Below are 72,089 nucleotides of genomic sequence, written 5' to 3' on the forward strand. Positions count from 1 at the left end.
TAGAATTGATAGTCACAAAATAATGTCTGGGATTTTACCCATAATTACATTAAATTGATGTATCCAATTAGGAAGAACAGACACATTAACAATATTAAGTGCTCCTATCCATGAAACTGGAACAGTTCTGCATTTATCTTAATCTTCTTTTATTTTTTTCATTAGAATTTTATTGTGTGTATCAGATATTTCGTACATATTTTGTTAGATTTATACTTATTTCTCTTTTAGAGGGGACTGACATATATGGTATTGAATTTTTTATTTCAAATTCCTAACTTTCTTTGTTTCTGTATAGTAAAGCAATTAGCGTTTAGGTTTTTAACCTTTTATTTACAACCTTAAATAACTACTAATTAATTCCAGGAGGTATTTTTGGGGGGGGAGGTGTTCTATCCTTTTGGATTTTCTTCATAAACAGTGATGCCATCTCCACCTGTGAATGAAGACAGGTTACTGGATTTTGTCAATTTTTTTCTGCATCCATTGATGTTATCATATATTCTTTCCGTAACCTGTTCATGTGATGGGTTACATTAATTGATTTTTGATTATTGTAGCACCTTTGCATAGCTTAAGCAAATCTTACTTGGTGACAAATTATTTTTAATAAAATAACAAAGACGTTTAATATTATTTTACATTTTATTTTCAGCTTGTTCTGTGCTTTTAAAATGCATTATATTATAGCAGTTGAATAAACTTATTTGTGTGTATAAACTCCCCAAAATTTATTACATGTATAAGTGAATGTGAAGTAACTCTTTAATAATGACAGTGGTAGAGTTAACACATAGTCTTTTGAGGCTATTCTTTTCTATGTGAAGAAGCCATTATGAAAGCAAAATCTGGTAAGGTCTCTGGGTTGTGATGTTGCATGCTTTCCTTCATAATTATCTGTCAGTCGTTTACTTGCATTTTTGCTTCATTCCCTTGAAAATGTGCTCTCTCTCCTCCTGTGCTGCTTGTAGTCATGGAGGAGCTGCCATATAAATAGTCTTTCTTCCAGATGATTAATGAAAAGTCATAATTCTTTTAGCCACTCATGAATAATAACAGATGTCTCACATCAAATGGCAGTAGAGACTTAGAGCAAACCACTAACTCAAAAAATAAGACCGCTTTACAAATATGCCTGCACCCAGAAACTTGTGCTATGATATTTATAAGTCCTGAAGAGATGCCTAACCCTGAAATATATATTGTTATTCTGCAATGGTTGTATATTGAAGAAATACCATTGGAAAAAATTGCTTTGAGAAAGTTAAAAAAAGTGAATTTGAGTCACATTTTTTCCTTAGTTGTACAAAACTCCTAATTCATGCAACTGCTGTATCCAAGCAGCATATGCATTCATATGAACATTAAGATGAACACTCTGATAGACAAGGTAATTATTACTTAGAAGGGATATTTTGAGGCTCAGTGACCTACCATAATCCTGTTAAGTGTTTGCTCTTGTCATATTCAGCCTGCATCTTTGAAGAAGATAGAATCGATTTGAAATCTGGCTTTCTAAAATAATTGAATGGCAAAAAATGAAAAATAATAAGAATCTAACTAGCAACACTGATTGGAAAGCTGGTGATCTAATTTCAAATTATTCTTATCCTATTCAGATAGTTAAATCTTAGTCAATTAAAAGAATGTGTTTTTAGTAGAAGATATGAACCTACAATATCGTCTGACTCTGAAGTTACAATTGATAGTTGTTGAGTTAGGTAGGCCATTTGCTATAACTTTCCATAAGCATTTCCACAAGGGAAGTATGTGAACACATTTGAGTTATGTGTAGTTCAATCCAAGAATCCTCATTAATGCCTGTATCATCATGTTCAGCTATAAAGATGCCAGTCAGAACTAATACATTATTAGTCCTTTTGATAGTGCCAACCTAATAAGAATATTTCAGTTTTTATAAAGAGGAAATGAAAATGTCTATTCTTTGGGGATATTTTTCAGTGAATCATAAGCAGTGGAATAGGATATTGATTATCCCATTGTTTATATTTTAAAAACTATTGTATAAGATAATTCTAGTAAAATACAGCTTAGGGTCCAAAATAAAATCCTTAATTGCTTTGGTTGTAAATATAATTGCTAAATGACAGTAGTCTGTGGTGATCAGTCTCTAAACGACTTCCACTGATCACAGATTCCTGCTTTTGACACTCTTGTGTATTTTCTCTGATATTACGCAGGGTATAATTGTGAGTAAAAAGGTATGGAAGGAATAGCACTGTGGTTTCCGAAGCTAGGTTACTAGAGACATTGTGGAGTGCATCAATTTTTCTCTTGGAAACCAGGTGACATGTCATGAGGACTGTTATGTTTTAGATATTAGCTGTCCCCCCAAAACTCATGTGTGAGACAATGCAAAAAGGGGTAGAGGTGAAATGATTGGACTGTAAGCCTTAACTCCATCAGTGAATTAATCCCTTGATAGGCATTAACTGAATGGTGGCTATAGGCTGATAGGGCGTGGCTGGAGGAGATATAGGTCATTGGGGACCTGCCTTTGGGGCATGTATTTTGTCATTGTTGAGCAGAGCTCTCTCTCTCTCTGCTTCCTCTGCCACACTTTCCTCCATGATATTATACCTCACCTCGAACCTGGAGGAATGGAGTCCACTAACTATGAACTGAGATTTCTGAAACAGTGAACCCCCAAATAAGCGTTTCCTTCTATGATTATTCTTGTCAGGTCTTTCAGTTACAGCAGCAAAAATGCTGACTAAAACAAGGACCTCTCAAGATTGCCAGGGAAAAGTACACAGGGCAAAGACTGAGGCTTTCCACCAACAGCTACAGTAAGCAAGCAGTGCAGGACAGAGTACAGTTTAGTAATCTTCAAACAACTGTACATTAGCTAGTCCCAGATTTAACCTACTAAGAGACTCCCAGCCAGAATCATGGTGCTAATTTGCTTCTGAATTCTTGAACTGAAGAAAAAGGAAGTAATAATTACTTACTGTTTTAATCTCTTGAATTTCTCAGTAACTTCTTAAGCAACATAAAAAATAAACCCCCAATTCTGTTAGAAAATATTTCCATTAAGTAATGGTATGCTGAGTCTTAGGACTCACTCCTTATTTCATATAAGCCTGCTAATTTTCATTTTATTAAATTATATGACATTTTCCTAAAATGTTTATGCTGACAACATTTATAGCATAATGCAAATTGCAACTGGTACATCCTCAGTGCTGAATCATGAGTTCTATATATATTAGAATGACAATGATAGGTAGCCTTAACTCAAACAATAGTACTTTTCATTGCTCACAATTTTCTAAGATATCCTTACTATCTTGTTATTATAACTATGTGCAGAATCCTACCACTTTTCAATATTTTCAGGATACTATTTTCTTATTTTAGAGGAAACTTGTTGTTATATGTTCATTGAATTATTTGCTGACTTCTCATGATAGATTTAATACATATCTTTTTATTTACCCAGAGAAATGTACCTATAATAAACTTATTTACGATTTCATGCCTATTTAAATATTTGTTAGAACACACCATCCTCACTAATTTGTGTGTGTGTGTGTGTGTGTGTGTGTGTGTGTGTGTGTGTCATACTAGCTACATAAGGTTGACTTTTGATGAACATTGCTGGTAATACTATAGGTTCATATAGGTCTATATTGAAGCAATTCTATTAAGTACTTAACATTATTTCATTTAGTAATCATAAAATGCTCTATTTCAACAATTAGGTTATTTATTATTTCAACTTTAGAATTAATGCATTTTCCCAGAATTCTTCATCATAGAGACAGAAGTTCATTTTAGTGACAAACTGTATTCTAAAAACCTTCCCCAAAATATGATCATGTCTTTGTTTTGTGTATATTTGTTTTGGAGTGTGAGCATCCTTTGCATTCTTTTTTGATTATTTCTGTGACCAGTGAAGATTGTTTCCTGCGACTATGAAAATTTTTTATTCTTTCTGCACATTTAGGGTGTGATATACACCAAAATCTATGTGGAAATAAATGTGAGCAAGGAAATACAGGATCTCTCTTCATGCAACTCATACTCAGCTGGACAAAAGTGGTTTTAATCAAGCAAGTGCACAAGTAAGTATAAATTTGAAAACGTTAGAAGTCTTTGAAAAGGGATATTGGCATATGAGTATGTGAACTCAATGATTCTGTCCAAAGTGGGGCACCATGCAAGGCCAAACTATGAATGTCAAGCCTTGTTCACTCAAAGAGAACAGAAAACCCATCACTGGAAGAGAGAGTATCACAATCATCAAGTCATCTGGTCACATTGAAGGGGAAGGGGAACTTTGTTCATTTTTACTCATTGTACCATGAAGATAATAATAATTAACCTTTGTCAAAGGAAACTTTTGAAAAGTTCATTGAAAATGTTGCGTAGAAGCAAGAATGAAGAAAAAGATCATCATCCACTTATCAGGGAGAACATTCAGTCTTTGGGTTTTTGGGATTAGCTTATTTCACTTAGCATGATATTGTCCAATTCCATCCATTTATCTCCAAATGCCATAATATTCTTCTTCTTTATGGCTGAATAATATTCCACCGTGTATGTATACCACAGTTTCTTTATGCATTCATCTGTTGAAGGGCAGCTAGGATGGTTCCACAATCTACCTATTGTGAATTGAGCTGCTATAAACATTGATGTGTCTGTGTTACTGTAGTACGTTAATTTTAAGTCCTTTGGGTATAAACGAAGGAGTGGGATAACTGGGTCAAAAGGTGAGTCCATTCCAAGTTTTCTGAGGATCTCCACACTGCTTTCCAGAGTGACTGCACGAATTTGCAACTCCACCAACAATGTAAAAGTGTGTGTTTTTCCTCGCATCCTTGCCAACATCTATTACATTGTTTGTGTTCCTGATAATAACCATTCTAATTGGAGTAAGATGAAATCTTAGAGTTGTTTTAATTTGCATTTCTTTAATTACTAGAGATGTTGAACTCTTTTCATATATTTATTAATCGCCTGTATGTCTTCTTCTGTAAAGTGGGGGGTGAGAGAAGAATGAAGGAACTTTAGATTACATAGAAGGAAATGAGAGGTGGGGTATGAAAAATGGTGGAATGAGACAGACATCATTACCCTATGTACACATATGATCGCATGAATGGTATGAATCTACATCGTGTACAACCATAGATATGAAATGATGTGCTCCATTTGTGTACAATATATCAAAATGCAATCTGTAAAAAATAAATAAATAAATAAATAAATGGATGATTAAATTTTTAAAAATGGAAAAATCACTTTGGCAACTGTTTTTCAGGTTCTTATAAATTTAGGTTAACAATTGTTCTATTATTTAGCAATTCTTCTCTGAGATAGTTACAAAAAATAAGTGCAAATCTATGTATACCAACTGAAAAAAATAAGAATAAAGAAAAAGAAACCACATGCTAAAGGAGGATAAAGTACTAATCATATCATTTGTGCAGCACAACATTTCCATATTTACTGACCAACATATTTTGAAACTGCGGTTTTAAAAACACACATTTTAAATCTATGAGCCTTTGTCAATGTTTGCCATTTTCTTTGTGATAGGGAACATGTGCTGATGATAATTTTCAAAAAAGAATAATGAAATCATTACTGAAAATCAAAACACACAAAAAAGAGGAAACCAAATTTTGTTCTTCAAAGGAAAATTTGTTGACTAAATATATGTCTTAAGTGCCTATTTTAACTTATCACTTAGAAATATGAAAAAAAGGCTGGCCATGGTGGCGCATGCCTGTAATCGCAGCAGCTAGGGAGGATGAGACAGGAGGATTACGGTTCAGTCAGTTTCAGCAACTCAGCAAGGCCCTAAGCAACTCAGTAAGACCCTGTCTCTAAATAAAATACAAAAAAGGTCTGGGGATATGGTTTAGTGGTTAAAACAGAAAAATTTTTATCCCAGGTAGAAAATAAAAATAACCTAAATTATTCTAAAGGTTGAATTATCATAGCACAGATATCTTAATGCTAAGAATTTACAAAATAAGAAGACAAATTATAACACTATTTAAGAAAAAACTATTCTGTACATCTCCATATATCATGATGCTTTACTACAGAACATTACCCAATGTGTACATGAACTAAAACATCACATTGTACCTCAAAAATAAAAATAAATATATACAAATATTTGTCATTTAAGGCTAGTAACTTGGCTGGGCGGCTTGGTGGGATGCGGTGACGCATGCCTGTAATCCCAGCAGCATTGTAGGCTGAGCAAGAGGATTTCTAGTTCAAAGCCAGCCTCAGCAATTTAACAAGACTCTAAGCAACTCAATGAGACTGTATTTCTAAGTAAAACATAAAAAAGGGCTAGGGAGGTGGTTCAGTGGTAAAGTGCACCTGGGTACAATCCCTAGTACCAAAAAAAAAAAACATAAAAAATTAAAGCAAAAGCTTAAAAATATTTATATTCCATCAAATCAAGGTTTTTTGATTCAATAGAAAGAACAATTCATATAATATTAATGTAATTTTTTTAACATAGTAACTTCATTGCTGGAAAATATTTATCATCATTTCTATTTACTGTATTTAGATAATGTTTAAAAATCTTTCCCTTATTTACCTTACTCTCCTACAAGTCATTATCGCTGTGTTTACCTCCAACTTTTTTTTCTATCAATGTTATGAACTCCCACCAATGTGAATATCAATGTTAGTGAATAACAATGTTGGCAATTATCACTGAATTAGTGCATAAAACTTAAACTGCATTTGTCCATTGACAACTTTATTAAATTTATTACACTTTCTAAATCTGACTAAAATTATATCATAGTGATAAAATTAGCTCTCAAATTTTTTCCCAGAATTATAAACTTAAATTATCTTTAAGTCCTCCAAAATAGTTGATAAATAAAACATAACCATGATGAATCTAGCACCTGCAAAAACAGTAATATGAGAGTATATTTACTTTCTTGCTATAATATTTAGTGAACTTTAATGATATGAAGATATTAATATACAAAACCCTTGGTGCTAAAATCATTATAAGATAGTTTGTATACTATATGACTTGAACATAATATATTTAGGCATCATTTTAAACACTGTTCTATTCTAATACTGCCATCCTTAATAAATTCACCAGACAGAAAATTTTAATCTAAGTTTCAAGACAATATGTCATTATCATTACAAGATATAGAAGTTTAGGTAAATAGAATAAAATTATATATAACTAGGTCTTCTGCTATTGTGTTAAATCACTATCACCAAGCTATTGAAATTTTCATTAAATGTGACTTTTTATATAAAGAACTAATCAAACAATCCTTTAGAATATTTATATTTCTCCATTATACTATTGAAACTGGAAGGTACATTACACATAGAATGGTAACAAATTTATATCACATTTTAGAAAACAAGTTAGTGGTAATATCAAATTCATATCACTTTTGGATTGAGATTGTAACTCAGTAGTAGATCATGTGCTCTGCATAAATGAGGCCCTGGTTATTTCTAGTAAATTAGTACATGGCTTGGTTCAAATATTAAAGAATATTTAGAATAATGATTTCAACAGCATTGATATGCAAAAGGAAAAATAATAATCTCAAACTCTTAATGGAGTTCGTAAAAAAACAAAAGTAATAATTATTGATATATACATGTTTGAATTTCTCTTTTGTATATGCTCCTGACTAAAGGTGGTAACACAAAAAAGTAAAAAACACAGTTCATGATATCAAGGGGTTTGCAATCAAGTAGAAACTGGGTAATTGCAAAGAAATCAATAACAACATGAGGCAATCAAATGAACCATTAAATGAAAATGATCAAGATTGAGGCAGGTCTCATTGAAAAGGAGCTCATGGGCTGACCCTTTTAGATAGAGAAAGAATAGCAGGAGCCATGATACAACGTGAAAATGAACACAAAATGTTGCAGAGAACAATCTATGTGGTATTTTGGCTAAGAAAAGAAATACAGTGAAAAGGATGATCAAAGAGATTTATAAGAAGTTGGAGGGGTCAGTTTGTTGAATCCTTGGATAAAATAAACAATAAATTATGCATTATTCCTATTAAATTTTGAGGGATGGAAAAGACCCTTGGATTAACTGCTCAAATATTTTTAAAAAACTACTTCTTTATAAATGAATCAAAAGTGACTTGAGAATTATGCTAATCCACTACCATTTCCTGCTTCTTACTAATTTAATGAGAAGTATGATAAAATTATAATTTTTATAGTCTCTTTCTGCAGTATTTTGTCTTTCTTCATGCAACCTACCTAAATTCTATAGTCTATAAACTGTGAATTCAGGTTCCTAAATTATTTCTCACATTTTGCCAATATGGCCAGTAATTCTTTTATCCAATTCTGCAAAATCATTTACCTAAATCTGGTGTATTTATTTTTGGTTCCATTTCCAGAAACCTTCCCTGAATCCATTGCTTTAAATCACAGCTTCTCCAGTTTTGAAGGTCATGGGATCATCTATTGCATGATCACTGGATGAAGGTGTCCATTCACTCACTGTGATTATTATTAATTAATTTAATTAAGTTTAAAAGACTTTGGCAGAGTAAATGCATATACAAAATTAATCATACTTGCTATGTATTTTTGTCATTGTGTTATGTCTTACTTATAAAATCCAATGATATTGGAAAATAAGAAACATAACTGTTTTTCAACATTTTGTAGTCTTTAATGTTTAACCCTCTACATTGTAGTTGGTAGATGGATATGAACTTATTAGACTAATAATCTCCTATTATATATTTTAATCATAACATAGACTTGTATTCAAATATCAGGAAATACTTGAAAAATAAATTTTGTTCATAGATGTTCTTTCAATTTCTAAAATGTCCTTGTCTCAATATTTTACTATGATTACCTGATCTTATTTATACATAAATGCACATTATGTTCCTTTCAAAACTGAGCTGCATTTTCTTCAATATCTCACTTTAGTCATAATCTAGGGACATGTAAGTCTCTATTTGTATTTTATTTTTTTGTGGCCCTTAGGATTGAAGCGCCCCATCACCTCTTTTAGTTGTCACTAAGTTGCTGCAGCTGACCTTAAACTTGTGGTCCTTCTGACTCAGCCTCCTAAGTAGCTGGGATTACAGGCATGTGCCATTGCACCCAGTTTTATGTTGTTCTTATTAGAATTCTGTTCACTTTTATTTAAAGGACTTACATGAGTGGATGTTCCTGCTGAAACCCAGGCCATGAAGTCCAACTTTTGCTGAGATGGCACCCTGAATAAATGAACATTCTCAGCAGTTCTTTCCACAGTTCCATTCTGTATATATTAGATACTCAAAGAATCTAAGTGCATGGGAAAGAATATCTTCATGATATATGTGAGAAATAACTAAATAATTGAGTAAATGTATAATCATTATTCATGTTTTAAACTCCAATGGTGTTATCTGACACCATGCAAAACTTTTAACTTCTTAAGTGATATTTATCTCAATTATTATTAAACAAATACCATCTTTAATAGTGAAACCAAAATGGAAAAGTCTGTATAGATTTTATAATAGCAAAATACTAGTGAAAAAAAATATTAAGTCCACTGTAAATGAGACAGTAGCTTGAATTAGGTGTATATATTACTAAATAGTTTTGCTTTTATTTCAGAATTTTAAAATAAAAAATCAAGAGGAATTAAACTATTTACCATAGAAATGGTTTTGGTAAAATTGGAGTATCTATCATGAGTAATTTCCAATGAAAAGGCATGATGATTTTTAATATTTGCAAAAGTTTAAATTAGAATTCCCTTTGTTATCATTATGAAATATTACAATAATTTAAAATTTTTGGAAATAGTTATTCTTTTGAACTTCATAGATATAAAACATATTGCTTGTCTAGTCCAAATATTAATATTCCTTGGATACCACTTATACTTTCTATTTGCCCCTTACTATTTCTAGATATTATTTTGTTAAACTAGTCAGATATCTTGGCAAAACTATTAAGAAAAAATTTCATTTAAAATTATTCAAATGTTTACTCTCTGTATGTTTACACTTCTTTTCATGCCAAACTCACTTTTTATCTCTAAGCACCTTTAACTCCAGTTAAGAAGTAAAAAAAGAGACAAAAATGTGGAACAATGACAGTTTTATTAGCAGCTAAGATTTTTATCTTTGTTTATAAAATTGATGATAAGAACTAAAATTAAATTTGAGAGACTATATCAACTGAATCTATTGATGCTATTATTATCAAAATAATGAAAGATATGTTGTCCCTTAATATTGCAGATTATGTATGATCTATTTATGGGTATCCTCATGCATACAATATAAGTATTCAGTGAATTAATTTCTAACTCTATGATGTTTTTTGAATATGTAATTTTAAAAATCTCCCAAATTCCAAGGAACTGCGTTGAAGAAATTCTAACTTTAATGTCTGTTTTTCCTGAAAATTTCTTTATGATTTAAACAAGATACTTGATTGTGCTCTTGCTTTTTATTTTAGATTTTGGGATTTCCCATGCGTAATTATACTAATTACTGACTGAGAAGAGAAGAATCCACAAGACCTTGTGACTCCTGTGTATTACTGACATATTACTTACAAATTGTAGTAAAGACACAACATTATTTTCCTTTAACTTTTCCAACAAACAATTCTTTTCTAAATGAGATCTACAATATGACCTTCATCTATCTTCACACATCAGTTAATATTTTCATGATTGATTCATAAAGATTTGTCTTAAATTCTTCCAATTTTATTCTAGTTGATATTTTACTGCTCTAAGTAAATGTGAATCATATAGTAGAGAAATGGTAACAAAAAATTTCTTTGGAGAGATTGACTACCCTGTGATGAAATGCTAGGCCAGATCAATTCTTGTTTCCTTTGATTTTGTTGCAAATTGCACAATTACATGCCATTATGTTATCATTTTACTAAATTCCAAGGCAAAGGACTGAATGTAAGAGAAGTTAACTTTTATGTGCAAAGGAAGGTCAAGGTCATTTGCAATTATTTCCTTTTAGAATTCTACTCCTCCAGGGTAAAGAAAAAAAATGGAAATATCAGCTAAAAAAGTTCAAATGTTTTGTGGCACTTCAATTTGGAAGTTTCAGACAGGAATGTTAGGAATACAGAAAAGCCAGTGTGAAACCTTTCAAAGGCAACAGGAAATTGTTTGGTGAACTATGACCGTGTAGTAAAACTTTGGCCTGACCACATCTGAATATATGTAAAGATATAGACTTGGGCATTACCTCATTCTGAATCTTTTAGTCTTTAATGGTTATGTGTTTTGGACCTGTGAAATGCATAAATATAATTTTGAAAATTTATTTTGAGATTTTTTTACATGACTTCATACTTTAATACACAAATGTATGAACTTTATTCATAGTTCTTTCATTTACTAATACACCATCCCTGGAAGTGCTGAGATAAAAAATTTATCCTGTTCAGTACTGTGAACTATCACATTCCTGTTTTAATAGACTCTGAATCTGTGATTATGTAATGCAAAATTAGAGGTAACGAAAAATAATTTTCTTTAATTTGGAAATCGGTTATTTACAGGTTTTTAGTATCTCATATAGCAACAAATCTTTAACAATTGATTACCGAAATAATCCATTATTTTGATTTGGTTTAGCCAATTATGAGTTAGAGACCAAACATCTTAATTCACTAAGTGCAGTATTTCTCTTTTATTTTTCTTATATCTTTCCCACTTTCCTCTCATATACTTTCCAATTTTTTTGACCATGTTGTCAGGTTTCTCTCTGACTATGAATATAAAAGAAATGCATCATAAAGTATTTGTCATGAACCCAGCAGACACAAAAAGATACAAAATTTAACTGAAAAAAGAATAACTTATGTAAAAATCAGGCACGGTAATTTTAAATTTTAATTTAGAAGACAAATTAATAAAATATATTACTTTTTCCTTTTGTGTAGAAAGGGGGTAATACTTATATATATTTTTATTTTTTGGTACCAGGGATTGAACCCCAGGGTCTCAATCATTGAGCCATATCCCTACCCCTTTTTTGTAATTTTATTTAGAGACAGGTTCTTGCTAAGTTGCTGAGGTTTGTTTTGAAATCGCCATCCTCCTGTCTCATCTCCCAAACTGCTGGGATTATAGGCATGCACCACTGGTCCCAGCTATTTATATCATTTTATTCCGACTTTTCTTCCTAATTGTTACTATTCTCACCTGACTATTATTTTAAAACATACCTCACAAAGAAATGTTTTCAGATAATAAAAACAGTTGACGCATAGTTAAATGTGATTTGAAATGTCAATTCTGGTCACTTAAATGATCCTTCAGTATTCTAGTTCAAAACTTTGAAGGGAAAATTTTACCTTTCTGAATGATTTTTTTTATTTATTATATTCAGAAGATTTCTGTTGTTTATAGTTCTTATAATATAAAACTCAATCTAAAACAGAAAAGTAGTTTTACAGTCCAACCATTTGAAATGATATTATTATTTATTAAAATACTAAAATTTGATAACACATTTGTATTATCACACTTCTAATGATCCACAAATACATATTTTATTGGTGTTATTGAAGTGAATACAATTACCTTATTACTTGTTTCAGAAATGGCCAAGGTTTGAAGTACTTAGACATTTGTTGAGATAAAAATTATTCACAGATGGGATGAAAGTACAAGTTACAAAGGCAAGCCTTCAGTTACTTTGTTCATGCCAGTTGCTTATTCATATATGCATAATTAATTTATATAGTCTTTAAGAGATCCATTTCTTTATTAACCCCTTGCTGGGAATTATTAACATCATTTCTAAGCTTTATCAGCAAGACTTTCCTGAATATTTATCTTTATCTTTGCTGTACTCTCACACAACTCTTTTATTTTCTGAAAACATCACTTACTTTTGGTAATATACTTTCCTACACTAACCTACTGTCAGACAGTTGAATATGTGATTACCCTGAAAGAGATAGGAACCAAATACTGTGGGCCTCAGAGGGCTAAACACAATAAATACAGTAAGGCAATACTGGATAATCGATCTATTCAGTGATATGTTATGTATTTCTCTCATTTTAACATGAAGCAGAGATTGGAGAGATGGAAGGACAAGGAGGAAGATTAAATGAATTTTAATAAGTGAAAGAGAGAATCCTAAAAGGCCTCATATTTTATGATTCCAATTCTATGACATTCTACAAAAGGCAAAACTATTGTAACAATAATTGACCAATGGTTGCCAGGGAAAGATGAATTATCAAAGCTCAGAGGAATTTTAGGGGAGCAAAAGCATCCTACTTTATGCTATAATTGTGAAAATATTTGTCATAACCCACAACATATAAACACCAGGAGTGAATTAGGGTCTTTGGATGATAATGTGTAAAAGTAGATTCATCACTTGTAATAAATTGTCAGTCTGTGTGGTGTGTTTATAGCAGGAAGGCTGTATTTATGTGGGAAGAAGGAATATATGAAAACCCTGTAGTTTTGGTCAAATTTATCATGGACCCAAAACTACTCTAAAAAAAGGTCTATTAAATGGGGGATAAAACCTCTCATACTATAAAACTGTTTTTCTAGGTTTCAAATGATACATCAAATTAAATAATAATCTTTTTAAAATTTATATGCAATACCATGATGATAAAGGTTACATCAGGCAGAGCTCTTTAAAAAATTTTAAAAAATGAAAATATCTGTCACTATAATCTCCATATATAAGATAATTTTAATAGCAACTAAATTGTATATTAGTAATAGAAGCTTTAAATAAATGTAATATCATGAGAATGGTGTCCTGTAATTGCTTGGGAAATACTTTATGAAATAGAAAGAATAAATTCTTAAAAATACTGTTTGAAAAATATAAATGAATATTAATTATTCTGATTTAGGGGGGAAAAAACCTGCCGTTTTCCTGTCTGCCATGAGTACATGTTGTCCACTCTAATAAACTAATAAAAATAAAATAATACAAATAATAGTAATAAAAACTAATAAAAATAATACTTCAACATTTAAAAACTACCTAAATTGTGTGATATCATTTTCAATATTATGTAATGCATGACTAGTCAAATGTCTCATTTTTCTTTCAATAAAACATTAAAACTCACAGTGTTATATCTAAACACAGAAACAAAATATGCACAAAAGGAAGACACACACTTTCTGTGTGGCCTGTAAATGCTCATTGCTATGACAGGCAGTCTGGTGAGGACCATTGTTGTAAGAATAAAACAAAGAAAATAAATCAGCATCAGCAAGAAAACAGAGTTCTAACTCTGAGTTTTAACTCTTAATCGTCATATAAATTTGGTAGAACTCTTACCTACTTTATTTGTAAAGTAAGACAAAGTTAGAATGGATGAATGATAGAGGTTTCTGTTGTATGCTGATATCCAGGAATTTTTGTGTTTTTTGTACCAGATACATTATTTTCTTCAAACATATATTTTCTAACTCAAAGTACTTCAGGATGCTAAGAAAAGCCCAAATTGTGTCTGTGATAAAATGGATTTTAATGGATAAAATTACATGTATCATTTAATGTAAGTTTATTCCTGAATATAGGAGTACTCTGATCTACTGTTACACCCTATTTATTCTCCCATTTGTTGCTACACTAACCTTTGACATTATGAATCCTACAAAGGTAATAACAGGGTCTTAGTTATCTTTACTTTCTCATAACACCTAGGAGAAAGTGTATGGAAATCACTTAACATATATTCGATAATGGTGAATTCATTGCTGATAACAATGTAAATTTAAAATTGAACAAGTTCATTTTGGCAAGGTAATGAATTTTGTGTGCAACATCTCTTCAAGACATCTATAAAACCAAATGTGATGAAATGACATTTAAATACCCAGAGATTTTTACACAAGCTGAGTAATTCAAAAATATCTTACTCCTTCTCAGATAATCAAGCTTTTCCACTGGTAAAAACCTAAGAGATGTGAAGAAGCAAATAATTGCTTTCAGGTCACATCTCCCTACTTTCCATGTCTTAAAATTTAGAAACAAAGGCACTTTATTTGGAAAGTGTACAGTTTTTAGTACTTTAAATTGTGAAAACATCAATGTGTGTCTGCAATTTGTTGTTTTGAATTGTTTCCTTTCTTCATTCACTAATCCTCTGAAAGACATTTACTAACAGAAGAGTATTTGTCTATTTAATTATGCTTTCAAAGCAGCTAGAAGAGGATTTTACATCTGGCAGTCTCCTCTGTTACATATACATAAGAATGAATGCATATATAATAAACATAAATGTACCTTGTAAAAAAGTTGCTGTATCTGTAAGACAAATAACATCCATTATTTCTATAAAATACAAAGTTGTTAAACAATATAATTTAAAATAGAATTGCCTTATCATAATTCTGTAACAAACAATCATTATATACACATTTTAATTTGACACTGCTAAGGTGAAGAACCTCAGTAGAATATTTGGGCAAATATCTCCATTTCACAATGTGTATACCTGCAAAGGCAAAAAGAAATTCTGTATTTTTAATCACTATTCATTCTTCATTGACGAGATTGTTCTTGATTTGGCTACCTGGAACAGAACCACTCCTTCCAAGAAAGACTTTCAGTGGTCTCACACCCTACAATGAAAGGTGGGGCACATCTTTTATGAGGTGCCATTCTCTTCACAAAAGTGTTGTACAGGGAGAAGTAATAGAAAGGAATCCTCACACTCGCTGTGAAACCTTTTCCCAATTACCAGGAGATCCAGACTTCCCTTCCCAAACAGCATTTGAAAACATGTTTGTTTGTTTGTTTGTTTGCTTTTTTCAGGAAGAGAACAGTCTCTCAGGGTAATTTTGTAGGCACTCTCACATGTGAGGAACTTTGTTGGACTTTCTTTGATTATTTATGCATGCGGCTTTATGGTTAAGCAATCTTGCAATTTAGTAGTATTCTTCTTTTAAGTGTGCTTTTGATTACATATCTATTGAGTATCATAGAAGAATATCTAATTCAGAATAAATTACAAATATATAGAGACTATCTCATCTTTTTTGTTCTCCATATGTATGTGTGTGTGTGTGCCAATAGATAGATAGATAGATAGATAGATAGATAGATAGATAGATAGATAGGGACGTGTGTGTATAAAGTACATATATAATATACAAAATTCAACTAAAATATATCTCCTAAATATATTTATCAACTGATAAATATCAGATATAGAGATATGTCCTCCATATACATGAAGGGCATAAAGGAAGGATACAAAACATCATTTTAAAAGTTACAGTTCAGAAACAGACTAAATTATGCTATGGGCATATATGACTACATCACAATGAATGCCAATATTATGTATAATTATAATATATCAATAAAATACAAGTAAAAGAGAAAAAGTATTTAACAAGAAAGGAATACTCACATCACATTCTTCAATCCTGAATCAAATCTTAAACCTTTTAAATTATTTGGGCCAGAGCATCAGGCAGCTTAAGGCAACTTAGATGTTGTCTTGATTTATTTAATATTAGGGAAGAAAGGAAAGGCTTTCTTTCTTTTACAATATGGGAAAGTATTCAAAGAGGGTAACATCATTGATATGATTCTTTCTTTTGAGGCTACTAAACTTTTCATCCCACTATGGGATCAATGGAACATATATGAAGAACATTTTCATAAATTTACAATAGGTAAAATTTGGAGGGAAAGTGATTCATTAAGTAAATATTATTATAATTTATGTCTAACCAATTGATCTGAATTTGAAGTTTTGATCCAGTATGATTTTTATACTACAACCATCATATTACAAAAATTTAGTTTGGGGACATCAGTCACAATTTGCACTAATGTGCATTGAACAAACTTCTGATAAAAATCAAGAAACAAACCCAAGATCACTTAAAAAACATTCTTTTTCTTTTTAGTGACCAAGTTATGTGTATAAGGATGAGAATATTGAACTGATATAAGAATTAGGATTTTGAATGTCTGTTGATTTTAGAAATCAATAGATTATTGATTATTTACTTTAAGTAAATAATAAACAATATAATAAAAAACTTCTTTGAAGAGATGTCATAGGAAATGCAGGTGAAATAATGAAAGTTATGAGAGATTCTCACAAATCACAAAACACATTAAGGGGTAAAGACCATTATTAGATTTGTCCCAATCTAATCTCCCAATGACTAACAGGGAAACAAATCACATAAGGAATCCATCATGAATGAAACATTTAAGTTTCTAACCTATTGTCCTCTTTGGAAACCATAATGGCTTCCAAACCATTTTTAAGTTACTTTCAAATTTCTACTTGTTTTTAGTCTTGGAATGGCACATTAAATATGGGGGATATACTTACATGTCTTCATAAATAACTTTGTTTCTCTTGATTGCAAGTTTAAAAATGAACATTATTAATTTAGTAAATTAACAACAATTAAACTATTACCCCTTCCCAAAGAGAAGAATGTTCTCAAGGGCACGTTTCTGTCTGAATTCATGAATCCATCCCAAAGATCCTCCAGGCATGGACATTTCTCAAATTTTACAGATTATATGACTGGAATAAAATTATCAATAGATGCTCAATTGAGTAAGGAAGTATCATAACATGTTTTCTCCCCTTTTATTCATCTTTTCAGAATATAATTTTTTAAATCCCTCCTTGGAGGATTTACAATTAAATACTATGCTGAATATTTTTAGTAGATAAATATAAAGCATACCATATGTACATACATTTTACCTTAGAAATTGCTGCTTTAAAAAGAGTAATTCCCACTTTTGTACCTCAAAACCTTGAAAATAAATGAAGAAATTTAGGTTTTTTATAAATGTTTGATACATAAGGGTTGATGGCTTTGTTTTTATATGGGCAATTATTTTAGAGAAATCTAGTAATATGGTTTCATTTTAGACCCATAAATTGTCTTCATATCATGCAGCATAGGCCTCCACTATTTTTACCAGTAGCAGGGCTTCTCATTCAAAATCAAAGAAAAATATATGTATTGCTAGTAGTGCAGAAATGTGTTAAAAGCTAAAACATTTAATAGAATATTTTTACAAATCACTGAAATATTTTTATATAAATCAAAAAGAATACTTCTGTATATAAATGTGGTCCTCCCTAAACCAATAAATGAGTTTACATTGTGTTCAGAAAACAGAAATTACCTTTACTAATTTCATTTTGCCTTATGAAAACCTGCTATATTGATTTTGTAGTTAGACCAAAAATAAGTTGTTTTCATTTGTATTATATGGGGAAATGATTTGCTTGAAAGAGAAAACTGTTAATAATATTTTACATTTGTCTCAGTGTTCATCATACCCAGAATCTGAATACCCTTTTGCACATGGTAAACAAAATATTTCTTTGTGCCTGATAAACAGAAACTCCTCTTTTGTATATGTGCATATGTGTGTGTTTGTGTACTAATTCTGACTGCACTGAACTATGGATCAGACTATTTGAAGAAAGCACATTTGAAAATAGAGTTTTCATTTTAGCTTTATTGTAATGAGCAGTATCTTTAATTTTCTTGAAAGGCACCCAAGAATAATTACTTTTGTGAACCAAAAATATACAAAACTGTACAGAATAAATAGTTCATAGAAATCTAGCTATACCTTCTTGTAAAATAAAGCTACATTGTGCCTTTCTTGAGGCAACTTAGATCACTTACCTTTAGAAGTGCCTTTTTCTACTAATTTATGGCATCTATCAGTATACATCAATAAAAATAAAATAACAATTTTTACTATTTGTTTTATACCTTTGAATTACTTGCCACAAGGAATGTATTTCTATCATGTTCATTCAGATATACAAAGGATTAATACTATGAATGAAAGCAAACTTAAGTACTCTAATCATATTTACAATTGAATCTCAGTAGCTTTTTTAAAATATTCCAAGAGTTAAACTTTGAGCACAAATGACATACCATAATTCACAGCAGCATTGACATTAAGAATCTCCACACGAAGTGTGTAGAAAACCAATAGTTTGCTTATTTATTCCACCTGAACTATTAATAATCTTTTTTTTTAATTCAGAAAACATTTGGGTGGCATTTGATTAACTCCACATTGTTCAAAGTTTGGGGCCACTCACTGTCCCTATAATCACAACTGTTCCACTTTTTTCTTTATTATTACTATTTATAAATCTCAAGTTCCATTTTATTTTGCATTTATTGCAAGAAAATTAAGTGTTTGACAATGCACATTTTGAAGTATATACTGGTTATAAGCAATATATTCCTTACATATTATAACTACATGTACAGGTATAGTTTTTAAATGATGAAATCCAATTTTTTTAATCCATGGGTAAATTAATTCAAGAAGATAGATTTTGGTGTTCAACCCTTATCTTAGATTTGCAAGAGGAATTCTATGAAACACATTTAAGCATATTGAGAAATATTACTATAATCCTTGTATGACTTACATACAAGGATTTATTTTATTTGGGACAAACTAAATTGCCTGAAGATAATGCCATGGCTTCTCCCAGTGATCCCTGAGTTTCTTTTTCTTCTTTTTTCCCATAGGATTACTGCTGTGCTTAAGTTCTGATTGATGACACACTCATGTAAGGCACTTATTTTCAAAGATTGGACTTAAGACAGAACCACAGCATTTCTGTGAAAGCCCTCAAATTCTCCATCTATGTTTGCTGCTCCAGGACTTCTAAATAGTCAGGTTCGGCATGTAAATTAGCTTTGAGCTCAAAATACTCATTTTTAGTCTGTTCCACTAATACCTTTCTTGGCCGTGAGTACATTAATGTTTCCATTAATTTCAATTCTTCATGGGCTCCAGGATAATGTACCTCCAAATCAGGCTGCAGCTGAGCAATATTTTTTCTTAGGTACTCTGTGATTCCCAGTTGCTGAAGTTCTCTTTCTTTCTCCAAAATATTCCTGTATAATGAACTGGCATCCTGGAAGGACAAAAATTCTGTTGATTGGTCTGTGGTTCTGTATTTCATATTTGACCCTGTGAGTGGTGAATGGTTTTCCCTTTCTAAAAGACTTCTTTGGAGATGTTTTGCATCATTTCCTTCTTTCTCATTCCTTTCTTCTTCTTCTTCCAAATGCTTTGGACCAAACGATGGACTTCTATAAACATGAACCATGGGGCTCACCATGTGCTGCTCATAGAGAGAGGCAGAGGGTCTTTCAGTTGTGTGATGAGTAGTCTTATGGCCATACATGCTGTATTGAAGATGCACAGGACTGTTTTCTCTCATTTGCTCATCTACTTGTTTCTTTTTGTACCTTCTCCTGCGGTGAAGAACAAGAACCACTATCCCTGCAGCACAGAACACAATAGTTATAAAAACAATCAGAAGTCCTAATATTAGGACGGATAGTGGTACAGCATCAGTAAGAGATCTTAAAATAGTACCAGCTGTATTCGTTGTTGCTGTAGGAGTAGTGACAATAACATAACTGGTCTGAGTTGGGTTATTTACTAAACCTGGGCAAAGAAGTTCACTATTGAGGGCTTTTAATTCCTTTTTGTCAAGATGCACTGGGGAAGTACAAAGGATGTCATCTGTCACTGTGTTCTTGCTTAATTTTTGTATCCATTGCTGCAATCCAACTAGGTCACAGGAGCAGTCCCATGGGTTATCCTCAAGGTCAATCTGGGTCAGTAAGTCAAGATCATCCAAAATGTTACTCACAGGTAGATGGGTGAACTGGTTTGTTTTAAGATTCACTCTAGTTAAGGGAACTCCAGAAAAAATATGTGATGGTAAAACTTGTAGCAGGTTGTTATTCAAATAGAGGACTTTGAGTTTAGGCATTGGGTTAAATGTTCCTGGTAATATTTCCTTGACTGCATTGTATTCAAGATATAAGTACTCAAGATTGTGGAGACCAAGAAACATGCCTCTATTTAATTTGGTCAGATGGTTACCATTTAGATAAAGTTTTTGTAGTCTTGTTAGATTCATAAATGATCCTTCTTCAAGAACTTCAATACGATTGTTCCCCAAATGAAGCATTTCCAAAGTAAAATATTCCACTAGGTCAGATTTCATTACTGTATGAATAATATTCCCTGCTAGAATAAGCTTTCTAGGATTCTGTGGAGGAGGTTTTAAATCTGATAAACTTTCAATATTACGCTCTTGACAGTGTATTAGAAGTCCTGATGGGGATAGGACTTTGCAGTTACAAGGAATAGGACAGTAGGGTGCTGGAAGTTGAGTGGATGGCTTTGTAAGATAAGGTATCAAACCTGGTGCTTTGGTAGGTGGTTTCAAAATGGGTGTGGTCTTGGTTGACATGCGACTATCACTTACTGAAGATGTCACTGGCAGATGCAATGATCCCGAAGGATCCTCATGTTCTTCATACACTGGTGGAGTAGGGCAAATAGATTCCTTTTTCAGTCGACTTAGTATGCTTCCTTTGAAGAATGGAGGACTGTTGCATACAACATCGCCAATTACAGACTGTGGTGGCATATTTTCCAACCAAATTTTTAGCTGTATTAAATCACAATTGCAGGCCCACTTATTATCCTCCAACTGGAGATCCAATATTCGACCAATGTGTTCTAAAAAGCCAACATAAGGCAATGTTTGCAACTGATTTCCACGAAGATCCAGATGGGTTAAAGGAACAAATCGAAATATGTTTGGAGGCAGACTCTCAATAGCATTATCATTTAAAATTAACACTTTAAGTCTGTTGAGCTTGCTAAAGGCACTTGGTTCAATCACTGTAATAAAATTGTTATCGGCTTGTAGGAATTCCAGGTTTTCCAGTCCATGAAAGGTATCCTCTTTAAGAATTTCTAAAGAATTGTGATTAATATGAAGTTGCTTAAGGAGACCAAGGCCATTAAATGCACCAGTCTCAATATCTGCAATATTGTTAAAACCAAGGTGTATTGAGATAGCATTGGTAAGCCCAGAAAATTCATTTGTGTGAAGCATTGTCAAGCCATTATTCAATAAGCTTAGGTGGAAAGGTCGTGATGGTGGCACAGTTATTTGGGATAACTTCTTGATACCTTTTTCTTCACAATTTATTAACATTGTGCCATCTTTTTCCTCACAATTGCAAAGAGAATCACAAGAACCTCTGATTGAGGGTATCGGAGATTGGGACTGCAAAGATATACAGGCAAGGAGAGATGAACATAAGAGATGAATCCACAGCTTCATGTTGTCATGTGATGAAATCTGATTCTGTAAAATAAAATGCAATAAGAAGGGATTTTATTGGAAAGGAGCAGGGACAAGAGTCTGACATTTTCAAAATAATAAGTCTTCCACTAAAAGGAAACTGTTACTATGAAAATATAAATATTTTACATATACATTTTTTTTCTTTAAAAATGGTTTCTAATACTTGGACAGGCATATTTTGGGTTATTTTTAACATGCACCATGGTTAAAATATAAAATTTAGGATAGGGACAACTTGTAATATTATATCAACATATTTGTGTTCACATTTGTCAAATAACCAACCTCATGAAAGATAGGGGAGGTGATTCTGGATAAATGGACCACCAATACTTTAATATGATGTAAAATTGTATATTTGAGAATGCCTTGATTTTTTCCTAACATTAAACTAAAGGACTTTAAGACTGGAGGATTACAATATAGAACAAATATGTAGGTATTAGTCAAAAGCCTAGAGAACTATAGAAAATGTAAAAGTGATAGAAAGAATGTATACACGTGTATACATATGTAAGAATGTTTGCAAGTGTATGCATTATCTTTATGTATTTATAACCATGTCTGTGTTTTAAGCTATTTTGATTTTAAATCAAGATGCTTATTAACTCGATTATTTATTTTAAAGCTTTGAAGAAAATGTGTCGTCAATTGCTAAAAAACCAAGGCATTTTAAAAATAACTCTGCCTTGACTATTTTGTCTGAGTCAGTTTGCATAATAGTAGCACTAGACATATAGGCTTAAGATTTTACAGTCAAATTTCATTGAAGGTATGCTTTATTTTTTATTACTAAATATAGGATACTTCTGCCTACTTTTTAATTTTGTTATGGATAAGGTTGAAATTATCAAAAACTGAAGAAGACTGACCTGCAGCACACATTTCAGTCTACTGTGCAAGAATAAACAATGCCTCATGTACGTTTTAAGCATATGACTTTCTATTGAGGTCTCGAAATAGGCTTTAGGGCACTCAAAGTCATCACGTAATCAAGCAGTCAATTGCCTTTATTATAAGGCCAAAAGTCTCAAACAATGAACTCTGAAACAAACTGCACTATTCAAAATACTTCCAGATATGTCTAATTTGGTTAAAAAAAAGAAAAATTCATGTTAACAACATCACATATTCCAAATCTTGAAAATCTAAGATGTGCGTGTGAAACAGCAATTCTTAAAAGACTCTGACTTTGACATAAAAACAATGATAAAGTAAGTATATATAACTCTAATTGTATATAATTTTATTCCTTTCCTTTAAACATTGTTCCTAAATTTACATAAACCAAATGGAAAGTTAAATACCACATTTTGTGACTACTGAGCTTTTCAAAAAGCCAAATGTTTTTATTATCCTACATCAAGTGTGAATAGTAACTTTGGAATTAAAGTTTATAATCAGATAAAATATCCCAGAACCCAATCATTAGTCCAGAAAGTAATTTTCATTTCCTGAAAATACATTATTTTATTGCAAATATATGTAGCCTGAAATTTCTGAAAAGCAAATGGCAACTGGGTAACTGAAGGAACAAAACAACAGAGTCTACATAAAAAAAAAGTTACAAGAATTTACATGTCCATAGGGAAACACTTTGATTTTAAATAACACCGAGTGCTGTGCTTAGAGTCAAGAAGCTTGTAGTTGAAGTCTTCAACTTGTGGATTAGCTTTCCAAAACACTCTAAATACCTCTCCATAAATTACCAACAATGAATATAATTCATTTCATGAAGTACAGCATCTTGGCAAAATAGTAAATAACTTCTACTTGAGAACATCTCATTATTTTAATTTCTCCAAAATGTGCTATGGAACAGTTTCTAATCTTTTCAGAAATACACAGAAATTTGAAGAGTGGTTTTATAGTAACCATAACTGATACAATGTGAAAGAGGTCAAAACTCCCTGTGTACATATTTTTCAGAAAGTGTATGGAAAACATAAAAGTAAGTACACAAAATAAAAAGAATTGTGGAATATTCTGCTTATATTTGAAATTCAGCAATGACACTTGGAAGCAATCTTCCCTTCAGGAAGTACACATATTTAGTTTCCAATAACAAACTGCATGTTGTAAAAGAAATAGTGGCATATTATTATATTTGTGCTTCTCCGCAGCCAGCTGTTGGACTAAATGCTGCTCCGAGAAACAGGCATCTGCTACAGCATTAGTTTGGCCAGTGAGCAAAATGAAACCAAATATCATTTAAAGCAAAGTTATTTTGTTTTAATAAGAGGCAAACATATTAATTCAATCATCTTGTGATAATGCAAAAATCAGGATAAGAAAAGCCTGGAAACATTCTTCTTACCTGTAAAGCAGACTCTTCCTGACGTTATCTGTAATGCACAGCTGGAAGAGGTGTTCAAAGTAATTCAGTTTATATTAAAAAAGAAAACACCAACTGCCAGGTACTTTCTTCTCTCAGATCACTTTTTGACCAGTCCCATAGCTTCGGAAAGTTAAAATCTCTGGTGAAGGACAAATCGCTGAGCATTTCATTGAAAATATTGCAAGCAGAGTGCATACTAGAGCATCCTGAAGCAGTTGTCCTTTTCTCCCCCAATTAAAATTCACGGCATACTTCACAGCTATGCTGACTTTTTTGCATATAGTTAACCATTTGCAAGCTGCTAAATGCAGCCAATAAACAAGATGTTTAACAGAGCTGGGATTGATCACTCTTGCTTTCTTAGGTTGTAGATCCAAGCTGCAGCAGTGCTTTCCTTCCTCCCTTTCTAGTCTTTCTTGTTAGCTCAGTTTGTTATTAGTCAGATTGCCAAGGGCTGGGAGGGAGGCGTAAATAAAGAGACTTCTTGGCTTTTGACTCAGCCTTTAAGCCCTTCCCCATCAGAGCACTTTAATCTACTCGTGTCATATAACACAAGAGACAGCTCCACCTTGGGACTGCTCAACTCCTCCTCTTTCTGCAAATGGTCTTTCCCCTCCTTTGAATACCAAATATGGAGCAAGTGAATTTTGATGGAAATGATTACCTGTTGTTTAAAATGTTTAATAATATATTGTGTTATTTATGGGAAACTAAATAATGCAGTCTGTTAAATTCTCATCTAACCCAGTACTGTAGTGCACACACAAATGCAGAGAAACGACAGGCTTGCTGCCTGTAGAAGAGTTGCTTCCTGTAGTTTTTTTTTTTTTTTTTTTAATTATTATTATTTTGTTTTTTCTTGCTGGTGTTCAGAGTAGAAACTGTGCACTAATTTAATTTTAAAATGGTAACACAAACTGCTTCCCTATAACATATTATATTTGTATTTACCATTTCAAATTTTTTAAAAGCCTTATGTGAGTGACTTTGTTTTATACTTCATTATTTCTTTCCCTGGAGCATTAGTTCAATAATGAAAGTGGAAATGAGGGTCTCATTTGTTTATCTTAAAATAATAATTTTTAGAGTAAAATTTTTATAATTTTAAACCATATTTTCAAAATTTTACAATACAATTGTCATTGATGTAACAGTTTATCACTCTCAAAGATATGAAATTCTACCTTCACATATGAAACTCACAAGTTAAATATGTACAAACGACAGTATCTTGATTTTTATGGTACCAGGTCAGAGATTTGTTTTTCCAAAAAAGTTTTATTTAAACTTTACTTCAAAATTTTTTCTGAATCACCCTTAAGAAACTTTCAACAGATTTCTTATTTCCCCAAATTTTTGTTTATGCAAAATCATTCGTCCTTACCTGTGTTTCAAATAAACAAATATTTTTATGTTTAAAATGAATGTACTATAAAAACTATCATTTTTTTTAACATTCAGTTTAGATTCACTCTTGACTGTAGATTCCAGAGACCACTTATACAAATTAGGTCTCATTTCTTAATATAGTATTTAATAAAAGGGAGTTTAAGCTTGTTTCAATTATCAAAATATAAGAATAGAAAATTGGATAAATATCTAATTATTACCTGTGGGTATGCTCTAAGATCCATATAGTTTTCATAGTCTTGGTATAGAATATTATTTTAAAGTGTAAGGGTTTATGATTATTTTTAATATTTCCACTTCCCTTTATATTATGTTCTCCACTCATTGAGTTCCTGATCTGCTTTAATAGTACTATAAGTTTTAAGATAGATTGGAGACAAAGGAATGAGTAAAGAGAGCAAAGATAAAGAACAAGTGAATAAAGAGAATTAGCAAGACTAAAAGTTTTTAAAAAGTGGGAACACTAAAAATAATCGCAAACATGTGGTTAATCTTCCCTCTAATATGGAGTTACTGGAGGTCCCTAGTAATTCCATATTAGAAGATACTATGAAGTAGTCAATTGTTTCTTAATGACAATCTATAGATTATGTTCTGTGTGACTTTTCACAGTGTCTCTGCTTTTCAGAGTGTACATCTCTAAGGGGCAAACAGGAAGTATTGTATTTACACTGAGAATACCAAGCAGTCAGAAGAAATAAGCCCACAGAAGTCAACCTAGAGCACTTAGGACTAGGATAACTTCCCTTCCCTGCTTTCATGCGTGGAGCAGAAATCATCATAATAGCCATGGGCCACAAAAACCAGATAGAAGAATATTTTATGAAATTTGGCAGGCTGATAATGTATGTATGTGGGACAAATAGAATGAAAAGACCAAGACTGAGCACTGAAAATAAGTAATTGAAAGAGATTTATTCATTGTGCATAGGAGCACTTGTACCTCAGAGCATCTTTGCACTTTTTTCAGTGTCATATTTAAGAGGTAAAGTGAAGACATGCCAGATGCAGTTTAATTCCAGAATCTAAATGACTTGCAGAGACAGAACTCTGAACCATCTGTGGTACAGACTGGGGCATATTTAAATACTCTGACAGTAAAAGTATAATACTTAGTGACCCTTTGGGAATGATATGACTACAGGTACATTTTAAATATCCACAGCAGGTTTTATTCTTTGAAGAAAAAAATCAAAAACAAAAATAATATTAAATCAATGACTCTACATACTTAATGTAATTGTTTTAAAATGTATATTCAACAGGAATTGTTGAGAAATAGCTATTATTGTGACTCTGTCTACTTTGTAGAGTGAGGAGATTACTGAAATTTACGATAATGTTACCAAAATAAAACATAAAAATGAACCTAAATTTACAGATTCTTAGAGTATTTGATGCATTAATTTCATAAAAATTAATAAAGACATATTTCACATTGCTCATTTTGTATTAAACACATTCTTTAAATTTATATATACCTCTAAAATTGTTTTGTTATAAAATTGAAATAATCAAAAATAAATAAGAAAAATTAAAATTGCTAATCATTCCATATCTTAAATTTAACTTGGATGTTTATTATTATGTATTCCTATTTGTCCATTGTATACAGAAATAACTTTTAAAAAATGAAGTGGTTAGGCTTGGTGGTGCATGCCTGTAATCCCAGCAACTCCCCAATAGAATGGCAAGTTCAAGGCCAGCCTGGGCAATTTAACTGAAATCTCAAGGAGAAATTTCAAAGATGTATGTTGAATATACATTTTTAAATTACATAAGTGTGTAAAAAATGTCATTGATTTTATTTTGAGAATGTTTCTCATAACAAAAAATAGAAAAGTTTACAGATGTAGCTCAGTAGTAAAACAACTCTGGGTTCAATCCCCAGTATCAAAAATAAATTAAATAAATAAATTAACATAAGAAAAGAGCTCTTAAAGTATATGCTAAAGTTTACCTGAACTATATGATCTGACTTATTTATATAAATACTATTCATAGAATCTAATAATGGAGGAATAGTTATTGCCTTTAATCTTTCACAATCCCACATTAAATAGAAATCATTGCATTTGATCTTCAAATATTGAACTTGGGGTTTTCTTTCATGTTATCCTGGTAAAAAGACCCTAAACACTTTAAAATCCTTGCTTTTTTTGGATACCTTAGAGAGAGGGCATAATAATTACATATGTCTGGATTTTTAATATTAACATATATTTTAATTAAGGTAACCTAACTTTTGGATGAGGAAGAATAGAAGATTTTCCTGCCTTTTAGCAATAATATACATTTCTAAAGGTGAGAAAGACATATGCATATGTTTGTCATGTATAATGATTTCTCTCAGTGAAAGTAGAGGGCAGATGTAATATTTTGCCAAGACCCACATAAATGGGTGTTTAGGAAAACTGGTCCTATTATACTGAACCTCTAATTTAAAAAAAAAAAAGTTAATTTATTTAAATCTTAAATTTCCTTCATGCATAATTTGATTTGAATGCAAATATATAAAATTAATAATGAAATTACTTTATTCTATGAGAAGTTTTATAACTAAACTTCATGTTGATGATTTAAAGTCTGTTGACACAAAGGATTTCCCTAGCCAATTGCTTAAACAGAGAAAATGGAAAACAAAACAAATCAATGCAAAGTAAAACAAAACCCTTTCTTAGAAGCATGAAAAATGAGCTATCTTCATATAAAGGGTACTGGGGATTTCATGAATCTCCCTACTTGAAATGAATGACTAAGCAGACATAAAAATAAAACAATTAAAAACAACTCAAATATGTTGATCAATGTTTTCATTATGAATAATGAGCAATGTATAAGAGAAGGTGTATTGGAATAGAACTAGACAGTGAGTTGTTTTGATAGTAGGGGGTACTTTTTGAAGCAGAGTTTCTATCTCCTTTACTGTTTTTCCTCCATAGTACTATAGAGTTTGTTACACATGTAAACCTTTTGAGTCATTTCTTTGTATATTATTACTATGATGGATCATTGTACCTTTACTTGTTCTTCAGGACTTAGATTTGTTTTTGTTTATATAATGAAAACAATAATAAAATTCAAGATTAAAAAGTAGCAACCATAAATATATCCCAAATGTGGTCATTTGAGAATTATTATACCAAAATCTATATGACTATATGACTATATTATTTTATATCAAATGTTTAATAATAATGATAGACCCCCTACCACTGAATCAAACACATCTGTCTGGTATACACCTGCAGGAGAGTTTAAAGTCTAAATGTCTTCCCATTGCAAAAAGCAATTCATTTGTCATGTCCTCTGCTCATCATACATAGCTGTGTCATTGAGGAGTGTAACTTTTTACTTTAATAGCTATAACTTTTTTTAATGTGATATTGTGGATTTTTACAAAAAAGTAAACTACATTTACTTCATCTTTTTTCAGTATGATAAAATCGCAAAACCTCATGATTTTTAATATAATGCATACAGAGATGTATATTATTTTTCAATTGAGATCATGTATCTGGACATGATCTCCATAAAGTGGACTTTTGAAGTAATAACTAACTTTCTATGCACAGATGTTGATCAAGAAAATGGAATCTGAAGCACTAATTGCTTATTCAATGTATTTAATATGGATAATATTTCTAGACACCAAGAGAAAAATATCTAAAGTACTAAATAATTTAAATAATGCCAAGGATAACCAATGATCGATCTTTTTTACATACAACTTAAGCACTAACATTTTATATTTGTTTGAATAGAAATAAAATTCATTTTTACAATGTCTATGTTTTGTAAAGAAAGAAGTAATTGGCAAGGTATTCATTTTTTGAAAGATAGAAGTGCATAGTTCAGCAAATGAATCAGTATATTTTTACTGTTAAATTTTTGGCTTGAAACAGAATTAATATGAAAAGACATTTACTGAACTATTACTATCATCACTGGAGTATTAATATTAACATAAATGGTGAATAAATTATCAATGATGATTTTCCCTGAAATTATTTGCTTTTTTTGTTGTTATGCTTAACGGGAATCTTGCTGAAAAGCTCCAAAACAAAATAAGATATATTACATTTTATAATATGATATTTTAAAAAGTTTTACATAACTGGGAGAATGAACTTTTGAGTTGTAAATATTCACTCAAATACTGACAAAAAGTATCTTTTCAGAATCAATTTATATTCAACACTAAATATGCATTTCATATACTTGTACACCTATGAAAAATCAGGACATGAAGATATATGTATGCATTTTTAGTATAGTGCAACTACCTTTTTGATGATTTTAATATATATTTAATATATAATCATGTATTATGTATATGTAACATATACATAGCTTAACTATATCAATCTTCCCTGTCTCTTAGAACAAATGAGTTTTCTATAGAACATGCTGCAAAATATATTTACCACATACACTATTGTGTATTTTAGAAAATAAAGACAGCATTTTTTATAATTTTTATGCTTCCATGTACTAAAATAGAACATAGGCCATTGTGATAAATAACAATATTAATGCTAATAAAATTTTAATAAAAAATCATATATACTCATAATCAAATAATTGTAATAAGTCATACTTGTTTTAATGGATAGATTCCTTTTGCATTTTGGGAGAAGTGGAAGGGAAATGATTTAGTTATATTCTGTAAGAGGAATAGCAAGTAGATTTTGGATATATCATACCAGATATTTCCTAGGCAGTAAAAAATGCAAAATTCTTTTCACATAAAACATTACTTTGAAATAAGAAAGATTTTAAATTTGTTCATCTCCATAGTATTTAGTCTGAGATCACCTGACTACAGTAAAACAAATACTCTGAAATATTCTGTCTCTGGCTAATAATAATCAGAGAGTCATTTCTAACAAGTGGTTCTTCATTTTTATCTGTAGTTCAACCTACTAAAATTTAGGTGCCACTGATTTTTAGAAATTTCACAGTTAAACAATTATTTGCCATCAAAATGATTTTTGAACCATAGCATTTCTATTTTAAGAAAGGAATCAATTAAAAATGCCCCTTACCTGCTCATCCTTCCTTTATATAGAAACAGGTGCTTTCTAGAAAATAAAATCTTTGATATGAATAGAATTTAATTTTTAATAATCTTCAATTTGGGAGGAGGAGAAAAGTATGAAAATATGGATTTTCAATCAAAACCCAATCTGGAATATTTGTTTAACATTAATAACTATTTATAGACTCAATCCTAACACCTCTAAATTTAAATCATTTTCACTCTTTTAGCACCCTCTGGTGGAAAGTTTTATTTAAAAAATCTAGCAAATATAAAGCAATTAGCACTCTGTTGGCCCAAAATTGTCATTATAATATGTTAAAAGAATATTTAAAAATAATGAAATTTTAGTATGATTAGAAGCAAAGTATAAAATATTTTTGTAGAAATCACTGGCAATCTGTTGCTTTTATTGTAAGCAAGTTTTTGCAAGGGGTTATAAAGATTCTTCAAATTTAAAAAAAATGGATGCCACAGTTCTTCACTAGAATGAAACTATCTTAGATGTATATTATTTTGGTTATTTACCAAATAGATTAGGTATTTAGTATCATTAGAAATAACTAGGAGTGCTGCACATGTGTATAACTATCATAACTTCTCTACTTGGTAGCGAAGTTACACTTTGAAGAAACCTGGAGGCAACTAATCTTAAAATTGAAAAACTTGGCCATCAAGAGATATTATAACATCCATTATCACAGAACTAGTAAAAGGAAGAGTCTAGATTTTCATGTTTATTATGACTTCAAAATTTGCTCATTCATATCTGATACTACGAATCAAGATAAGCATTTTAAAGTGTGGACAGAATTTATAGAAAGATGAGGTTTAGTCATATATGTAAGAAGGACAAATGTTTTCAAAAGCACGTCTGGTAGTCTTTTTAATTTGAAAAATGTTTCTATTTTTAAAGAAACATAAATGCTTTACTGGAACACTTGGTTATCATTCTCTTATTGATGATTTTTAATTATACAAAGTAGCAGGATTCACTGTGCCATATTCATACATGCATACATTTATTGATCAATCTCAACTCCCAGTATGTTCCATTTCCATCTATTCCTCCTTCCCCGATTCACTTGTTCTACTTAACTGATGTCCCTTGTATTAGTAGTATTATTTTAATTAGTGCATTATAATTAAATATAAAAGCAGGATTCATTATGGTGTAGTTTTAAATGGACAAAGCATAATTTGGTAGATTTTGTTCCCCAGTATATCCCTATACCCTCCTCTTTTCCTTCTCTCTTGTTCTCCATTCACTACTCTATTGGTCTCCCTTCAACATTCATGAGATCCATTTTTTTATTGCCCCTCCCCTTCTAACTTCCATATAGGACGGACAACACTGATCCTTGAATTTCTGAGTCTGGAGTATTTCACTTAACATCATGTGTTCCAATTTCAACCATTTATGAGCAAATGTAATAATTTCATTCTTTATTATGGTTGAGTAAAACTCCATTGTGTATATATACCATGTTTGCTTTATCCATTCATTTGTTGATGGACAAATAAGTTGATTCTATAACTTGGCTATAATGAATTTTGCTATAAACATTTGTAATGCATGTATCAATGTATTATGTTTATTTTAATTCTTTTGAATAAATACCAATGACAAGGATAGTTAGGTCATAAGGTGATTCTATTCCTAGTCTTTTGAAGGATTCCCATATTGCTTTCTAGAGTGGTTATACTAATATGTAGTCCCACCAACAGCATACATAAGATTCTTTTTCCCCACATCCTTGTGGACAATTGGTTACCTGTGTTTCTGAGGATTGCCATTCTAACCAGAATGAGATGGAACTCAGCATGGTTTTGATAGGCAGGACCCTGATTGTTAACAGTTTTGCACAGGTTTCATATATTCATTGAAGTGTTTCGTATATTGTTGCAGTTGTAGTGTTTTTGACCTAATTTCTCCATCTTTGACCCACTTTCAGTTGATTTTCATGCTTGGCAAAAAATACAAATTGAGTTTAGTTCATCTACATATGGATAAACAGTTTTTTCGCAATCTTTTGTTGAAAAGGTTATCTTTTCTCAAATGTATGTTTTAGGCAACTTTGTCAGATGACTGTATCCATGTGGATTTGTTTCTGTTTCTTCTATTCTATTCCACTGATCTTCATTTCCTTTTTTAATGCCAATACCATGCTGATTTTGTTTCTATAATTCTATAGTATAATTTAAAACAAGTTACTGCTATATCTTTACCATTACTCTTTTTGCTTAGAATTGCTTTGACTGGTCTGGGTCTTTTTTTCTCCCACATGAATTTTGAAACTTTTTTTTTCTAGTTCTGTGAAGAATGGCATTGGTATTTTGATGGGGGTTTGCATTGAATCTGCATTTTTTGGTAATATGACTATTTTTAAAGTATCAAAGCTGCACTGAGATTTTAACTCCAGTTAAAATGACATCATGATGTTTGGCTCATCTCAGGCCCAGAGCAATGGAGTTCAGACCAACTGCACATTTTTGGTGAGTACTGGTGAGGATGCAGTAAAAATGTGTCTAAAGAGGTAAATTTTGGGTATGAATTTAAATCAGTATATCCACTATAGAAATCATTATGGAGGTTCCTGAAAAGAGTAGGAAGAGAACTACCATATGATCCAGCTTTATCACTCCTTTGTATTCATCCAAAAGAATTAAAATTAGCATACTATATTGGTATCTGTATACTCATATTTGTATCAGCATGATTCACTGTAGCCAAGTTATAGAACAACATAGGTGTCCATCAACAGATAAATGGATAAAGAAAATGTTATCCATAAAGAATGAAGTAGTCATTTGCAAGAAAATGAATAAAATAGGAAAGTATTATGTTAAGCAAAATAAGCCAGACTCAGAAAGTCAAGGGTCATGTGTTTTTTCTCTCATATGTGAAAGCTATAGAACAAAGAGGGAAATAAGGATTTCATGAAAATATAAGGGAGGTGAATAGGGTTTATAAAGAGAATCAGGGAATGGTAGAAGAGGAGAAGAACTAGTGGGGAATAAAATTTATTGAGTTATGCTTTGTGCATATATTAATTAACCACAATGAATCTCACTATTCTATATGATTATTATGCATCAGCATAAAAATAGGAAATCAGTTTATGTGAGATGCTACTCTGCTTACTTTGGTTACACCTGAGAGAAGAATCTTTTGTACACTACATAGATCATAAGCCCTTTGATTCTATTCATGTTATGTGTGCCACATCACAGTACCACTGCAGTCTCTTATTAGAGGTTGGACCTCAGATATTTCATAGGATTCTGTTTTAGTTAACTTTTTTTTTTTTTTATCATTGTGACCAAAAACTGTGGTTAAAGGAGGAAAAGTTTATTTTAACTCACGGTTTCAGAGGTTCAGTCTGCTGTCAACTAACTCCATTGTTCTGGGCCTGAGATGAGGCCAAACATCATGACAGAAGTGGATGGCAGAGGACAGCAGCTCATAACATGGCACAAAGAGAGAGCTCCACTCACTGCAGAAAAACTATAAACCCCAAAGGCCTATCTCTGGTGACCTGCTTCCTCCAGCTGCACCCTTCCTGCCTACAGTCACCACCAGTTAATCCTTATCTGTGGATTAATCTGCTGATTAGATCGCAGCACTCATAATCTAATAGTTTTACCTCTGAACATTCTTGCATTGTCCACTCATGAACTTTGGGGGGGACACCTCATATCTAAACCACAGCAGATCCCTCAAGCATATATGTAATATTCCTTTTGTAAGATGCATCCTTCCCTCCAACTGCACAATCCCCCTGCCACCTGATAGTTTACATAGGTATATTTTAGTAATCAAAGGGGTGGGCTTGTATAACAGTGGGAAGGGAATGCACCAGACCCCCATTTTATCTGGAGAACAAATGGAGGCAGGAGTTAGACATAAGTGCCTGTGACCATCTGACATGACAAGGAACTGTTTTGTCACTGTGTCTTTCAAATAACCCAATTCTTTCTTCATACAACAAATGTAACAATTTAATATTTCTCATCATTTTCTCAATTTTACTGTCTGTTCATGTCTGAAGATAAAAATCTTTATTGTTTTTGGTAGCTTAGGAATATTGTTATAAGTATTAGTTATTTCACTATCCCCTAATGTGAGAGCTACACCACCTGAATTTCTTACTGCTAAAAAAAAAAAAACCCCATGAGTTTGTTAGATGTATATACAATTTTAGAAAACAAGTTCTCAGTCATATAATATGTATAACCATTAGTTTATTAAAGTTGTGATTTCTAGTTATTCTTGTACTAGGATATTTTGAAAAATGTTGAATATCATATTTTTGTCCCTCCTCTAGTTGAGTAGTTTTGTAGTTAAGGAATATATTTAGATTTACAAATCATATAAACATAATTATCACAACTGTATTATAAATTCAGAATGTCTACCTATTCATAATTGCACAAATATCAATATAGTTGTCAGAGCTCTTATAATATTAAAATTCATAAAAACTCTCATTTATACATTAAAGTTTTTTAGAGATTATTTATCTCACCCTATCATTATATATGAATAAATTAAAATTCAGAAAAAGTAATGAGTTTCTCATAATTATCTCACAGCTTAGTAGCAGAATTAGGTTAGACATGAGCCTTTGATTTCAGAATTCTCATTTGTGTTTTCGAAAACCATTAAATAAGTGACAATATTATTTTCACTGACAGAATGGTTCATTATATCTGTTTCTCAATGTCTTTATAGGTATTCAGGAACATATATATACACATGCTATGTATATAACATATAATTAATATATGTCATAATTAGGTAAATTGCAGATAGTTTCTTCTGCGGATTGTGAAATTAGCAGACTTGTCACCCCTTTTTTCATGAATACAATCATTTTTCATTTAGAAATCTTCAAGGCTAATCTTCAGAGCATATCTTAATGGTTGCTCTAATATCTTGACTGATTTTGATAGTTTTCTGCTTGTTGATAAATAGTGTAAGAACAACTATGAATGTGGTAAAACAAATGCTAATAAAATAAATTCTCATTATTCAGATTCTGTCTTTATGAGTTTGCCTACTCAGTAATATTTGTTAGTCTCAAATCAGTACAGGTATGTGGATACACACAACTACAAGAAATTTAATCTGCCTAATGTGTACATTCTTAGCTGAGTTCAAAGACAGTGACGCTCTGACTTCTTTCATTGCTCAGACTTTAAATAAGAATCTTTTTCATAATACATTACTACACTATTTTTCACATTTTGCCAATTTTGGGGTGATTTCACTGTTTAAGATATTGCACATTATAATGTTGAAGTGTTATGTAATGTCCCTAAGCAAAAAGATGGCTGTGATGAGCTTTAAGGAATAATATGATGGATGAATTTCTTTGAGACATGAGTTATAGTGTTAGTGACCATGAGTTCAATGTTAATAAGTCAGAAATACATATCAAATGAGGTGTTTTAAAATATAGAAACATGTAAAACAAGGTTATGCATTGATCAGCTGATGAAATTGTGGTGACTCAATATCTAGTCTCATATTTCACCTGGAGCAATGTTTCCATATTCCCTGAGTCAGGGAACACCAGGACTGTATAAAACATTAATTATTGTGAATAATGAACAGGTACTGGACATCGTGATATGCATGTCTTTGTTCAATAAAATTATAGTAGGATGTTACAAGCACCATGGTTTTTTCCTCTATCATGACTTATTTAATAAAAGGGTATTGAATATCAAACATCCTAGAAAGTATGCTGGGATCTGGAATTAGGTTTTACTATAATATTTTGCTCAGTAAAAAACTATGACAAATTTCAGATACTATGAAAAATACCATTGATTTGATGAGAATTATTTACTGTTACTCTCAAGTCACTAACATGGGTAGCAGCCCAGTAGTATTCCCGGAATCAGAAAGGGATCCTAGGTACTGTTTAGTTGCTTCTATTAAAGCCTTCCAAAAGTCAAAGAAACTAAGAGGTAAGTGCAACTGATACATTGCACAAAGCAGCCAAGTAAGGCCTGTATTGGAGTAGACAAAGGAAGGTATGTACTACTTTGCACATGCCAGAGGCATAAACAGACTGCTTTCAGACCATTGGAAGATAATGGCATCTGGGATGTATTCTTGTGAGAGCCCTAGAAGTGAGAACTCAGCAACCATTTGGTAATACTTCAAAATTGGTAGAGAATTTTCTGGAAGAGTTTTATTTGGTTCATCATTTCAAATACTGGTTAACACACAGTTATGCTTCACCTGCTATGAATTAGTAACTTTTCGGTACACATGACACAAAATATAAATAGGTGAGCCCAACATTACTTTTTCCTTTGCAATTAAAATATTCACCTCTACATAAAACAATTCACATCCATCAACTTCCTGTACAAGAACGTTCAAGAATAAATTTACCCATTTTGCTTCTAAGTCTTTTGAAAAATTTAAAAAGAAAAATTTAGATTTCAGATATTTGCTGTGTATTTGTGTGTGTGTGCGCGCATGTGTGTGTTTTACAAAGTATGGATTTAACGTTATCTTTTCCCTCAAAAGTCTACTTATTTGTCCTAATAACATTTATTTAAAAGCACATCTTTGCCACAATAATTTTTGATGCCACTCTTCTCATATTTTAAATGTTTATATATTCTTTTTCTGGGCTTTATGTTCTATTCTAGCCTGTACTTATATATTAGTACCACACTGCAGGCTCTGTGATTTAATATCTGCTAGGAAGATATGCCCAGATTTTCTTTTTTTGAACAAATTTATTTAAATAAATGTTATCAAACATCTACCTACCCAAATCTTACAGGATAATTTGAATTCCAAACATGTTAACTTGGGAATAAAATGCTCATTTCTAATGTCAAAGCGTTACCCAATATAGATAAGAAATGAACAATGAAAGGGTATACAGTCTTTTACTACCGCAGGAATGCTTGTAAAAGCAGATCTAGGAAAGAAATCCAGTACGTCATTCTCCATTTCAGGTGTGTTCTAAGGCAGATCATGCAGACATATAGAAACTGAGGTTCTGGAGATAAAAACATGAAAACTAAACAACATGATATCTAAACAGGAAGTGAATGAGAAAAGAATAAAGAAGAGAACAATTATTAAAGAAAATGTAGAAAAGTAATTAAATGAATCCTGATAAAGGATAGAATCAGCCTTACATTTGACCTAAGTACATACTTTATAAATTGCAAAAATTAATAAAGTGTACCAGAAAGTTTCAACATAAACCTTTCTTCTATAGTGCTTTCTGAAAATTTTCTTTTTTTTGAGGGAGCGGGTAATGGGGATTGAACTCTGAGGCACTTGACCACTGAGCCACATCCCCAGCACTATTTTGTATTTTATTTAGAGACAGGGTCTCACTGAGTTGCTTAGTGCCTTGCTTTTGCTGAGGCTGGTTTTTGCCTCAGCCTCCCTAGCCGCTGGGATTATAGACATGCACCATTCTGTCCAGCTTTCTAAAAATTTTCTATATGTGATTCTAAAATCTTAATCTTTGACTTCTTTATAATCTGTACATACAAAAATACCTATGAAATTAAATGAAAATGATGAAAATATCCTAATAGGAAAGCTTGTAATTTTACCCTGGCTTTCAAAAGTCTGCAGAATGTCTTTAATCACTTTTAACTTCCCCTGTCAGAATTTCACTCTCATGGTTCCTTGACTCAGATAATCTCCACAACTTCCTCAAGTGCTGAGATCCTTTCCAGGACCTAATGTCAAAATGTCACCCAATGTGAATAATAGTATGAATAATGAAAGGGCATGAACAATAAAAGGGGATTGAATTTCCACCCTTTTTCTTTTTTGGCTGGGTCTGGGGATTGAACCCCAGCTATGCCACATTGCTAAGCACAGACTTTACCACTGAGCTACACACCCTTAGCTTTACTCTCAGCTTTTGATTTATCCTTACGACCTCTGATTCATCCATTGATATTTGGCAAATACACTCTTGACTAGACTATTCTAGTGATTAAGATTTTTCTATTATTTTCCAAATTACTCTGAAATCCAAATTTCTACATAAGTTGACTTCTAATAAAATTCTTAAGTACTTTTTAACATTTGCCAATAAAATCTAATAGTAGATATACTTAAAATTGGCTCTTTAATTGACTTTCATTTCCCCTTTGCTCAAATTGTCTTTTCTTAAGCTGTTCCTCCTACCTGAAATACTTAATATCTGTTGCCCGCCAAAATCTTATCTGTATGCATGGATATACTTTAAATATAACCTCTACCAGGAACAATCTGGGATTCTTAGCCACGTTCATCAGTTGAATTAAAGGGTAGAACTCTCAGCTACAGGACCTACTAATGATAAACACAGTGTTCTCTAACGGAGTTGAGAGGAAACATTCCTTGTATTCATATAGCAATATAAATAAAGGAATCAGAAAATGAGGTTCTGTAATTTAACAGGAACTAGGTTTAATGATCCTGTATAAAATAATTCTGGGTCTAAATTAAAACAATAGTAATCTTTTGAATGGTGTGACCCCAAAGGGAAAGCACAGTTCCCTATAATTTCAATATAATTAAATATCCAATCAGATATTTCTATCTGAAGTCATTAAATAACATTCTTCTAAGACTTTATCTCTTTCTTATTAGCATTAACTTATCACTCACTGTTTACCTGTTGGGTTTCCTTTTGATGAAATCTGTATAATTGGGATGGCATGTGATGTTTCCTGAAGCTTTTAAATAAATAATCATCTTTTATAATAAAAGCTAAAACATAAGAAATTTTATTTTATGAGTAAGATTAGGAGGATTGTATTGGATGCAAATATGTAATTATATTTTAATATTGTAAGTTATATCAGGTATATTTTAATCTAGTACATAAAGTATTATAATATATAATGGTATAATATCAATATTATATAAATATATTATTATATAAATAATTTAGATTTTGTTATGATTAATAATCACCTTTTATGCATTTTCCATGCATTCACTGATAAGTATTTCTTGAATTTTAAATGAAGTAATGGTAATATTATGAACAGTAATGAACATGTATTGAGATCTATAATGGGAAATTACCTTGTTGGACACCATATTCTGGATTTTTTATCTTCACAACAAATGTATAAAATACCTCATTATACAGATGAGGACAGTGAAAATTTGAAAAGGAAAGTAAATTGCTAAGTAATTTGCTAGTAAATAGACTAGAGATAGCCATTCAGGTCTTACTGAGTGTTAAAAATACATATACTTCACTCTACCAGTTGGTTCTGATGAAATATAAAATACATAAGTTTTAAGTTATTTGACATTTAAAAGTGAGACATTTAAATTGAATATCGAATTTCATATTATCATAATATAAGAACATTAATATTCAGATTTTTACAAAACCCCATGTTGGTTGTAAGACACATCTTAAGACAAAGCTATCTTCAGGAAATATTTATAAACAAAGTGTTTTCTCAACAAAATAAACTTTGAATTCATATATCATACTATCAGTCATTCTACAGAAGATGTACACTGAAAAATCTTAATTTGTAGCTCAATATCTCCCTCTGCTGTTAGCAAACACTAATGAAAACCATTTGTGTGATCTTAGACAATTGAACATATTCATTTTAAATAATAAATCCATACAAACTTTCATATTATCTCTGTACTTTAGAATTGTATATCTGTAATTTTATCTAAGACAGAAATTCATTTTAGTAAAAAATATAAAAGCAATAACTGTTAAACACTGAATGCAGGGCATTCTGAATTTATTCTTCAGAAATCTATGTCTATATCATATAGCCATTCCAGATATTTATTCCCTTAACAATGATTATATGTTTAAGAATACATAAAGCATTATCTGTGTTGACCCAAATAAGAAAAATTTACATAGTCTATCATCTGGCAGTGGAATCCTAACTTTTATTTTTTCTGTTATGAAGTTTATATTTAAGGAAAAAATACTTTCAGAATCATAGATTTCTAGGATAGGACAAACTATGTCTAATACACATTTTTCAACAGCTACATTTAAAAAGTTATAGGTCTAAACAGTTTTAAACACAACTTCATAATTATAAATAAGAACTACAAATGCAAAAGCCATATCATAAAAATAGAAATAAAGCATCATATTTTTACCAACACTTTGTAGAAGGATGAAAGAATAGCACACTCAAAGGAAAATACAGTTTTCATATTTGTTAAAAATATTTACTGTTTTAAGTCCTTTTCTAAAATTGTATTTTTGGTAGATAGTAGTACAGAGATACTACTTAGCCTTCTCTGCTATTTATGACAACCAAGAAAAAATAAAAACTTAACTTTAAAAATACATGGAAAAATTATGTACTATTATCAAAAGTAAGAGAGAAAGTGAAAGTTTAATTAAGATAGAACTAGGGAAAAATATAAATAATTTATAATTTGATAAAATTAATTTAGCTATAAGGTTAATAAATTATTTATGGAAAGAATATTTAGTAATTTACATAATACAAGTTTTAACTTCAGTTGTTTTCTCATCTATATTTATTTCTATACTTTCCCCCTTATGTACAAGTTATAATTAATTTTTATAATTCACTTTACTTCACATAGAACTTAATGTCTTGATTGTGCAGACTGAGAAGCAATTACTTGTGAACAGGTGTAGATAGATTCAGTGTAACTCTGCTCTAAAGTCTTGATTAAGAGTCTTAATTTCTTTGCACTTTTATTATTCAACTCCCAAGGTTTTTAAGTTTTTCTTCTTGTAGATGCAGAAAATGTGAGAGAGAGCCTGACAGATGATCAGACTATTTTAGCACTATCTTTAGAAATGACGTGTTACAGTTTAGATAGGAGGTATATCCTAAAAGCTTATGTGTGAGACAATGCAGGAATATTCAGCAGTGATATAAATAGATTATGGGGACTATATCCTGATCAGCAGATTAATCCACTTTATGGATTAATAATTTGAAAGAACTGTACTGAGTGATTAATTTAGGCAAGTAGGTTGTGACTGGGGATAGTTGGCTTGCCTTGGGGGGTTATATTTTGTCACTAGCAAGTGGAGTGCTCTCTCTTTTTCTGTCTCCTGGCTGTCATGAAATGAGCAGTTTCCCTGTCTTTCCTTTTTTCCATAATGTTCTGCCTCACTGAGGGTCTAGAACTATGAAGTCGGCTGACCATGGACTGAAACTCAGAAACCATGAACCAAAATAAACTTCTCCTCCTCTAAGTGTTTTTGTCAGGTCTTTTGATCACAGCAAGAAAAGCTGAATAAAATATGGTGTACATGATTTTAATTATGTTTCACTGAATTTCTGGGCAAATGGATATTGGTAAAAAATGGAAGTCACTACCAATTCCTTTACATCAATGTATTTTACTGTCTAGATTTTTTTAAATGGTGATGACATTAATGTTGTATACTTTATTTAATCAGTAATCACATTGCAGTTTTCCCAGTGGAAAAAGAACTATGCCACTCCCATTATTGAAAGACAATATAATTAAATGAGTTCTCTTCCAGGATAGAAAAGCATACCAAAAGACTCAATTTTGCTGTGAAGATGAGAAAAAGGGGGAAAAAAAAAAAAGATAAAACCTATTAGGGAGTCATGGATTTCTCATCCCCTTCCCTTCCACTCTCAGCCCATTGTTACGGTTTGAATGTGGGTATTCCCCAAAAGCTCACATGTGGAACAATGCAAGAAGGTTCAGAAAGAAATTGTTGGGTTATGAGAGTCTTAAACCCATCAGCAAATCAGTCCCCTGATAGGGATTAACTGAGTGGTAACTAAAGTGGTAGGGTGTGGCTGGAGGAGGTGGGAATTGGGGTGTAGCTTGGGGTAAATATTTGTATCTGGCAAGTGGAGATCTGTCTCTCTCTGCTTCCTGATTATCACGTGAACTGGCTCCTTCTGCCACACTCTTCTGCCATGATGTCCTGCCTCACCTTGAGCCCTGAGGAATGGAGCCAGACCCTATGGACTAGGAGACCTTGAAACCGTGAGCCCTCAAATGAACTTTTACTTCTTTACAATTGTTTAGGTTGGGTCCTTTACTCACAGCAGCCAAAAAGCTATCTACAGCATCCATGGTTTAACCTTGAAGAGGGTTATTGTAAATTTCAAGTAAGTACAAATAGCATGAGACCATGGGATCACCAGGCACCGCTGTTCTCCAGATGTGATCTGGGAGACATCACAAATCTTCCAGAGAATCCTTAGGTGGAGCATGAAGTGAGTTGATGGTGCACATGTGGCTGTGGAAGGTTAATGGATACATGAGCGTAAATAACTATGTGTCCCTGAACACTGCCTGTGGCTTTTGATACATATTCTAGTTTTCTGCTGCCCTTGTGAGTTGATTTATAGATGTTTAAAGATAACCTTGAGTTTTCAGTGCCAATTTTAAATTCTGGAATCTGTATTTTTGTTATCTTGTAAAGAAATTCCCCACTATGACTGTCCTTGAACTTGAACACCAGTATTTTTCTTATCTAGATAGATATTTCAATCAAATGATCAAGTTATTATTTAGGCTGATAATAAAAGATATTATAAAATCATTTTTGAAATATAAATATTCTTACACTAACCTGGTGTTCCCATCTGGTATTTGGTATTATCTTTTCATTTATTCGCATTATGTAAAAATTACTTATAAAGTCAGGTCCACGGGCACACGCCTGTAATCCCAGGGGCTGGGGAGACTGGGGAAGGAGAAAGGGGAGTTCAAAGCACCTCAGCAAAAGTGAGGTGCTAATCACTAAATAAAATACAAAATAGGACTGGGAATGTGGCTCAGTGGTCAAGTGCCCCTGAGTTCAATCCCTGATACCCCTCCAAAAAATGTATTAAACCATTATAACTATATTCATTTGTATTCATATACATTCTAAGTGTTCTTTTTCTGGTTATTTCTATAATCATAGGAAGATTTTTGTGTAGTTTGCGTTCTCTTTAATTTACTAAATGTTTATAGTTCTATTCTCAGTAACATTTTTCTGCTTATTTATTTTTTAGGTGGGAAGGTTGGGAATTGAACTCAGGAGGGCTTAACCACCCTTCTTTTTTTTTTTTTTTTTTGAAACAGGGTCTGGACAAGTGGCTGAGACTGACTGGCCCATCTTTATTCAATTTCAAAGTATTGCATTGTTATGTATAAAACTAAGCTCAAACTTGAGTTTGTGGACTATTTAAAACATGTATAAGATAGTACAAAAACATAAGCATATCCCTCTGAGGTTAAACTTGTACTAAAATATATTATCATAATTAACAATACTATTTAAATGTTACCATGTACAACTTCTGATCAACTGAATTATTGTCTTATATAAACCCTATACTGTGTCTTTAAAATAATATCAGAGCATCAAAATCATTGGATAAATGCCAACTTATTTGTTATTTTCTGTGAAAGAACATATCTGCCTCTCAGACAAGCAGTCTTTGCAGTAATGGGAAAGATTTTTTTAAAGAAGTGCTAAATACTCATTCCAACACATATGCAAAACAGTTGATGTAGCTTCTATAATAAAAAAAGGTTGTCAGAAAAGAGAACCAGTCCATCTATTCCTACACTTAATGTGGAGTTTTATTCCAAACCCTCCGATAGATGAATCTAAACAATTCTAAGTAATTCTGTCCTAAAGTTTTAATTCTTTACTTTAATAAATTTTATCTATAAGGTTACAGTATTTAAATCAATCTATATTTAAAACAATTAATTCTTCCTTGGCAAGTTTTGTGATTTCAAACAGAAATCATCTTCAACTTATGTTACTATTGCAAATGAGTGACAATCAAACTTAGACAAATATTTAAGAATCAGTAACAGTAAAAGATGTTCTGTTTCAAAGTCAGGTTCAGTCATTTGGTGTATGAGATCCACTGCCTCATCATTAGTTAGATCACACACACACACACACACACACACACACACACACAAACCCCCCACACACACCTGTCTAAAAATCTGTAGATTTTATAAACAGTAAGAAAATATATCTAAAATATATTTGTCTAATTAAAATTCTGAATATTTGGGTGCAATATGGGGAGCAAATTGAATTTGAAAATTTAAGCAAGACTTCATGTTGAAGTGATCATCATGTTGACACTTCCAGAAAAATGAGTTATAAATGGTATGATTGTGCATGTGTGAATACACATGTGTGTTTATGATTTCAGGAGAGTGGGTGTGCTCATTGTGAGAAGACAAGATGCATACTGGAGTATGTGAGTCTGGAGTTTCAGTCCATACTAGCCTACATTTGGAAAGGAATCCAGCATAATTCTATGAGTTGTACTTGAAGATCAATGCTTCTAATATACTCTATTTCCTCAGAATATCAGGGTCAAATGTATACATGAGTTTCTCCACAATTTCTGCCAAAGAGGAGGGAAGAGTTGAATGCTGGATTGACTGTACATGGAGATGCACAGTGGCCCTGAGATTCTTGGAACCTTTCAGCTTGTGGAAATTCTTATTTCTCCCAGTGAGTCACTTGTATACCCTGAGTACAATTTAAAGTTTAGAATTCTCATCTAGCTGGGATTGCTTCTGATTTAGCAAGTCAAAACTTGTGTGAAGAAAGATCAGCTTCCTCTATTTTAACACTGAGCCTCTCTGTGTTGCTACCCTATCCACAAACACCTTCCTCTGCTTTTTGACTCCTGCAAGTCTGGGTCAGTTATTGTAAAGAGTAGTAGTTTGGTAAGGAAGTTAGGACTTCACCAGCAGCGATATAATCTGGCCTTCCTCAGGCATTGGCAGATACTTAAAACTGACCTTTTAATTCGATGAACAAATTGTGAATTATTTCCTCTATGGTAACGTTCTACTGTACGTTTTGTGATTTGGGAAAATGTGTCCTTGCATTGCCTACTTCAGATTTTTCCACTTACAGTTCTTTCAAAGAGGCTTTTACAAAGAAATCCCTTCTAGACTCAGGGAGATTTTGAAGCAAAAGAACACATTTATGGTGGTTACAGATCTACTATTTTGTTTTTAAGGCAGACCTCATTAATGGGCAAAACTTGGTCATCCTCTGACCTGAAAGAATATAAGGATCCTGAATCTCCATGAACTCCACATCCCTTGCTCTCTCAGAGACCTACCTTACAGTCTTCAATTAGTGGTTTTTCTAGGTTTGGGTCCTAAGTCCAGGCATCCCCTCAGACTTGAGACACAGGCTAAGTCTGAGTGGAATCCTTATTGCCTCTGTCACTGAAAACAAGGAGAAATTACATATTTCTCTCCTCCCCATGAAGATTAAGGAAATGTCACAGAATTCTAATATTTTCCAAAGAAATTATTTTTTCCTTCATGATAGCCCCAAATCTACATATATCTTGAAGGTTTGTGATAACCCTGGGTCTCAAAAACACTTTTATTCACTACTATAGACAACTTGAGTAGATTAGTTGCTATATCATTTTGCATGAGGATAAACTTACTAAAACATTGATCTATCATGGTCTTCTGATGTCTTAATTAAAAGCAGTTGAAACAATTCCATTTTAACAGTGTGTTACAATGTTAAATTGAAATAATAATGTGATATCATCTTAGCACTTTAAATCAATATTCTGTACCTGAGCTCCATTGAATAATACCAAATTGATTTTATTTTCATCCTTTCATCAATTAAATATTTCCTTGTGCTATCCATTATGCCTTTTAAACATTAGGATATGGGGTAGAAAAAAAAACTGCATCAGAAATGAGGGTGATATAATTATGCAAAATACAATGTGAACAAAAAAGATTGAAAATTCAAACAATTCTGGGAGGCAAAGATAAAATGAAAGAAAGGACTGAGAATTAGGTGTCTAGACAGTTATGCCCTGATTTGCTTGAGTTTCAAGGTCATGTGGAGGTGTGCATTATAGTTTCAATGGAAATCTAAAGTCAGGGGTGCTTTTCTTGCATCATTATTTGAGGTCCCTCAAAGAAACTCTGCCTCATACTTTGCAGGGGAGCACTGGTTTTAGTAACAATGATGCACAGTGACTGGCAGATGCTTTGATAATCCAAATGAGTGAGCCTTCAACTCCAATGAGGACTTTGAAGAAGCTGGTATGCAGTTAGTGAAGTGGTTTCAGGAGAAAGGTATCACTGAAGCAATGAATCCCCGCATGTTTCCTAAGAGGCCAAGTAAAATTGGTCTATTTCATTAAAAGTCAATCTAGAAACAGAATAGGTGAGATAATACATAACAAAAGCTATGGGAATTAGGTGATGTATCCAAACCCTATTGTCCCCATCACCACAGATCACATAACCCTTCTCCTCTATAGACAAATGCTTTCTTAGAAACAAGTGAAGTAGGAAAAAACCTACAATATCCAATTTTCATATCAAACAGAAGCACTAAAAAATTCTATTTTGGTTTAATGCAGTTTAGATTTTATTCGATGGCAAGTTTAAAATTTGTTTCTGTATGTGTTCAAGCATGCAAAAACATAAACACATAAGAATATACAAAGAGGAAGACTCATGGAAGAACACATAGTAATAAACTACCTACAGTTTGTCTGACCGAAGAGTAATGAAATGTAAGCTATTACACCATTGTGAAGTAATAAAACATTTGGCAGCCTATTATTCAGATTATTAATAATACTGAATTATCATAAATAACTAAAGATAATATATATTCATCATAGCTGAATGACAAAAATGGCTACATTCAACAAATGACAAAAAGTGAATAAAGGACTGCAGGCCCACAGTTCTGTAATATAAATAGGATACTCAGCAACCATGCAGTTTGCTCAAGGTAATATCCACAGCACTGAAAGTGAAAAGCTACAAAAGGAGAAGAAAAGCAGATTAAATGGGTAGCAACAGACTAGAAGTGTTAAAAGACACTCCAGAAACCAACAGGGACTTGAGGGATACTGCCACAGTGCGTAATAAGGGAAAATAGGTGATTTCTCGTGATTCAAAAATAAGTTAAATTTAGTTATTTAAATAGCAGTGTATATCTTGGGATTATAATATTTTTTGCTCACAGAACTTTCACTGCTGATCAGTGTATTATTAAAAAGGTCAAAATACAGGTATTTGTTTCAACAATCTGTATCACTCTTGTCTAATCAATTTAAAAGCCTTTTCTGAAGAGTTATTCAAATTTGGAGAGAAGAAAACACATTAAAATAGTCTTATTTTTTTAAAAAAGGACATAAAAGTATATAGATATGGAATCTTAAGATAAATTTTTAATATGAAAATCGATTTATTTGAAACTATTTCTAAAATGATACAGAATATTTTATTCTGTTATGGTTAATTAGTATTTATTTATGGATAAATAATGTCATTTAAAATAACTGAAGAGCTATAATTTTAAAATACCATTCACCAAAGAGTTTCAACAAGATTTTATGATGATCTAAACTCATTATACATAGTTTCTTTGAAGACACTTGACAAACCAGTAATAGGTTCTTTTTATTGTAAATACACAAACTTTTCTAAATTTAGTGAGTACAACCATATATGGTTCTATAATTTATGAGTGAAGATTTTTATAGATTTCCACTAGTATTTTTGTAACAAAGAGATATTTTACATATTCCAGTGAGATGTGTTAAATGTTATTTTAATGGGCTTAAGAAGAAAATTTTATAAATCCATAAGGTATAATACCAATGTTAAAAGAATTGATTATTTTAGATTTCTTGTTTAAGTAAGTTCGATAACTTGAAAAAACCAAATATACATTAAGGGATTCTGCTTATAAAATGTTATAATATTGCATGTGCTGCCATCTGCTGAACAAAAACTATCATAGACACAGCATGCCAAAGCAATATGTTCTTTGATAAGAGAATGCGGTGTTCTAGCATTGGGCGTAACCACAGGACACTTAAAAAAAAAAAAAGGAAAAAAGTTAAACTGTAAATGGATTGAAGGGGGATCAGTGAAGTGGAGGGAGGTGAAGAAGGGAGAGGGACTGAACTAGTTGTGTTCCATGCTTTTGTGATTATGTCAGAGTGCAGAGTATATCCTGGTGTATAACTAAAAAGAATTTTAAAAGTAAAGGCATTAATTCACCCTTTTCAAAGGAAAAATGAATTCCAAATTAACTTCAACCTCCATAAATTCAGTAAATAAGTCATCATGAGACAAAATAATATTTTTTAAATGTTTCACTTATTTCAATGAAAATTACATCAATTCATCCATAAATATTGACTATGAAATCAGTATCAGTTTCTAATAACTTTCAACAAATTGTACTGGAATTTCTTAAGAGTTAAAGTAGACTCACTTTTTCATACCACTAGGTAAGCAAATAGATGTATGTTATGGCTTAGATATGATGAGGTGTCCCAAAAACCTCCTGTGTGCATTTAGGAGATTAAATAATTAATTATGAGAGCTATGCAAATGAATCAGTGGAATAATTCATTGATAGAGTAACAATTTGAATGGACTACTGGCTGGTAACTGTAGGTAAGTGGGGAGTTGCTGGAGAAAATATGAGACAAACAAATCCCATAATATATAATAACCTTGGACCCAGAGAAATAGAGTCAGGTGAGACCTCTAAAACTGTGAGTCAAAAAAACTTTTCCTCCTCTAAGTTGTTCTCATCTGTCACAGAGACAAAAAGCAGCCTAGCATAGAGTCTTAAGAGCATCCCTGATGTCACTAATTTTTTTTTCTTTTGAGACACATCTTTAACACTTTGGTAAAGTTAAAATAAAAAGAAACATGAACTTTCATCTCTTTACTAAAGGAACAGGAATACTGCTGAAAGCATTGAAGCAGATCTATTGCTGAACGATTAAACCCTGAAACTTTATACCTCAGAATCAGTGAGAATAAAATTAGAGTGTAAGGACCACATGAATTTTTATAGATTTTTTTAAAAATGTATTTTATTGTAAACAAATGGGATACATCTTGTTTCTCTGTTTGTATATGAAGTAGAGGCATACCATTTGTGTAATCATACATTTACATAGGATAATGGTATTTGATTCATTCTGCTATTTTTTCCTTCCCCCCGACCCCTCCCACCCTTCTTTTCCCTCTATGCAGGGCTGGGAATATAGCTCAGTTGGTAGAGTGACCCTGGGTTCAAATCCCCAGCACTGGATAAAGAATGTATAATGTATAAAGAAATTTATACATTTTAAGAAAATATTGTCGCTGTGGAGCACTCCTGTAATCCCAGAGGCTTGGGAGGCTGAGGCAGGAGGATCATGAGGACCTAAGCTGTCAGGAGCTATGAATAAATCATTACTTTGAACTAGTAACCCTGGAACAGTGAGGAATCTTTCTGTGAAACTTTTGTTGCAAAAGTACAGAGAAAAATGCCTATTTGCAGATGACTCCTGTTGATAGGGGGACTCCATCAGAGCTGGAGAGAATCACTGTGAAGGAGGCGTAAAGGCACCATATTCCTGGCCCGTCCATGTCCCACTTTCACTTATAATGGAGTCTTTGTCTTTAATTTTATAGTTTCTAATTTTGCTAATACAATCTACACTGCTTTCAGACAACTGTTCACTCACCATGCAGGTAAAGGCAATGAAAGTAAAGAACTCAACTAGATCCTGTCTTTAAGTAAAGTACAAAGAAAGGGATGGGGATGTGGCTCAGTGGTTAAGCACCACTGGGTGCAAATGAAAGAAAGAGAGAGAGAGAGAGACAGAGAGAAAAGAAAGAAATAATTTCTTTAGTGGAGATTCCCATTATTATCAGTAAACTTCTGACCGGTAAATCTGAGCACCATAGTATACAAGTAGAAGATGATGCTGAAGGACAACAGAGGTTCAAGGAAGCAGGACTTGAGAAGTTCTTAAGCCTCTTCCTCCATCTCTTCCTCCTCCTCCAATTCTCCCTGTTCCTTGACAATGGCATCCTGGTACTACTGGTACTCAGACACCAGGATGTTCTTGTTGCTCTGGGCCTCGGTGAATTCCATCTGGTCCACACCCTCATATACCAGGGCAGAAAGGCCTTGTGCCTGAACATGGCTGTGTAGGAAGTGTAAAGGCACCATGTTCCTGGCCAGGAAGCTCAGGCAGGTGGTGTCACCGCTCACGGTGGCCAACACTAGGTGATTGAGATCACCATATGTGGGGGTGGTCAGCTTCAGGATCATATAGAGCCTCATTGTCAAGATGGAAGGTTTTATCTGTGTTTTCCACCAGCTGCTGGACAGAGAGGGTGGCATTGTAGGGATCCATCACTGTGTCAGACATCTTTGCGAGGCCTTGATGCTGATGGTCGGTGTTCATAGTGCAATCTGGGCACTACTCCCAGATCTTACTGATGAGAAGGGTGCCCATACCTGAACTAGTGCCATCACCCTGCTAGTGGGTCAACTGGAAACCCTGGAGACAGTCACAGCTAACTCCTTCCTCAACATATCCAGTTTGGACTCCACCAGCTCAGCTCCCTCTGTAGTGGCCTTTTGCCTAGTTATACCCTGCACCACTCTGGAAGAACACAAAGTTGTCTGTCCTGAATATCTGGCCAAATGGTTCATATCTCACTGAGTCCTTTGTGCCTGGCTCCATGGTCCAAAGTACATATTTATTGCCAGTGACTTCATTGTAGTATACATTGATTCTCTCCAGCTGTAAATCACTATCTCCATTGTGATTGCTGGTGGGGGGCAATGCCATGCTTACGACTGATGACCTCTCAAAACTTGGTGCCAATTTGATTGCCACATAGGCCAGCCTGGATGTTCATGATTTCATGCATGATGCAGACTTTGGAGTGGGTGGAGGCTATAGGGCTTGGTTTGCTATCTGCAGGTTATTGAAAATATTATCTCGAACTTTTATTCCAAGTTGAAAAATTTTGTGTATAATACCTACATGTAGTCATCCCTCTGTATCCACTGGTTCTGGATACACAGATTCAACCAACAACAGATTGAAAATATTTAAAAAACTTATTTGTACTGAACATGCAGAGACTTCTTTATTTGTTATAATTCTATAACCAATGCATGACCATAGCTACTTACCTAGCATTTATACTACTAGGTGTTATAAGTTATCCAGAAATAACTTAAAGTATATTACAGGATGTGTGTAGATTTTATACAATTACTATGCCATTAAGGAACTTGATAATCTGTGAATTTTGGTATACCCAAGGGTCTTGGATCCTAATCTCTGATGATACCTTGCAATGTATATACTCTACAATTTCAATAAAAGACTTGTTTAAAAAAATAAAAAATTATGGTGCTAGTGTTGCATAGGTGTATACTGTTATTCTTCATTTTTAAAGTCATTATCATGAAATTTCATGTGTGTATGATATAAATTATGTTATTTTCCTATTCCAAAGTTTTGAAATATTAAAATATTTTAAATGTTAAATATTTGAAAATTATTATAATTAAAAATCATATAGTAAGTCAGAAATCGCAAGACAAGTACATATTATTTTGCTCATATGTGGATTCTATAAAGGTTAAACTAATTGGAGTAAAGTAGAATGGTAACTTTAGTGGGTAAAGGAACAAGTTTCAGGGGATGTTGGATATAAAATTTCAGTGATTTAGGAAGAATCAGCTTAGAGGATCTATTAAAAAAAAATCAGTGACCTGTAGTTAATAACAATGTATTATATTCATAATCATTGGCAAAGGAGTAAACTTTATATTCTTACCACAAAAAAAGTGAGCAGGTGAAGTAATGAATGTCTAATTAGCTTGATTTAGCCACAACTACGTATTTCAAAAAATGCTGTGCACAATAAAAGTAATTTTCATTTGTCAATTTAAAAAATTACAGCAGCAACCATAACAAAACCAATAATACAGGAAGTGGGTTTAACTCAATGTTAGAATGTTTGGCTAACATCTGAAAGACGCTGGATTCAACCCTCAGGTCCACAAAACAAAATAAAACAAAAAACAAACAAACAAACCAACAAACAAAAGAACTCAAAAACAAAGAAAAAGGAAAAACCAATAACACTTCACCACCAGATGGCAACATTGAGAATCTTTTTTAAAAATTTAAGTGGTTATAACAGAAATCATAGAGTGCAGTGATTTAAGTAACTAGCAAAAAATAATAATTATCTTTCCTTTGCTTAGTTGAAAGAAGAGTAATTATTTTAATTCTAAGAGCTTTGACCTACATTTCACTAAATATAGCAAATAAACCTCATAATTAAAAATTGAATAAATGATTTATTAAATAATGATTCATTCTGAATATTTACATTGTATTACATTTAAACTACCTATTAGAAAGAGTAGAAATTTATTAATGACTTAGAGGGAAAAACTAGCTTATTAAAATTATTAAAATATAGCAAATTTAAAAAAGAAAGACAGTGAAATGAATCTGACATAACTTTCCTATGTACATATATGAATACCCCACAGTGAACCTCAGCATAGTGCATACCCACAAGAAATTAATTTTAAAAAGTAAAATAAAATAAAAATAACTGGGTAAATGATATAGAGTAGGAGGTGGGGAAAGGGAAGGGAAAGGAGAAGTACTGGGATCTAATTAGAATAAGATATAGTCCATGCTTATATAGTTATATCAAAGTGGATTCTACTATCATGTATATCTAAAAAGAACCAATAAAATAAAAAATAGCAAATTAAAAATTTGTAATAAGGTAATCAAATCCATAATAAATTATCTCAAAATGGAAATCTAAAATACTACTATGGAATCCAAAACTCTAAAGTAGAAGCAATTGATGAAGGTGCCTAATAAGTAACTGAGACAAAGAAACACTATTTAAGGTATCTTGCATAATTGCAACTCTAAAGTCAGCACAAAATTGTGATTTGTAGGTTTAGTACAGTAGACTATAGATCTATATTAACAGTTTAGAAAACAAAAAATATAAATTTTCTCATCTACTGAGAAACCTTAGAATTTGACATAGCTGAGACAAGTTTAAATAAAATATGAGAGATTAGCCACCAATAAATTTTAGAGGGATTTCAGAATTAAGGAAAAATGTCACTAAAGCCTTCACGGTCCATATAAACCCTAACAACATTTAGAAAATCAATAATCAAATACAAGCTAAGAAAATCCCAAAAAGGATTTACAACACTAGTAAATATGGATGGTGGATGCTTAAGATAATTTTAATACTTTGATTATTATATTAATTATTATATGGAACACCTTTTTATAGAAGATTTTATAAGATTTTATCCTTGTGGTATAATGGTAAGTACAGCCTTGGTAGGAGGAAGAATTGTATATGATTATTGATTGGATAAAGGGAAATGGTGAGAGGTATCACTTGTAGTATGAATTTCTTTCTATTCTCGAGGACCTTGAGTAAGTTTAGATTCACACATTCCAATGATAAGCATTTGAACTTTTTATTAAAATTGTGCTGTAATAGCACAGATATTCCAGGAACTTTAGAGGGCATGGATTGAAGGAAAGGAGATTTATAAACTAAGGTCATATTTTAGCCTGCATATAATAAGAAATTAAATAATTGATGACAATCAAGTAGAATACAAAGCAGATAGGAGAGATAGCTACTTATGTAGTTAAGCATTGTTTTAGAAATCAGTGAAAGTTTAAGCAAAGGATTCCATGAGACATTATATACATAATTCTTCGTGGCTTTAAACCTACTGTGTTTTCTCATTTCAAAGAATTATAGTGTGTTGCTATTAATAAAAGATCATTATAATTGGAAAAAACATATGGAAGAAGATAAAGATCACGAATGTGTAGAGTTCTTCCGTTTACTTCACATTCCTCAAAATTAGGGAAAAGGGAGAAGAGAAATGAATTGGATGAATATAAAAATATTACAGGGAAATAAGTCAGTGATCAGAGAAACAGTGCAAATAGGAATGGAAAACCACCCACTCAAGAAACATGCCCCAAAAGATGGGTGAGATATTTGATATAAATTGCCAATCGTGCATGCTCCTTCAGAAAGCCTCAGCAGGTCTTAGTGATTATGATAACAGACTGGAAGAATCATTATGAATGCTCAGGAGAAAATGAAAACCATGAACTACTTAAAGAAGAAAAGGATTCTATATGGAAAATGAGATGCTTAAATGGCTTTAACTTCGGCAAGAGTGACAACCATGGGACACCACTGAGGCATGGAATTAAGACAGTGCCATACTTATGCCCCTGATTCTCTTTACCCACAGTTGTGAAGTTTGTGATCAGACATAGAAATGCTGAGACTGGGTGCCTCAGCTGCTTCTCAACGTTTGTCTCAGAGTCTTTGATGTCAAAACAGAAGTTAGAATAAGGTCTCTGTGTTACTTCATCTTCCAAATCTGTGAGAGCATCTCACTGCAGTCTACTTCATATTCAGAACACTAGCTGCGAAGGATGTGGTTTAGCTCATATTCTCATATTCTGTTTTTCAAAGGATACATAGAAAAAGACAATGAGCCCATTAATGTTAATCAGCAATATATATCACTGATTTGGGCAGATTAGATAACATGTCAATGAGAATTCAGGTCCAAAAATAGTTATAAAGCTGGTGTCTCAGAGCACTCTTGCATCTTAAAAAAATAATAAAAAATATGATGTTAATGCTGTCAGGAAAGAACTGAACACAAGAATAATTTGAGATTGCTCATGAAACTGTAACTTCCTAACTGCTAGTATACTTTAGAATTTTAAAACTAATAATGTTTGGTATGTTTCCAATGACCTGGAACATGCTAACTCTGCCTTAAGAAGAATAAATTAATTTTATGTACTCTTTGATAACAGTGTCCATAAGGAAAAGGGAATTATTTTCCCTTCAAACTATTTTAGGCAAGGAGAAAATGTGCCTGGAATGATTAAATCATGGCAAGACCTGAAAACAGGATATATTTACCAATTATTTCAAAAGCATTGCTGTTGAGTTAAAATCAAACTGACTTCAGGACCAATTGATACATGTTTTCCTTTTTCTAAAAGAAATAATTTTCTGTGTAATCATATATATTTCACTTAATATATCTGTGCCTTATTTTTAAAATGCTTATTATCATAACCTCAGTAAATCTTTTCAGCACTATGTGACAGACACTAAAATTTTATATACTTACTTTATTTCTTTCACCAGATAACTAAACATTACATAAAATTTTTGTAATAAATTTTACATGAGGAGACTAAGGCTTGGAAATCTATTTCCCAAAGGGCATTTAAATAAAAATCAGAAGAATCCAGAAGTCAATCCAGGTTAATCTTAAAATTACAGTCATCATATTAGACAGTCTTTAATATTTATCTGGGACCCAGACAGTGTACTGTAGGAAGATCCCAGCATATATGCAAAAGGTGTAAGTATGTTTGAATAAATTCTAAAATACCTAGTAAGGTAGAATTGTGCAATGGCTAAAAGATAAACTAGACAGTGTTAGTTAAGAGCCAGGAATAGCATTAGAATCCTGACTGAGCAGATGAGACTCAAGTAACTTGGAAATTCTAATCATTCTGCCTCAGTAATAAAAATGAGTAATATCATGCCTATCTCTTGAATGCTTGTGGGGTTTAATTGAGTTTACTTTTAAGTGAAATAAATATAAGCTGTAGTATAGAGCCTGGCATATGGTAATAGTATATTGTAATACTTATTGTTAAAAGTATTTTCTGTTAGTGTAGAGATATGTACATATTTAAAAAAAAAAGATTAAGGAATCATCTGCTACTCATTCCCCTCAAAGAGAAGATTTTGAATTTAACAGTTTTTTTTTTTTTAACCATGACAAAACACTGAAATATTCTAAAGGAGAACCTTAAATTTTCAGACACATGTTCTTACTCAAGATAATGCCTAGCTCAACGAGATAGTACTTTGTAATTCTAAGGTGTTAGGTAGATGATTATATTTAGACATTAAGTCTAATGTTATCAGATTTTTTAGCTCTTTAATACACATTTACCGATTAGAAATATTTCATAGGATTATCATTGCTAAAAAAAGTGCCAGATTTAGCAATGGTCTTTCTTTTAGGATGATATCTAATCCAATCTTTCATTTTTCAAAAATAATTATCCTAAAGTTATAAATTAATTTCTTACCAACCTAGTCTATGTCCTACTTTTTCTGATGGTAAAAATCATTCGAAATCTTTAATAGAATGAGATTCCTGTTAGGAAACACTAGGAACAGTTCTCTTTCCTCTGATTGCTGATCCCTGCTGCTGGTTCTCCACCAAGCTGGGCTGCTGCATATATTATTTTTTTGTTTACTTATATCCTGATAGTCCTCCCTTAACAATAACATTTTTATAGGTCATGGCTAGAGATCTGTTTTACTCTCTCAGAGCTATGCTTTTTCAGAAGTTTGGGCAATAGAATTCTTCACTTGTATATGTGGTAGTAAAATGAACACAATAGCTCATCTCGGAAGAGGCAGAGGTTGTTAAGACACCAATCTACAAAGGACCAACATGCAAAAGACACCAGAATGTTTACGTAGTTACTAGGATTAAGTATATTTCTTCACATATTAAAATGTTTCATTCACCCTGCCCAGCTAGGGTAAAAAATAAGAGCAGGGGAAGAGGTCAGTTATAGAATGATTTGTGATCAGATATGATTATGCATTGCTTTCTTAGTTTTCCTTCTTATTACATAGTGATTTCTCTTAAATATGGAATTTCCTTAGGATTTTCTGTTTACATATTTGGAAACACCGTTTGGATACATATTTTTCCTACTGTACAAAATTTGGAAAACACTAATGTACAACTGAAATGCTGTATTTTCAATTCTTTTTCTTGAAATAATTTAGGAACATTTCTTTCCATATTCTACTTAAACTCTGAGAAATGTCTGAACATTAGAAAATCTAATACTAATTTCTACCTTATATGAAGCAGAAAAAGCAATAATTGTTTTCATGCATGTGTTAACAATTCATTGACTCTGTATTATGAGACTTGTCTTGAGAAGATTAGTTTACTGTATTTTCATCATGTTAAATTCTATGGCATGATTTTGCTATTAAACATAGTAGATAGCCACTATGCAAATGGTATGCCTTTACTCCATGTAGAAACAGAGAAACAACATGTATCCCATTTGTTTACAATAAAAACAAATTAAAAAAAAACATAGTAGATAGTAAATATATTAGAAAAAGAGCTGACAACTACATTTGCAATTTTTGGAAGAAATTCAGTATGTAAATTCCGCCCGGTCTTTGTGGTCCAACCACCCAAAAGTGTTAAAACAGTACTAGCAAAAAGTTTTTTAAAGATTAGCTAATATAGAGAGATTTTAATGTAAAAATAAAAGCATTCACTACTATCAGGCCATTAGGGCTTTGTTTAATGCTGCATTAACCAGATTTATGAATCTCAAATAATTATCATTTATTTAAATGCAAAAAATTTCAATTTTTTCTAAATATTAAATCAAGATTGTTCATTAAATGCACTGAACTTTTCCAAACACCTATGCATTAATTATACAACTATTTACAAAGTCCTCTATATCTTTAATTGAATTTTAAGTCAAATGAATCTGATTCTCTTAAGTGCTATATACATTTCAAAAAGCTAATGAAATCAACATGTACAGTATTACTGTTAATATAAAACTAAAAGCATATATAAAGCAGAGTGATTAGCAAAAATGAAATTTAAATGTCTTTTTATATTTCTTATCATTTTAATACCTTTTAGAGCCTACACATTTTATGTTTTTAGGGTTTTGGTAATTCTATAATAATTTCATATTTCTCAACATTTTGTTTAACTTATGATATTTAATAGAGAAAGAAAATCTCAGCCATCTGTAGCTTCAAGTTCTGTGTTGATGGGTAATTAATCTATAATTCTCATGAATGGATTTCTCTTTCATTTGTTTTGTCAATAAAACTTACATGTGCTCACGTTTAGGCTTGAACTTCGTAATTTCTTCTGAACTGTGTAAGTCACTTTAATTTACTAATACTTTTTTTTTTTTTTAATCTACTATCCTTGTCTATGCAGGCACAGTCGCCCCACATGTGTAAGTAAGCAAAAGTGGAAACAGAAAATTATAATGAATTGGAGAAAAGTGAGAAAAGTAGGCATAATACTGGGAACAATAGGAATTCATATGCATAAATGGAAGGCCATCCAAAGTCCAAAAGTGCTTCAAAAAATAAAATATTATTTAAAATACTCAAAAACAGGCCTAATGAGATAGCTCTGTAATAAAGTGCTTACCTAGTGTGTGTAAGCCCCTGAGTTGGATCCTCAGCATTGAAAAAATAAACAAGTAAAATTTTAAAATACAGTGTGCAGAGGAAACAGTATTCTATGTGCAGATTATTTGCTAAACTCTAAATTTAAAGAGAGTGTAGTATGTTAAAAATAGGTATAACTACACCCCAGTAAATCTCATTGTCTTGTACTTCCACAAGAAATTAATTTTAACAATATTATGGGTAAATGGCAGACAGATCAATAGAGGCAAGAGAGCAGGAGGAGGGGAAAGAGAGGTACTAGTGTCTGAATTAGAGTGAGCTATATTCCCTGCTTTGTATAATTATATCAAAATATATTCTACTGTCATGTATAATCTAAAATAACCAAAAATATAAAAAATAAAATAAATAAAATACATAAACGAAAACATTATTTCTGATATTTTTGAAAATTGAATAGAGAATGTTAAATTGTTTTATAAGGATGCAAATAAAATTATCAAATGCATAATACTGGATGATAAAGTAATTGTGCCATGTTTATTGTAAAAACAAGTAAAACATTACTAAAGGACAGCAATGACTGATTAATTTTAAACATATTGTGCTTCTGAAATAGTAAAACCACTTTTCAGAAATGTCAATTCTATCCAAAATTAATACATTGTTTCAATGTAAAAATCAGTTGATAATGAATTTATAATTTTATCTGGGTGCATATATACACTAGAATGATAAATAAAATTGCAAAAAAATATAAAGGAGAAAATAATAAGGAGAAGAAGAGAGTGTAGAATTAAATCTACTGCTGTAAAACTAAATTCTGAATATAAATATATGAATATTAAATAGACATAAAATATAATCAAACACCTAAAAGAAAACCATGAATATATGCAAATCAAGGAATAAAAATAGTAAATTTTTTAATATAAAAATTGTTTCATAGCACTTTTTCTTCTTTAGTAAAGAATAAAATCACATTTCTTATCATCAATGAAATAATAAGATACTTCAATCGTTTCAAAGAACTGTTCAGTTTTATGAAAATAAAAGTAAATAAATTTTAATGAATCAAAATAATAATGATGTAACATTTCTGCCTCCTTTTAAATACCTGATAAATTCATACTGATTAAAAGGATCAATTTAAAACTGATTAGAAACGTTGTCAACTTAATAACCTCAAAATCTTAAAATGGGTGAGCTGTTTTCTAAGTGAGGCATGACATCTAAAACACTGATTGATACAGGTTCCTGTCCTTGAGGAAGCAGTTAATGCTCACTTATAGTATAATTGAATGAAAACCATGATGAACTGAATGATGGAGAATGCTTGCTAAAGCCTGCCGGGGTCCAGCCCTAGCAGGGGTTGTAGTGGTCACAGGTGATGGAGCAGGTGTTGGCAAGGTGGAGAACAAAGCAACACAAACTCAAGGAATGGATGCTAAGTTCTAAATTTTATTTTTCCCAGCCAGCTTTTTATACATTAAAAGGTAGGTAGTTACACGTTTTTTTCAGAACAGGAAAAAGTCACAAGGAGAAAAACAAAAATATTTTGTATGATCATTACTAGACTAGACAATGAAGTATTCTAATTATTGTAGTAATTGTTTACTATAACTAAACAATAAGACATATTAATATTTAACTGATCATAAAGGTTAAAGCAGGTTCAGTAGGGTTGAATAAACGTCAGTCATGTGACTACTGTTGTAGTTAATAAATGCTAGACATTTTAAGGTAACAAATATATGATATCATCTTATGCTGTGTGAACTTAACATTGAAGAACACTTTATTTCTTCTGTTCCTGTTATTCCTTCCTGATGGGGTTGGAATTATTTGCCTGCGTGTTTCAGGTCATCCGAGAGTAGTCAACAGGGGATTGGCAGCTAGAATCTGTTTTTGTATTTTCTCATAGCAATCTTGGTTACTCAGAGTTTCATAGCAAATAAGTAAATCTGAAATCACTGTTCCATAAGAAGTCTGATTTTTATGTTCTAACCCTGGTTCTGTTAAGACCCCTATTTTCAGGGAAAACACATAAAACATTAATTGTAAACCTACACATATTAAGCAAGCAAGGAAGGAAAGTCCGCAACCAAATTCCCAATATGATGAGACTTTGCAAACACCTTTATTACTCAGTGGAATCCTTGTCAAGCACTGAGGGGAATTGCAGGTGGCATTAAAAAAGCCTTCTTGCATATGTTAAGGAAGGATTTATTATTATTTTCCTAAAAATGTTCTAAAGGAGGTCACTGATAGCTAAATCTGCCTCCAATAATCTCTGCACACAATGCTAAGAATGAAGTATGAATTTTGCAAATTATTTGGTGACAGGATTAGACATTCATTTTGGATTAAGCAAAACAGAGCAAATGATAACCTTAGGTGACTACATGTTTTTATTGGAATAGTAATATTTGTATTTGATCACAACCAGGAAAATAGTAATTAGTAACCAGCAATTAGGACTTTGATATGAAGGAAGGGTGATTTTCTTATCAGAATGATTCCAGGAGTCAGGGAGACACTGAGTTTCCCTACAGGGCTTCCACCTAGACTATGTTAGATGCTAGTTGCATCCCAACTCACAGTGAGTTGAAATGTTACCTTCTGTTGGCATCATAGTATATATGAAGATTCTCATGGCAAATGCAATAAAGAGAATCATGAAATATTGATCTGATGTCATTAAAGTACTCTGAAAAATATGGGCTTGCTTACCAATTTTATCTGAATCATTAGTCCAGTATAAGCAGATTCCAGTGAATCTTTGTGGACCTTACTGTCTTAAGATTTTTTCATATCCTATTCATCCAGCTACATATGCACAATACACTCCTAAACTTGGATTGTTTTATCTTAATTGATCATATTTTTAAAAGAAAGACATTATAATAAATCTTTAAAAATAAAACAGGAAACATTAGAGATAACCTACTTAGAATTATTTCCTTTATGTGACCACATTAAAGAAATGTGAGACCTATCTACAAAATATATTGAAATTAATTTCAAATGAGATTCATTGTTTTGTTGTTTCTCTAAATGAAAACAAAATATAGTTGAAATGCCCATTCATTGTAAAATTATACTGGTTTTATAATTTATTTTTATGTTAGAATAAAAAATATTAAGAATCCTATTAACTTTTAAAATTTTTATTTATTTATTTTTGCTTTTCTCCTTGTGCTTGTCATAATAAGAGCCAAGAGTCATTTTATTAATCTACCTTGATTTGACTTTTTACTGATTTCTTCACCAGCAGGGCCTACAAACCCAGTTCTTCAGGTACATAATTTGTTGTCATGTGTTTAGTTAAGAATGCAACACTATCTTTTCCCATTATGCTTATTTCTAGATGATTTAAAGTATTTTGTTATGAAATCAGAACCCAAGTTATATAAATGTTGTAAAACAAGCTCCTAAAGTCTACTTAGCAATCTTTATTTTCATATTCAATTTTATGGTCTCTAAAACAAAAGCCTTTAAAAGTCATTGTAAGTTATATACTCTTAAAACTAAGTCATATACTCATTCCAAGTCATATACTCTGCGTGTTTGTTGGGCAGGGGTAATTAGAGATATCACTGAAAGGCAGAAAGCAAAATTAAAGAGTGAATGAAATCCACTTTTGCTTTATCTTACATAATTTTATAATCTCTAGATTCTGAATATCCACATTGCATGGTATATTTGAGAAAAAATTGATGGATATGTTTCCTTTAAGACTGCTATTTCAGAAGATTGCTAGCCATTCAGTTTGGACAGGATGATTTTTAAAAACCAAGTATCATGAATGCCTTTGGGGAGCTTTATTTCCCTTTACAGTCTAATATCTTTGAGTTTGGTTCTAAAATTTCATCTAAAAAATTAACCTTTCATCAAGTGTAATTATAATCAAAGAGGGAATGAATATATGCATATGCATATTTATATTTTTTTCACTAAGTGACCAAATGATTGATTTCTTTTACCAATCACTTATCTTCAGAGTAACAAGTGGATTGTTCTGCCTCTATAGGTCTAAAGCTAAAAGCAAAAACCCCATAACACCTCTGCTTCTTTACAATGCAGAAGACACTGACATTTCTCTCACAGGGACAGGATGCTGATTGACTGATACTGCTACAGGGCTGCCTGGAAACCATGCTTCAAAGTGGTCCTAACCCTTTTTAAACTTTACATCCTTTCCACACTGTGTTCAATTTAAGAGTTATTAATTCAGAAATATTTATATTAAAATGTTACTGATATAATACTTTAATGAAACATAAAGAGTAAAATAACAGAACTTGTTAAATTTTGTTTGTTTTAAATATACCAGAAAAAGCTTTTGTGTACGTTATATACATATATATGTATATAAATATATATTTATATACACAGATTATTTTGTATTCTAAATACGAAGGAAACCATAGTAAAATAGAAATATGTGCCATCAGATATGTGAAAAATATGTGTGTATATATTTTTCAAGTGATTAATAAACAAGGTTGACATCATATCTCCAGTAGTTTTACAATACCATGATATTTACACAAAGAATTATCAAAGAAAAGGAAAAAATACACAATTGAAGTTTGGAAAATACAATTTCATATAGGTCCTATTTCCAGTGTTAAAACCTACCACATGGAATATCTGTTAATCTAGAAGATTATAGTGGGATTTTGAAACACATTTTAAATAGTTACTAGGGTTCAAATAAGCTCTAATTTTGCAGAATTCAAATAATCTCAATATTCTTGTTATGATGAAGGACAATATAAACATATGTCTTTATGGTTTGGATATGAAATGTACCCTCAAAGTTCCTGTTAATGCATTGGATTGTGAGAACTGTATGTAACCCAATCAGTTCACCTAGTTTGAATGGACTGACTGGTAATATGGCTGGTGGGGTTTGGGAGAGGAGGCAGGGAGTGGTACTTGGGGAGTGTCCTGAAAGGGCTATTCTTCTTGGGTGCATTCCCTCCTTACACTCTGCTTCCTGACTATACCATGAGCTAGGTCACTTTCCTCAGCTGGGTCCTCTCCCCATGATGTGCTACCTCACCGTGGGCCCAGAGAAATGAAGTCAGCCATTTACGGACCTCTGAAACTGTAAGCCCCAATAAACTTTAACTCTTCTAAGATTTTCTTATCAAGTGTTTTTGTTACAACAATGAAAAAGTTGACTAAACCACAGGGATTCCAGTTACTTTTTGCCCAAGTCGTTCATTCATTTATTTGGCAACTATTTTCCAGCAGGTTATGGGTAAAATGATCCTCAAAACAAACTAAGTTCCTTTTCTCAAAGTCCACAGTGAAATGAAAATTATAATTTTCTTAAAATCCTCCATTAATGTACAAGAACACTGCTATGGATCAGCAAAATCAACTCTGTACTTAGAAGTATATAGTACTTTCATGCTTTTCAGTTACCTAGTCTAGCCTTAATACATTTTAGCTTCTTATTTACCTCGAAGCAACATAAATTATATAGTACTTACACTATTCATAAATACTTTTCAGCAATACTATTGTTTGGAAAATAATTAAATTTACACTATGGTGCAATTACTTTACACATACACCCTTCAGATCTTCAGGTCCAAGAAAATCACACATACCAACCAAAGCATATTTATTCATTTTGAAGAGTTATTTATTCCTGTAGTCAGAAAAGAAAATGAATATTTATTAATTCAACAAAGTGTCAGGAATGCAGATATCTGACTATATTAGCCTGGCATGTTTGAAAAAGAATAAAAACATTAATAGATTAGCTCTGTGTGTCTCTTCATCCACTTTTCTTTTTAACCTCCTCTCTTTTAAAGGATTCATTAATAAATGTTACTTCATTTGGCATTGACTTGTTACCACCAAGTAGTCCTATCACACAGTTCCACCTCGCACCTTTTCATTGTTCACACATTTTATTTCCTAATTTTTCTTTATTTTGGCATAATTTCAAAGAGAATTCCTTGTAGAATACTAAGGCCTACTTTGAGCTAGGTATAAAAACATTAAGATTACCAAAAGCCACTTAGTAAAACCCTGCCTCAAAATAAAAAGAAAAAGGGGCGGGGCATGTGTTTCAATGGTTAAGCATCCCTGGGTACAACCCCACCAACAAAAAGAGGAATAGAATGGAAAGGAAATATAAAATACCCCAAGGAATTGTTTTTCTGCTCTCTCCAGAAACTGATTATGACTTTTTGGTTAATTAGAATGTCATCTTTCCATTGTCCAGATATAAAATTTTGCAGGCATTCTAAGCATCTGTGTTCCACTCAATTCCCATATTCAACATGTCAGCCACTGCAATAGGTCAGTAAATTGACTTTACTTTTCAATGATATTCAGGATCATACCATTTTTTATCATGTTTGCCTCTAACATCCCAAGGTAAGCTAGCATTATCTGTGACCAGGCAAATGGTCTCCAAGTTTTACTCAATTTTGAGTCTTTCGACTTAGTGATAACAAATTATTAATTTCAAAGGGAAAACATATCTATATGGTAGGATACAATGAGATAAACTTTGATCAACAAAAAGAGAAGTAAAATGCAGAGTAGATATTGTCATATTGCTAGGAATTTTTGTTCTTCAAATCTAGTATACTCTACCACTAAAATCTGCATTATAGGCCAGGTGTGGTGGTGCACACCTTTTATTTAGTTACTCAGGGGGCTGAAGGAGGAGGATTGCAAGTCCAAGGCCAGTCTCAACAATTTATCCAGGTCTTAAGCAACTTAGCAAGACTCTGTCTCAAAATAAAAAATAATAAGGGCTGTGGATGTGGCTCAGTGGTTAAGCATCCCTAGATTCAATCCCATCAACAAAAATAGGGATATATTCATCTCATAGGTAAAAGGGTATCTATTGTGTAGTAGCAATATTACTATTAAAAATGAGCAAGCAATTTAGGGCTGGGGACATAGCTCAGTTGGTAGAGAGCTTGTCTCACAAGCACAAGGCCGTGGGTTCAAACCCCAGCACCTCAAAAAAAAAAAAAAAAATGAGCAAGCATTTTAATCAGCAGTTTAGAAGTTTACAATTTCAATGAAGGGCATACTGTTCAAAAATGAAGGAAAAACCAAAGATAGTAATATATTAGTTTTTATAATTTTGGAATCAATGTAAATTTGAGTGAATATAATGTAAGATTAAGTTAATAGTATATGCCATAATGATTATTATGGGGTGATTAATCATAATGTTTTAGGTATTCTTTTACAAATATTTATTTCAATTCTATCATTGAAAATATAATAATAATGAATAAGTCTCTGCTCATACACAATATAGAGTCTAAGAGAAAGACAATTGTTTGGGTTCAGATCTATAATATCCCTCAAATGCTCATGTATTAAAGGCATGGTCTCCAATGAAGTAATGATCAGAGTTGGGGCTTTGGGAAGTGATCAGATAATGAAGATGGTAATCTCAATGACAGATCAATTCATTGTTGAATTCATAATCTGAATGAACCTTTAAGAGGTGGTAGAACTAAGTAGACAAAGTTTCCTTGGGGACAATATCCTATCTCCCTCAACTTCCCAGCCACCATAAACTGAGCAGTCTTGCTCCATCAGTCCCTTCTGCCATGATGTTCTGCCTCACTCAGGCCCACAGCAATGGAGCTGACTGACTTAGAGTAAAATCTAAGTAACTAGGAGACAGAATAAATCTTTCCTTCTTAAGTAGTTTTTCTCGGGCATTTTGTTCACAGTGATGAAAAGCTGACTAACACAACAATACCTAAATGTAACACATGCCTGTGTACTTTTATAAGCTAAGGATAGTATGATAATGTGAGAAAACCTTAGCTAATAGTATAAAAAACATTCATAAGTATGTTGCACTAATGGTCAGATCTTTAAGAATTTGGCTATGTATTATATTGAGTGGGTGGAGGGAGCCAATGAAATAATCTCCCTTGAGACATACTGTAAAACTTCATTTCCTTCAAAGAACTGAAATTCAGTCAGTACAGCTGGAGATCAGAGATCAAGAGAGAGTATAAGAAGATGTCTCTAGAGGTATCTAAGACCAATCCCAAACTTCTGAGTCATATTTAACTTTTGATCCTCATTTTAATTGAAATGGGAGAGTCAGTAAATCTATAAATTTTGACGAAATGGTTAGAGTGTTATAATAACCATTCTGGATATAGTTAAGGAAAATGTTTTAGAGTAGATCAGAGTGGGTATCTTAAATTAGGGTACTTTTGTTGTGAGAGATACTGCTAGTTTGTATAACAAGAAGGGTAAGAAATATGTAAATATGCTATCAGCTATCAGAAATATGTAAGATGAAAAATTAATGACAGTATTTAATTGCATATGGATTAAGAAAATTATTGTATTATTGTTATAGTCAACTAAAATCAATAACTAAATTTTGCTATGCACAAGTTCAGAAATTGGTAATGAGAGTAAATTAATAAGAGAGTTCATTTCCTCATGCACATTTCATTATGAAATAACAGTTTACTGGCCTTTGTAATGGGAAGGATGCAGGTGTCACTCTATAAGAAAAGAACTATTAATCTTACACTTAGATGAATTTAGGAGGAAAATCATAAAAGAATGGTGAATTAGTATTGGATTTCATTTGTGTTTGCAATACGAAGATATGAGAAGTCTGATATTTAAGGCTATGAAGCAAAGAAGGGTACATCTGCATGAAGAAACACGATTTTGGGTCTGTGGTACACAGAAGGCAATGGAGATTGGTGCAGGGGTACAGTATTTCAATTAGGTAGGGGGAAGAAGTGCTGATGTTTATGGTGCACAGCACAGGGTGAATATAATTAACAATAATGTCCTGCATATCTCAGAATTGCTCAAAGGAAGGATTTTCAATGTTCTCATCATAAAGATATAAGATGAAGTTTAAGGTGTGGATGTAATAATGACTTTCATTTGATCATTACTTACGACATACATAAATTCAAACACTGTATTTCACTGAATAAAGGTGTGTAATTATCATATACCAAGCAAAATTTTTTAAAAACAGATTACAAAGAATACTCTCTAGAAAGAATTTTAAAATTCATGAGAAACAGTATGACAAAATCATGAAGTACTTCAATATTTTATTCAAATAGATAAAGGTGGTTCTCTGAGAAAATTTGAGAGATTTCAGATCAAAGTTCAAAGAATGAGATTTCAGAGAAACTAAAATTATAAATACTCATAAGAAATTACCTAAAATTTCAGGTAAAATTAGGAATGAAAATGAAATTTCATTGGATATTTGAATATGGAAATCACTAAATTCAATGGTAAGCCCATTTTTTGTTGAACTGCTAAATATAGAAATCAGAAGGGAATAAGATGAGAATAGTTTTAATAGAAATATGATAAGATATGTATGAATAGACCTAAATTGTAAAACTCCAAATGTATGGTATTCATTTTCTACAAATGAGGAAGTTGAGACTGGGAATGGGTTAAATCCCATACAAGTGACACAAGGGAATTCTAATCATGAGATCTGAGTCTGTGTTTTTTGTAGCGCATGAAAAAAGAAGAACCATTCATGCGTTCAATATTTTTTCAATTAAGGACTCTATTTATTAATTTCTAAAAGATAAATGTGGATGATTTATTTCATGTCAAAGATAATCAGAAGAGCATATTTTGTATACCTGTACAAAGGCATATAATTGTGCTCGTTTGTTCAACTGTGTGTGCTTGCATCTGTGGTAAATTGTCAGTGGTATTGAATATAACACAAATAATTTCTGTGTGCAGCAAGAGTGCTAGTAGTGCAGGCAGTAGACTAGACACTTCACTCCCTCTTTCAAGATAATATTGTTATGCCCTGACTCTCTGGGAAGGGTATACTCGCCTTGTTCCTTTGAGGATATATGTAAATGTCTATGCCAGAAACTAGTTTGGAAGACTGGAGAACTTTCAAGTTCAGGGCCAGTAAGAAGGAAAAGCCTTGATAAAGACAACCAGTTTCCAGTTAAGACTCCAGAAAAGATAAACACTAGGAATTACAGTAACCCAGAAATACAATGCATTCACAAAATACTAAAACAAACAACCTCAAATCAGATCACTACCTGACTGGACTAATTGATTTGCTTTATTTATATAGCCTAACAGAAGCAAATCTTTTCTAGATGCTCAATTTAGTTCTCAAATTCCTCATATTTAAATTTTGGCATTAAAACAAATATATCTCTGCATGCCTGGAGACAGCATAAAATGATCACTGAAAATTGAGAAACACAAAGACAGATATGGAGAGAGAGAGAGAGAGAGAGAGAGAGAGAGAGAGAGAGAGAGATCAACTCGTAGGCAATGTAGCCAAAAGGGGCCATAGCCATTGAAACAGAACCAAATGTGATCCAGGTATTGGTGCTGTCAAGTGAATGTTTGTGTAAGGCTTATCATAATATTAGTCTGTGAAAGAGTAGAGATCCCCTTATAAAAAGAAAAAGTAGACACCCTCTGATATAAAGCAAATATATCTAGTTAAGAATGACCAAATCCAAGATAAAATAATGTGGCCATGAGTTAACATTGTGACCATTTCTGTGAAGCAACCCATCCCTTTGGAGGCCGCAGAAGCTGCCAGTTTCAGACATGGGTGGTCTGGCTCCCCGCATCTAGCTCACCCTGCTAACCTGCCAGGTGCGGCCCGAAATAGAATAGCTGGAGTTGGCTGCTTACATTCCTTGGAAAAAAAAAAAAAGGAAAAAGGCCCCTATTATAAGCCTGCCAGGATTTTTTTTTTTTTTTTTTTTTATGGTTTTCACTTTAAAAACCAGCTTGCTGAAGTCACTCAGTACTACTGCCCCACTTGTAGTAGTGGTCTTGACGCATCAGTCTGTTTTCTTTTTTTTTTTTTCTCTTTCCCCAAAATAAATTTTTTTCCTACTTTAGTTTCTGGTGGTCTCACTATGCATCAATAACTGAACTCCTCAACAAAGCAATTCTTTTGTGGAAACCAACTGGGTTTCCAAATATTCACTTTTTTTTTTTTTTTTTTTTTTACTTTTTATAAAGTTTATATTTTAAATTTGTTCTAATTAATTATATATGACTGTAGAATCATTTTGATGTATCATACATAAATGGAGTATAACTTTTCATTCATCTGCTGTACATGATGTAGAATCATCTTGGTTGTGTAATCACAAATGCACATAGGATAATAATGTCCAATTCATTCTACTATCTTTCAGAACCCCATACCCCCTCCCCTCCCTTCACTCCCTTCTGCCTAATGCAAAGCACCTCTATTTTTCCATAGATACCACCTGCCCCTTATTGTGAATTAGCATCCCCATATCAAAGAAAATATTCGGCCTTTGGTTCTTTGGGATTGGCTTATTGTGCTTATCATGATACTTTTCAGCTCCATTCATGTACCCGAAAATTCCATAATTTCATTCTTCTTTCAGGTTGAGTAATATTCCATTATGTATACATACATTTTCTTTATCCATTCATCTGCTAAAGGGCACTAGGTTGGTTCCACAGTTTGGCTATTTGATTTGAGCTACTATCAACACTGATGTAGCTGTGTCACTGTAGTGTACTGATTTTAAGTCCTTTGGGTATAAACCAAGGTGTGGGATAGCTGGGTCAAATGGTGGTTCCATTCCAAGTTTTCTGAGGAATCTCCATACTGCTTTTAATAATGGTTACACCAATTTGCAATCTCACCAGCAATTCATGAGTGTACTTTTTCCCTACATCCTCTCCAACATTTATTGTTGCTTGTATTCTTGACAATTGCCATTCTGACAAGAGTGAGATGAAATCTTAGAGTATTTTTAATTTGCATTTCTCTAATTGCTAGAGATGTTGAACATTTTTTCATATATTTGTTGATTGTGTTCTTCTGTGAAGTATCTTTTCAGTTCTTTAGCCCATTTATTGAGTGGGTTATTTGTTATTCTGGTTTTTTTTTTTTCTGTTTTGCATTTTTTGAATTCTTTATGTTTATGTGTATCGATGTGGTGAATTACATCTATTGATTTCTGTGTGTTGAAAGTCTACCTTGCATTCCTGGGATGAAATCCAGGTGATCATGGTGTTCTATCCTTTAAATATGTTTTGGTATGAGATTCACCAGCATTTTATTAAGAACTTTTGCAATTATGTTCCTCAGAATTATTGGTCTGAAGTTTTCTTTCCTTTTGTGTCTTCATCTGGTTTTGGAGTCAGGGTGATACTAGGTTCAAGAATGTGTTTGGAAGGGTTTCCTCCTTTTCTTTTTCTTAGAAGAGTTTGATGTGGATGGATATTGGTTCTTCTTTGAAGATTTAGTTATAGTTGGCTGAGGTTACATTGGTTCCTGGGCTTTCCCTTATTGGTAGGCTTTTTATAGTATTTTCAATGGTAAGGCTATATTTTGGGAATGATATTCATCAAACTAAGTTACACATGCATACAAATATGCCACAGTAAAACCCTCTATCCTATATAACCAATGTGCACTGGTATAACACTTTAATCTTCATAATCCTTTTCTTTCTATAATTCCTTAGTCCTAAGATACAATAGGTATTCCCAGTCTGAATAAGAAGGAAAGAAACTTATTAAGTATCTAAAATGTGTAGATATATACTTGTATACGTTTCTATACTTTATGATCATAAGAAGAGTTTAGTGATGTTATCTCACACCCTGCTTCTCAGTCACTCCAGAATGTGAGGAGAACAATGGAAGACAAATTTTCTCTCTGGAAGATGGAGGACTAGAGGGTGACTGCATCTCCCGTCACTCCAGAACTCAGGATTCAAGAAGGGGAAGTATTGAGAGACTCGGACCAACACAGAGCCATGGGGTGAGTCTCTCCCACCCGGTGAAGCTCGGCCCAGACGGCAGGCCCGGATAGTGGGCAGCTTCTCAGAGCAGGGCAAGGCAGCAAGAGGCTTTCCCGG

The 72,089-nt window shown here is 32.2% G+C and overlaps 1 protein-coding gene and 1 pseudogene across 1 annotated transcript; both read right to left on the reverse strand.

Annotated features, from left to right (window-relative positions):
* Nucleotides 1-18,507: 18,507 nt before the first annotated feature.
* Nucleotides 18,508-25,010, reverse strand: Slitrk6 (SLIT and NTRK like family member 6). The gene is made up of 2 exons (XM_047553171.1): nucleotides 24,542-25,010; nucleotides 18,508-22,224 (listed from the first exon to the last, which is right to left on the reverse strand). Exon 2 carries the CDS (start codon nucleotides 22,198-22,200, stop codon nucleotides 19,684-19,686), a length of 2,517 nt encoding a protein of 838 aa, XP_047409127.1. The 5' UTR covers nucleotides 22,201-22,224; nucleotides 24,542-25,010; the 3' UTR covers nucleotides 18,508-19,683.
* Nucleotides 25,011-50,836: 25,826 nt separating this feature from the next.
* LOC124984987 (tubulin beta-2 chain-like) lies at nucleotides 50,837-51,750 on the reverse strand (annotated as a pseudogene).
* Nucleotides 51,751-72,089: the final 20,339 nt, after the last annotated feature.

The sequence above is a fragment of the Sciurus carolinensis genome, chromosome 5 (assembly GCF_902686445.1).
Source record: "Sciurus carolinensis chromosome 5, mSciCar1.2, whole genome shotgun sequence".
Lineage (NCBI taxonomy): Eukaryota > Metazoa > Chordata > Mammalia > Rodentia > Sciuridae > Sciurus > Sciurus carolinensis.

What these genes read in the sequence shown, in the direction of transcription:
- Slitrk6 (XM_047553171.1), bottom strand. Translation starts at nt 22,200, where the DNA reads ATGAAGCTGTGGATTCATCTCTTATGTTCATCTCTCCTTGCCTGTATA.